The sequence below is a fragment of the Trichechus manatus genome, unplaced genomic scaffold, assembly GCF_000243295.1.
Source record: "Trichechus manatus latirostris isolate Lorelei unplaced genomic scaffold, TriManLat1.0 scaffold00233, whole genome shotgun sequence".
Classification (NCBI taxonomy): domain Eukaryota; kingdom Metazoa; phylum Chordata; class Mammalia; order Sirenia; family Trichechidae; genus Trichechus; species Trichechus manatus.
Window position 1 is genome coordinate 2,065,943 of NW_004444169.1, and position 72,089 is coordinate 2,138,031.

Below are 72,089 nucleotides of genomic sequence, written 5' to 3' on the forward strand. Positions count from 1 at the left end.
TAGATAAAGGAGGAGCACTTTCAAATTCTTTTTGTGAAGTAGGTATAATATTGACACCAAGATCTGTCAAAGATTCCATATGAAAAAGAAAAAACTATATAGGCCAATCTCACTTACGAGTAGCGGTGCAAAATCCTAAATAAAATAAAATATTAGCAAACAATCCATGACTGAATAGGGTTTATTCTAGGAATGCAAGAATCATTCAATATTAGGAAATCCATTAACACAATTTAACATATTATTGAATCTAAGAGGAAAAGCATATCATCATCTTCAGAGATGCCAAAGAGTCATCTGACAACATTCAACACTCATTCTTTATAAAAACGTTCAATAAAAGAATATATGGTTCCTTCCTTGATATGGTAATATACAGTATATTATATACAAATATATGTATATATTTATACAAATGTGTGTATATACATATATATGTATATATGTGTGTGTATATATATAATGTGTGTGTGTGTGTATATATATATTGGAGCCCTGGTGGTACAGTGGTTAAGAGCTACGGCTGCTAATCAAAAGGCCAGCAGTTCGAATGCACCAGCTGCTCTTTGGAAGCCCTACGGGGCAGTTCTACTCTATCCTATAGGGTCGCTATGAGTTGGAATCGACTCGACACCAATGGGTTCGGTTCCAGTTATATATATGTGTATATATATATATATATATATATATATAAAAATCTCACCCAAAATCCAGTATTTTACTTAACCGGGAAACACTAGCAACATTTATATACTAAAATGAGACACCAGGTAAGAGTATCTACTTTCTCCACTACAATTTAATATTATATTGAAGATATCATGAATTGCATTAGAAAAGCGAAAGAAATTAGAAGTATACAATTGGAATGGAGGAGGTATAGCTATCTTTATTTGTAGACGATAAAATTATGTATGTAGCTGGAAAACCCAAGCAAAGCAACAGAAAAGACTACTACAAATGAGAATTCAGTAAGGTAGCAGGAAATAAAATTAATATATAGAAATCATTCCATTAGAAGCTATATGGAAGAGAAGGCTCCATTTATTACAGCAACAAAAAAGATAAAATACTTAGGAACAAACTTAGCAAGAAATGTCCAAAACTTTTATGAGAAAATAATATATAATACTCTGAAAGAACAAATAGAAAGCATACCATGTTCTTAGATAGGAAGACTCAAAATCATAAAAATGCCAAATTAATTTGTAAATTTAGTATAAATCTTTTAAAAACACAATTTTTTTTTCTTTTTCTGAAACTAGACAAGCTGATTCTAAAGTTCATATTGAAAAATAACAGGTGAGCATAGCCAGGAGATCTCTAAAAAGGAAGAAAAATGATGGAGGACTAGACTCATCAGATATTAAAACAAAATTTTAAAGCCTCGATAATTAAAAGTGTGGTACCAGTTCACAAAAAGACAGACTAATTGTAAGTTCAGTTATTGAAAGTTCAGAAAGAGAACCAAATACATTCAGGAATGTGATATGTGATGAAAGTAGCATTTCACATTTGTGGGGATAAAAATGAAATTTTATATAATTGGGTAGTCATATGGAAAAAGTTAAGGTTGGATCCATACCTTACACTGTACTCCTGGATAAATTCCAAGGGGTTAAAGATTTAAATGTAATAAATGAAACCATAAAAGCATTTGAAGAAAACATGGGTGAATTTCTTTATAGTCTTAGAATGCAGAAGTCCTTTCAAATTGATTCAGTTATCTATTGCCACCATAATAATGCCCTGTAAAAAAAAAACCACAACAAATATTTACGTACCAAAACTCAGACCAAGTCTATGGGTCAGCTGAGTGGTTCTACTCATTTGAATCAGGCTTTGCTGATCTCAACTGGGCTAGCTCCTGTGTCCGTACTCACTTGGTAGCTTAGCTGGAAATTGGCTGGAAACTCAGCTGATGCCTTGGCTGGGATGACCAGGCTCATCTCTAGAAGTCTCTCACATCTCTCCAGCAGCCTAGCCTGCGTATACTCTCATGGCATTGGCAGGGGTCCAAGCGAGGAAGCAGAATATGCAAGAGCTTTTTCCAGTCTCTGCTTGTATCTTATATCCCATTGGTTAAAACAAGTCATTTGGCTAAGCTCAGAGTCAGTGTGGGAGCGCATTACTAAAGGGCATGGATACAGAGACACATGAAAAATTGGGGTCATTAATGTAATCTATCACACAAACTATGACTCAAAATCTAGAATCAATAAAAGAAAACAAATTTATTTACATAAAAATAAAATAAAATTTGCTTGGAAAAAATCCATTAGCAAAGTCAAAAGAAAAATGACAAGCTAGGAAAAAATATTGACAGCTATATCATTGATAAAGGTCTTATCACTTTATTATATGGTTCTAGAAATCAAGGAAAGGCCAACAGGAAAGCAGACAGAGGATATAAATAGGCAATTTAGAGGGAAAAACCCATAAAAATGGCCCTTAAACATATGAAATGATTCTCAACCTCACTCATAATAAATGTAAATTAAAACTACATTGAGATACTATTTCTCACCTATCACATTGTCAAAAATCCAAAAGTCTAACAAGTTTGTTGGTGAGGCTGTGGTGAAACAGATACACTCACAAATGACTGGTAGAAGTGCAGAATGGTACAACCCCTATGGAGAGCAATTTTGGCAGTATCAACCAAAGTTACAAATGCAATTCTTACAATTTATCCTACAAAAATATCTGTACATGCATGAAATATCTATTCATTGTGGCACTGTTTATAATAGCAAAAGACTAAAAATACCCCAAGTGTCTACCAATTGGGGACTGCAGTCATTAAATAAACTATTGTATATCCACACAGTATAACATTTTGAGGATGTACTCTATGTGCTTCCATACTGTGGCTTTCTATGCATGGGAAACTAATGTTCTGATAGGGACAGATCTTCCGGATGTATTAAGTGAAAATAAGCAACATGCAGAACAGTGTGTATAGTCTGTTTTTTAGACTTATTAGGTTTATAGTCACCTTTTATGTAAGATAGGGGAGAGGTGGAATAGAATATACATTTATATATGTATCTGCATAAGGAAACACTGTAAGAATATAAAATAAACTAATAAAACTGATACCTGTGGGGTGCAGGGCGCAACTGGGTAGGTGAGAAGAGACTTCTTAAAGTACAATTTTTATATAGTTTTGATATTCAAAATGTATCTGCATTACTGATTAAAAATAGATAAAAATAAAATATTTACAATAGTGATAAAAACTATAAAGCAACCAGGAATTAAATTAATAAAAATACACAAGAATTTTAAGGACAAAAATTTAAATTCTAATAAAGAACACAGATAGAAGGTGATCTGAAGAAATGAGGAGATATTCCATGCTCTTGGATGGAATGAATTAATACTATGATAATGTCAACTCCCCTGAATTAATCTATATATTCAGGGCAATCACAATCAAAATGCCAGTTAGATTTTTGAAGACTTAGAATAACTTATTTTAAAATTTATATATAAATGTAGCTAAGACAACCTTAAAAGAAAGCTAAAGTAGAGGAACTTGCCCCATCAGATATTAAGATATATTATAAAATTTTAAAAATGTGGTATTACTGCAAGAACAGAAATAGACCTGGATGTGTGTGTGTATCATAATATATTAAAAAGGTGCCATGGCAAATCAATAGAAAAAGGATGGATTGTTTAGTATTTGATGGTGAGAAATCTGGCTCACCATGCGGAAAAAATCAAACTGCCTGTCACCACATATGAGAATGGATTCCGGATGGATTAAACCTAAATGTGAAAGGTAAAACTATAAAGTTAACAGAAAAAAAAGTAGGAGAATATCTTTGTGACCCAGAAGGGAAGTACTTTTTAAACAAAACTCTCAAACCAAAAACCATAAAGCAAAATACTGATAAATTTAATTACATCAGAATTAACAATTTCTGTTTAAAGAAGATGTCTTAGTTATCTAGTGCCGCTATAACAGAAATACCACAAGTGGATGGCTTTAACAAACAGAAATTTATTCGCTAGAAGTCCAAATTCAGGGTGCCAGCCCCAGGAGAAGGCTTTCTCTCTCTGTCGGCTCTGGGGGAAGGTCCTTGTCATCAATCTCCCCCTGGTCTAGGAGCTTCTCAGCACAGGGACCCTTGGGTCCAAAGGACACACTCTGCTCTCAGCTTTCTTACTTGGTGGTATCAGGACCTTCTCCCCTCTGCTAGCTTCTCAAAAGAGACTGACTCAATATACAACCTAATCCTAATCTGTCTCATTAACATCATAGAGGTTAGGATTTACAACACATAGGATAATCACATCAGATCACACAATGGTGGACAACCACACAATACTGGAAATCATGGGCTAGCCAAGCTGATACACGTTTTGGGGGTACACAATTCAATCCATAACAGAAGGCTATCATGGGCAAACTTAAAATGGAGAGAATATTTGCAATGTCTGAAACTGACAGGGGACTAATAGCTATCTCTATAAGGAACTCCAGCAAACCAAGAAAGGAACCCAATAGAAAAAATAGGCAAAACATACAAGCAGGCAATTTACAAAAGAGGACATTAACACACATACAAAGAGATGCTCAAATTCATCAGTAATCACAGAAATGCTAATTAAAACAAAATAAGGTATTACTCTATACCTGTTAGACTGACAAAAATTAGCCAGCTGGATAACATCAGGTGTTAGTGAGGCCATGAGGATGGTTAAAGTGTGGATTGATGTAGCCATTCCAGAGAACCATCTAGCAGTACTGGTATTGTTAGTCAAATTAAGTATATGCACATTTTATGATGCAATCATTCTGATCCTGGGTGTATATTCCAAAAGAAATCCTCAAACAGGTCAATAAGAGGACATGTACAAGGATGATCCTTGCAATATTATTTGTGGTATTGGGGAGCTGGAGGTAATCTTGGTGTCCATCACTGGGGGAATACTCAGGGAAAATTCAGGATGTACACTGTGGTTACTATGAGCAGTTAGAAGCAATGGATTAGATGTACAACAGCAACATGGATAAAACAAACACAATGCTGAGCGACAAAAGAAACAGAATGAGATGTCATTTATATAAGCTAAAAATACATGCACGCAAAGCATCCTCAATAGTAGCATAATCTGATATTATCTGCCTCCTGATGTGATACAATATGAAGTAAACAATATCATCTATGTACTATCCTTGCTGAAAATATTTAACCTGAATCTAATCATGAGAAAAGAGCAGACCAATCCAGAATGTGGGACATTCTACAACTGGCCTGGACTCTTCAAAAATATCATCTGAAACACACAAAAAATGTAGGGGTATTGTTCTAGATTAAAAGAGGTTAAAGTGAAATAACAACCAAACATAGCGTATGAACCTTGATCAGATCCTGGTATCAGAAAACGAAAACAGCTCTAAAAACTTTTTGGGGACAATTGGGAAATTTTGAATATGGGCTATATTTGATGATATTAGTGAATTATTATTAAATTTTCTTAGGTGTGATAATGGTATGGTGGTTACATAGGAGAATGTACTAGTAGATGCATGCCAAAGTATTTTGGGGTGAAGTGTTATGTCTGCAACTTTCAAATGGTTCATCAAAAAAGAAAATGTATATACACACATATAAAAGTGAAGTAAAGCAAACATTTAGCAAAATACTAGGGGTATATGGGCTTTCATTGTACTACACTTTCAAAAATAAAAAATTTGTGGAAAATATATGCACATAAAATAACTACATATTTTGCAAGGCAATATGAACAAAAAGATATGCATAAAACACCTTAGAATGGTTGCCTATAGGAGGGAAATGAGAGTAGGAAATAGACATGAAGGTGATTTTTTAAAAATCACAAAAAAAGTCTCACTGAAGTAATATGTAGTCACTGAACATGTGGAAAACACAGAAAAGCACAATGAAGCAAATTAAATTCACGGATAATCTCACTTTTTTGCTTAGATTTCCAAACGGAGCCCTGGTGGCTCAATGGTTAAGCACTTGGCTGCTAACCTAAAGGTTGGAGGTTCGAACCCACCAGCTGTTCTGCAGGAGAAAAGACCTGGCTACCTGCTCCTGTAAAGATTACAGCCTAGGAAACCATATGTGGCAGTTCTACTCTGTCCTGTAGGGTCACTATGAGTCAGAATTGACTCGACGACACACAACAACAGTTTTCAAAATGTGGTACCCAGACTAGCAGCAGCAGCATCACTTGGGAACTTCTTAGAAATGAAAATTCCTGGGCCCTGGGCCCTGCCCTAGACCTACTGAATCAAACCCCTGGAGGTGGGTCCCAACAATGTGCTTTAACAAGCCTCCCCAGTGATTCTGATGCTGGCCAAAGTTTGAGAAACACTGATCTAGATTTAACCATTTTCCTTTTTATTAATTATGAAATATTCCAGGCATAAAAATGAGTATAGAGAATAACACCCATGTACCCAGCTTAAAACATAAAATATTAGACAAATAGTTGAAGTCCTATGTATATCCCTCCCTCATTCTGGTTTTCTTCTTCCCCAGAGGTAATTACCATTCTTCATTTAGTATTTCATTCCCTTTTTTAAAAAATATTGTTTCTGCAAAGACGTCACTTTGATGACTAAAGTACGCGTGACCCAAGCCATGGTCTTTTCAATCACCTCATATGCATGCAAAAGCTGGACAATGAAAAAAGAAGACAGAAGAAGAACTGAAGAATTGAAGCCTTTGAATTGTGGTGTTGACGAAGAATATTGACTATACTGTGGACTGTAAGAACGAACAAATCAGTCTTAGAAGAAATACAAAATGGAATGCTCCTTAGAAGTAAGTATGGTGCAATCTTGTCGTACTTGCTTAGGATATGTCATCAGGAAAGATCAACTGCCAGAAAAGGACATCACAATTTTGTTCCTTATAGTTTATGCGTTTGGGATTTAACAACAAAAGTCCTTCTCCAGCCCTAGATTTTTTTCCCTAAATTTATTTTGTTGTTGTTGAGAATATACACAGGAAACATACACCAATTCAACTGTTTCTACATGTACAATTTTGTGACATTGATTACATTCTTGGAGTTGTGCAACCATTCTCACCCTCCTTTCCCTCCCTCATTAACATAAAGTCACTGCCCCTAAAGATTCCTATCTAATTTTTTGAGTTGCTGTTGTTAATTTGATCCCATATAGGTAGTTCTTAAAATAGCATAATGCTCAAGGCAGTCCTTTTTTAGTAGTTAAGCTAAACTATTTGGTTTTAAGATGCCTTCAGGGGATATTTTTGGTTTAAGGTTTAAAGATTATCTCAGGACAATAGTTTCAGGGGTTCATCCACCCTCTATGGCTCCAGAAAGTCGAGAGTCCATTAGAATCTGAAATTCTGGATTCTTCTATGGAATTTTTGATCAAAATGTGCAGTAATGGCAGCTGGGCACCATCCAGTTCTTCTGGTTTCATGGCAAAGGAGGCAGTTTTTCCTGGAGGCAATTAGCCACACATTCCATATCCTCCTCCTATTGCTGATTCTCCTTCCTCTGTTGCTCCAGGTGAATTCAAACCATTTGTTGTGCCTTGGATGGCTGTTTGCAAGCTTTTAAGACCCTAGGCACTACACAATGAAGTAGGAGTTAGAACAGAAACACTAAACACATTGTTAGGGCAATTAACTGGCATGTCCCATGAAACCATGACCCTGAACCTCCAAACCAAGGAACCAAATCCCATGAGGTATTTGGTTGCACATAAGCAGTCTCAGCAGCTCGTTTTGTCACTGTAAATATATCTATCACATAATTTTTGCCAATTCAACTTTTTACAGGTGTATAACTTAATTGGCTGTACAACCCTACCCTTAATGCAATTTTTCCATCACCATTAAGCCCACTTTTCCCACTCCCTCCCACCCCTAGTAACCACTAATAAACTTTGGTTTCTATACATTTGCCTTTTCTTGTTTTTATGTAAGTGAGGTCATACAATATTTGTCCTTTTGTGACTGGCTTATTTTCACTCAGCATCATGTATTTAGCTCCATCCATACTGTAGCATGTATCAAGACTTCATTTCTCCTACTGGCTGAGTAGTATTCCATTGTATGTATGTACCACACTTTGTTTGGATATGGAATGTGTGGCTAATTGCCTCCAGGAAAAACTGCCTCCTTTGCCATGAAACCAGAAGAACTGGATGGTGCCCAGCTGCCATTACTGAACATTTTGATCAAAAATTCCGTAGAAGAATCCAGAATTTCAGATTCTAATGGACTCTCGACTTTCTGGAGCCATAGAGGGTGGATGAACCCCTGAAACTACTGTCCTGAGATAATAGAGAATTTTAGGTTGTTTCCACCTTTTGGCTATTGTGAATAGTGCTGCAATTAACATTGGTATACAAGTCTCTTTTTGAGTCTTTGCTTTCAAGTCTTTTGGGTCTCTACCTAGGAGGGGAATTGCTGGGTCATATGGTAGTTCTATTTTTAGTGTTTTTGTGGAACCACCACATTGTTTTCCACAATGTCCAGCCCTAAGTTTTTACATTATAGTTTTGCCTTTCACATTCAGAGTCCACCCTTTTATGTGGAATAAGGAGGACCTAGTCTTATCTTTCTCCTTATGGTGAGCCAAATTTCCTTACACTATTTACTCAACTGTCCATTTCCCATTGATTTGGGGTGCCACCTTTATGTATCTCCTTGATAAAGTGGTAGAGAGAATAGGTCTGTAAACTCACGCATTTAACAAATATTTGCTGAAGCCTGCCTTGTACCAGTCTTATGCTAGGTCTTGTTGAGGGCAGGAAGATAAATTATATATGGCCCCTGCAGCCCTACCCTCAGGAAGTTCACACTCCTGTGGAGATACAGCCACATCAATGACTACACTATTGAGTGATAAGTCCGTGTTGGCAATTACCTAGGTGCCTCGAACAGCCAACCTTTGCACTAGAGTGTGCCACCCAGAGACTCCAGTGCTAGGTTAAACCCATTGCCTTTGAGTGGATTCCAATTCACAGCGACCCAATAGCTATATTTAAAAGGTGCTGTGAGTTGCCATGGAGTCCTCGTGATGCAGTGGTCAAGTGCTCAGCTGCTAACCAAAAGGTGTGAACCAACCAGCCGCTCTGTGAGAGAAAGATGTGGCAGTCTGTGTCCATAAAGATTTACAGCCTTGGAAACCCTATGGGGCAGTTCCACTCTGCCCTATAGGGTCTCTATGAGTCGGAATTGACTCCACAGCAGTAAGCTGCCATAATCGACTGATGGCAATATTTTCTTTCGTATTTTTTTGTGGGTTTTTAACTCATCTGGGAAGGTCAGGTGAGGTTTCACGGAAGTGACAAGAATTAGGTTTTAAAGAAACAGAAAGAATTTGCTAGTACAGGCGGAAAGGTAAATGTGGCCAGGGCTGGTCTGGGGTCCAGAGGGAGTAATCTTCTGCTTGGATATGCCTGAGGTTTGCTGTAGAGGAAAAACATCATGAAGTTTAGTAAAGCAAAAAGAAAGTTTTATTTGGCATATATTCAAAAGGACAAAAGTGGGAAGCGGACAAGCATGCTACCAGAGCCAGAATGTCTGCCCGAATCCAAGGAAGGTTACAGAATCATCAGTATATATCAACATCACAAAATGGGCAGAATCACTGAAAGCATCACCTTTTCACAGACTGGCTAGAAATTGTGATCTTACATTTTGAATCAACTTTCTTAACAATCACTGGTACAGGTTTCAGTTACGAAAGTCAGGAGGGTCTTCATTGGTCCAACAAATTTCTGTTCTCTAAATGTTAATAGAAAAAGACAAAAAGTGGGAAGTCTTTTGTGTTACGTTTCATTGCCCTTTTGTGAAAACTTCCTTAAGATAATTTCTGAGATTGTCCCATCTATTGTCTATCTCAGGGCCCCGTTGATGTCTCTTTGTGAGTCTGTGAGGGCCCAGCCCCAGGTGGGTCACATTTCTCCATGCTCAAGGTCAGGGAATAATGATTCCAAATATCATTTTCTAAATCATTCCCTCCTTTTGATCGGAGACTGGAGGTCACACATCGATGATCAATACCTGGACTTAGTTGAGCTCGTAGATGGTGGCCATTGCAGGCTCTTTAAACTCATGGTGCTGGTTTTCCACAAGATACCATCTGGTTCTTCACCAGGTTATTAAGTAGGAGTGATGTTCTCATCAATTGCATTGCCAGAGTGAACAGACTCAATGTACATCAACATTTTAGCCCGAGGCCTTCTTCTGCCTTTTAGGTGTGTAAGACAATAGAGTATAAATCTTATTATACCTAGTACTATCAGGATGCAAACCAAGAATATTACTATCCCTTGTAGTAGTGATCTAGCCCATGTACTTATTCCTGATGGCAACCAACCAAATAGATCTGGTGTTTGTAAGGGTGTTACAGTGCGTAACCAAGTAGCTTGTTGCCTAATTCTATATATATCCTGTTCTACTTCTCCTATGTTATTTACCCAAATGCAACAAGAGGTATTTACTACAGCATAGACTCCACCTTCTTGGGCTAATAAAAAGTCCAAGCCTATTCTGTTGTCTAATGCCACCTTGGCCAATGAGGTCAGATATCGCTGTTGTGCTTCCATCCCTCTAGCAACTTCATCTGCTATTTGTCTCACAGTAATTGATAAATTTCTTAATGATTTCTCCAATTCAAATATACCATAACTAGGAATTACAGCTCTTAGAAATGACCAATCCCCACCCTGAGCATTGGACCAATGGGCTTTCTTCTGACTCGTTTTACAATGGATAACAAATTAACATTACCTTTCCAGTATTTACTAGCATCATTATTATGAATATCTAAAGGTAATCCTAATCTTCCCAAAGTGCATTGCCCATGCATTGGCCAGGAATCTAAACGAGACTGCCCATGTAAATTCACTGTCAGTTGGAAAGGGCTTATCTAAGCTAGTATAGTTGGATCCACCACACAGAAACATATACCCATAAGAAGCACACAAAGTTTGTCCAGAGGAAACAGAAGGTATAGAAAAATCTGCATGTGACAAACATGTCTCCATTAGAGAATTATCACAGATAGTCTTCCTAGTTGTAATTCTATGTATGTAAGGTTTTTCCAACATTGATTATTATAATCATGAGGACAAGGTAACTGACTGTGGATTGCAATTTCAGTTAGCTTATTATAGCACTCTTCATACCAATCACTTAAATCTCTAGAAGGGTACTGATATAATACTATAAAATGTCCATCCTTATTATAAGGCAAATGAGCATATCTTTGGAGTAACTAGGTATCACACAAGTAGTCATTTAACCTGACAGAAGTGATATTAAGCATGGTATAGGTAATGTTTGGGTTACAGACAGAGGAGTCCATATCTTAACTCTAATGGCACGGATTAAAGTTTTACTAGAGTTTATAGTGGGAGGAATCAAATGATACTTTAACACGGGGGATGCTAAAGGATCAGAGTTTTCTTTAACAGAATGAGGGTTCTGATGACAAATCCAACATTGTGTTAAATTACCAGTGCTTGCTAAGGATTGTGATAATCGGATAAAAGCATTTTCATTCCAAGTATCTATTCTTCTAACAAATAAAAGAGTAACTAAATAAACAATCAACATCATTGTAAATCAAAATTACTTAATATAGATTAGCTAAGTGATAAAGAATGTAACAAATAATAAAATATCTAAATTGTACTTTTGAATCACTCATCCAAAGGAGGTGGTAGGTTAGAGGTTGTTTTGGGAGGGTGTCTGAATTTCAGCTTTAGTCCTCCTGCTGGTTCAATCACCCAATCAGGAACCTTGGTCTTCTTTAATTGGGAAAGATGTACCCAGGATTTTACACCCTGTAATTTTGCAGCAAATTCATTTGTTAGTAAAACTAAATAGGGACCCTTCCATTTTGGTTCTAAAGAGTCCTTTATCTGGTGCCCGTTCCAGTGTACGCAGTCACCAGGTTCTGGGGCACGATAACCTATATAATCAGGAGGAGGAGTTTGAGCATAAGCATGTTTAATCACTTTATCATTTGCTTTAGCATGCTGTATTAAGCTTTGACAATACTTTAACAAACTATTTGAGATCAAATTTGAATCAGAAATTATTACATTATAAGGAAGAGGCATAATATGTGCAGTGACTATTTCAAATGGGGTTAACCTGTGAGGACCAAAAGGAGTAGATCACAGATTCATCAATACAACTGGAAGCACTTGAGGCCATGTTAAATTTAAAGCAGCAGTAAGCTTAGCTAATTGAACTTTTATTATTCCATTTGTTCTTTCAACTAGTCCTGAAGATTGCAGATGATATGGACAGTGTAATCTATGCAAGATTGGAAAAATGTTACAAACTGCTGCCAAAATCTGGCCAGTAAAGTGAGAACCTCTATCGCTACACAGGGTATAAGGACTACCCCACACAGGAAGAATATTTTCTAACAATTTTTTACCAACAGAGGTTGCAGTAGCATTCTGACAGGGAAATGCGTCTACCCAATGAGAATATCTGCATATCATAACTAAAACATACTTATAATTTTGAACTGGGGGAAGTTGTATAAAATCCATTTGCCACTCAGTCATGGGTCCAGTAGGAGGGGGATATCGACCCTGACGAGTCGAAAAAGTTTTCCCTGGGTTAAATTTTTGGCCAATACTGCAATCTTTCACTACTTCGTTCACTGCTTTCCAGAAATGACCCCAGTAGTACTTTCTTATTTTTTGTAGAGTTTTACCTCTTCCTAAATGATCTCCTTGGTGGAGACTATAAACTACAGGAATTAAAGTCTTTCAGCAGGACCAGAGTTTGATCAGGTCCAAAGGTCTGTGTCAAAATTTAGACTACATCCCGCCTTTTCCCATATATCTTGTTCTGAAGGAGGTGTGGCTTTTTGGTGTAAGGGTAAACTGTGCCACCTAGCATCTGTTGTTTTCTCTAGATCTTCTATTAACGGTGGAGGCAAGCTTGATTTCCATTCCCAACAAACTTTACATTTTTCCCCATTTCCAAAATGGGTATATTCAGGACGATAATTATCTAATGCTGTACTTTCATACATTAATAGAACTCTATTATATCATGTCTGTCATACAAATAATATATTGCATTTGCAAAGTTTCCCCCAAAATGTTTTATCTAAGAATGTAATTAAATCTTCATCCTATCATTCTGTAAATTCTAATACGCAGGCTAATAACAAAGGTATATGTATTCCCTTAGGAATAACAATCCTGTTTCCAGGACATATCCACAAATCAGTTTCTGTATTAAAACGGCATTTACCTGCTCTCCATTCTGTTATTTCAGTTTGAGTGGCCAATTTTTGGTACCCTTTTAATATCTCTAAATTTAGATTCTCAATTAAAAATAGGGACTTGGGAGATTTCTGCATTTCAAATTTTTGATTTTGTATACGCTTAGGAGAGGTCATAGTCTCAATAGATTCTGTTTTGACTATCTTTAAAGGATTTTCAGATAAAGTTGGGCTAGGTTTTTTGGTCCTTCTACCAGCTGCTTTTTTGGCTGCAGCATCAGCTAATTCATTCCCAATTACTTCTTCAGTCCAAGGCTGTCGTTTTGACTGGTGTGCTCGTATCTTAACCACAGCTATTTCTGATGGTAACAGTAACGTATCTAAAAGTTCAGCTACATATTTCCCGTTTTTAATGGGAGATCCTCACGATGTTAAAAATCCTCGCTGTTTCCATAACATCCCAAAGTCATATGCCAAACCAAAGCAATACTTTGAATCTGTATATATTCTCACAGATTGATTTTTTGCTAATTTACAAGCTTGGGTAAAAGCTACTAACTCGGCTTGTTGTGCCGAAGTTACCTGAGGCAAAGGTCTGCTCTCCAATACCTCTGAGGAAGTAGTCACTACATATTTTCCTGATATTTGCTTGAAGTGGAATCTGGTTTTAAATAAGAACCGTCTACAGATAAAACTAAAGAAGGGTTAGCCAAAGGAGTTTCCTGAAGATCCCCTCTCGGGGTCAGAAGTTGATCTGTCAAATCAAAGCAGTGATGTGGTATTCCTTCTTCAGGGAAAAGAGTAGCTGGATTTAAAGCTTTAACGACATGTATCTGAATATTTGGGGCTGTCAATAACAAGGCTTCATAAGAGGTCAACCTGCTGGCAGATAAATGCTAAGTCAAAGTAGACCTGAGAATAGCAGCTACTGCATGCGGAACAAATAAATCTAAGTCATTACCTAGAACTATATCTGCAGTGTTTTCTACTAACTGAGCAGCTGCTGCTACTGCCCGTAAGTGTGAAGGATAAGCACGAGTAACAGGAGCTAACTGAAGACTATAGTATCCTACAGGCCTCTGATGGTCTCCATGCTTCTGAGTTAAAACACCATAAGAATTCCCATTTTGTTTATTTACATACAGAGAAAATTTCAAAGCATAATTTGGAAAACCCAAAGCAGGAGTGGTTAAAAGGGCTTGTTGAAGCATGTGTACAGCTTCTACACCTTCTTCAGAAAGAGTAAAAGGATCAGTTACTTCTTTTTTCAGATAGTGATATAAGGGCTGGGCTAACAATGAAAAATTTGGAACCCAATTTCAACAATATCCACAAAGACCTAAAAAAAAACCTCTTAATTGTTTCTTTGTGGTAGGCAAAGGAAAAGTTAATACAGCTTCCTTTCTCTTTGGGTCTATGGAAATACTTCCAGCTGAAATAAGATGTCGTAAGTATTTAACAGTGGGTTGGGCAAATTGTAATTTTTCTTTGGATGCCTTATGCCCTCCAGAAGCTAAATACTATAATAATACAATACTATCTTCAACATTATTTTGTCTCGAATTGGAGAAAACCATGAGATTGTCTACATATTGCAATAACACTGATCCATGTTTAAATTGAAATGGAACCAAATCTGAACGTAATACTTGTGAAAAATAAGTTGGGCTTTCAGTAAATCCTTGTGGGAGAACTCTCCACGTGTACTGTTGATTTTTCCAGGTGAAGGCAAATAAATATTGACTATCCTGGTGAACAGGGATACTAAAGAAAGCACTGCAGAGATCTATAACTATAAAGCATATGGCATTGGTTGGTACCTGAGCTAAGAGTAAATGAGGATTAGGAACTACAGGGAATCTAGATATTGTAATCTTATTTATGGCCCTTAAATCTTGTACAAATCTCCACCCTCTATTATTTGTTTTTTTTTTACTGGAAAAATAGGAGTGTTGCAAGGACTAGTACATGGTATAATTAGAACTTGCTGAAGGAAATCTTGGATAATATGTTTTAACCCTGCTATGGCTTCAGGCTTTAGTGGATACTGAGCTATTCTAGGCAAAGATTTAGAAGTATCTATTTGTACCTGAATAGGTTCAACAGACAAAACTTTTCCTACATCTGTGGATGTCTTTGCCCAAAGTTCAATGGGTACTTGCTCTAATTCCTTTTCTGCCCCCTGAACCTGTTCTATAGTTTCTTCTACTTCCATTAACCCTTGAATAAACACAAGGTTTCTTCTACTTTTCTCTCAGTAATTGAATCATCTAAAGTAGGAAAGTTCAATAGAATTTCTCCACTATCAGTAAACTGTATATGGCATTGCCATTTAGATAATAAATCTTGCCCTAATAGATTAGCAGGGGTATCGCTGCTGAGAAGAAACAGATGTAAATCATCAATGGGTCCTAAAGATATTGGTACTGGTTCTGAATGAGGCAAAATTTGTTCTTCATTTGAAACTCCCATGATTTTAGAAGTTTTGTTCTCCTAAGGAGGGGGTTTCATAAACGTGTAATTTATCGCCAACACGGTGGCCCCAGTGTCAAGCAGGAAGGTACAAGGCTCCCCATTTACTTCGAGTGTTGTCTCTCTCTGACTGTTGAGAGGAACCATGGCGAAAACCCCTAAATCCTCGAAGCATCGTCACTGTGGTAGTAATGGAGGTGCTGAGAGAGTAACCCTCTGCTTATTCCTAAGTCTTAAACAATCCCTCCTAAAGTGACCAGGCTTCTTACAGTAGTTACAAGTTAGCTCGGTTTTGAGCTTATTTGTTTGAATCTGTCCCTTGGCCAGGATTCCATCATTACTGCCTTTACTTTGTAGCTGATATAACTGCAAAGACATCAACTTCTTTTTCTGTTCTCTAGTTTTTAACTCAGTCTCTCTATATTTATCTTCTTCAGTTTGAGCCAATTTCTAAGCCACTGTAACCAATTCTGAAGGATTTATGTTTTCCCAATTTAAATGATGTCTTTTTACCAAAGCTGCTAATTCAGGCAATAGGCCTCCTAAAAACATGGAGCTGAATACAGGCCGATGTTCTTTTATAATTGCCTTTAAACCTGAATGTTCTTCAAATAATTTGGAGAAATGATCCATAAAAGCACATACATTTTCTCCCTTTTCTTGCTTACAAGGCTGGATTTTTGCCCAATCAACCTTTCTTGGAAAAACTTTTGGAAATGCATTTATCAATTCCTTAACCAAACCCTGAACTTCATCTCTCAGTTCTTTCCCTGTAACCCCTGATTTTGAGATTAAACTTGCCTCTGGGTCCTTCCACTTAGCTTTAGCCATCCATCTAGCTGCTTCTCCTGAACCTAGTAGCACATGTAACAGATTGTACAAATCCGAAGTGCCTGGTTCATAGGTACTTGTCAAGATAATAAGTTCATGTAAAAATTTCTGAGGATTTTCACGAGGGTTGGAAAAGTCTTTTACAATTGCTCTGAGTTCAGATTTGGACCAGGGGTTTACTGTTACTTCCACTGGTCCACCTGCTAATTTAGGCTTTCTAACTACCAAAGGCATTAATGGAGACAGAGGCTCAATTTTCAGTGAATCACTGGAATGAAAAGGTAATTTGGCTAAAAGAGAGCTAGAAGTCAAATCAGGATATAAAGAGGCAGGTCTTTCCTTTTCCCTATTTTCTTCCTCTGAGTCTTTTCCATCTTCTTTAATACCCATAGGAGTTCTATTCCTTAAGGAATCAAGTAACGCTACCTGACCTTTCTCCAATGCCAAGATCTGCTTTGATTGCTTAGCAATGTTTTCCTGAACTGAAGCAAAAGTATTCACTTGTTGCCTTCTTGATGATTCAAAATACCAATTAAAAAATATTTCCCACTGATTCTGGTTTATTTTTGATCTCCTTGTTTCTAATTTGCCTTTCAAAACGACTAATCTGGCCAATTCGAAAGTCCCCCATTTAGGCCATTGTAATGAATCCTTTTCTTTTGTTAAATTATGCCATTTTCTAAATACCTTGCCAATTGAGGGCCAAAATTGTTTACCATATAGGCAGCGGGTGTGCCGGATGGTGGGCAGTCAATTTTACTTTTCTTTTGCTTATTTCCCATTTTAAATTTGGAAAAGGGGGAAAAGAGAGATTTCAAAACAGAGCACTATTTTCCAGGTTTTCTCTGAGCCACAGAAAAGAAACCTAACAAGGAACGCCATGGGATTTGGACAGTGTTTTGCTTAGACCAATCTACCTTCATTGCATGAGATTTTTCTTGCGGGTGGCAGGCAGCCTAGTGCTCTAGCCTGTCTCGTGACTACCTTATTCTGTCACGGGAGACTCTGATGCTCGTGATGAGCGCTAGCGACTGCCCTAATGGCTTTTACTGGTTGACTCATGCCCGAATTTTTTTGTGGCTTATAGTGGCTCAAAGCTCTTTGAAAATAGAATTACCTCTTTACCCAAATCCAGGCTTAAACTGCAGTTCACTTAAAGAGTTACTATATGTCACTCTTAACCAAACAATCAAGCAAAAATCTAAGAAAGACTCTCCTTAATAAATCAACCAGTTTTACAAACAAATATGCCGAACAAAACTTAAGAAAACACAAGAAAGAGAACAACAAAAGAATAAACAAAGGTTCGTTTTCCAAGAGCACTCGCCCTGTCAATGTCGAAAGGACATGGAGTGGGAACACGTGGGTCCAGAAGATAGGATCTTTCTTTGCCGGCTTCTGCTCTGCAGTCCAGGTCTCCTCGAGGTTGACTGGATTTGTAGCTTCAGAGATCCTTCATGACATGCCATTAACTGTTGTAGAAGAAAAACATCATAAAGTTTATTAAAGCAAAAATAAAGTTTTATTCGGCATATATTCAAAAGGACAAAAGTGGGAAGCGGACAAGCATGCTGCCAGAGCTAGAATGTCTGCCCAAATCCAAGGAAGGTTACAGAATCATCAGTATATATCAACGTCGCAAAATGGGTAGAATCATTGAAAGCGTCATGTTTTCACAGATTGGCTAGAAATTGTGATCTTACATTTTGAATCATCTTTCTTAACAATCACTGGTACAGGTTTCAGTTATGAAAGTCAGGAGGGTCTTCATTGGTCCAACAAATTTCTGTTCTCTAAATGTTAATAGAAAAAGACAAAAAGTGGGAAGTCTTTTGTGTTCTGTTTGATTGCCCTTTTGTGAAAACTTCCTTAAGATAATTTCTGAGATTGTCCCATCTATTGTCTATCTCAGGGCCCAGCTGATGTGTCTTTGTGAGTCTGTGAGAACCCAGCCCTAGGTGGGTCACATTTCTCCATGCTCAAGGTCAGGGAATGATTCCAAATATTATTTTCTAAATCAGGTTAAAGAACATACTCTCCAGGTAGAGGGGCAGGCCTCATTCCAAGGTTTAGGCTTGTTAAAAATAATCAAAACTCAAAGAAATTGAAACATAAGGTTGATTCTCAGCAGTTTGTTCTATATGCATATAGGGAGACTATTTTGATTCCAGAAAAAGCTAGTGGCTCCCTATATGCATATAGAATAACTGCTCAGAATCAACCTTGTATTTCAGTTTCTTTGAGTTTTGATTATTTTTAAGTTTTTGGTGTCAGAAGCAGGACTGAGAAGATCACCAAGTTGACTGCCCCATTCTTGATGAGGGATCAAATAATATGGTACCAAACAGGGCCCATCGCGCCCAACTGTTCCCTCACTATGGCTGGGGAACTTGGTAAACTTGGTAAATCTCTCCAGGGTTCAAGTTCTACTCCCTTTGTGTTGAACTCTCTGGGTTTATACGCGAGCAGTTATGGATGCCGTTTCCTTGGTAAGCTACTCTTTTGCTCTGTTTGGGGAAATGGGTTCGCATCTGCTCTGTCCTTTTCTTTCCACTTTGGGGAATTTCTGTTTGGTGCTCAGGTTTCATAGTGAGGCCTCAGGTAATTTGATTTGAATACTTGCCTTGGACTGGGTGCAAGGGATGTCGGATTTGATCTGAGGGAGGGCTCAGGGAATTTCGAAAATGGGTGGACCTGACAGGAAACAGCTCAAAATTGTGATAGCTAGTTTTGTGTATGTGTTGCCTTGTTTTGTGCTGTGCTGTTTTAAGAGTGTTATGCTACTTCTGATCCTCATAAAAAGAAAATCGTAAGGTAGAATAAAGGTATAGACCCTATAAGCCTGTTGTTGGAGCTGGCTCCACAGACCGGTGAATATGTTGTTCTCACCAAAAATAGTGTCCACTTGGATGAATTTTGCAGTGAGTTACCTATAAAACTGGGTAAGATTTTGTCTTAAGGATTTTGGTTTTTATCTAGAGAGAGTGTTCGTTCTGAGTTTTTTTCCTCAGCTCCAAGAGTAACCACTTCTTGTGCCTATCTTATGACTTGGGCTTTTAGTAGTTACTCTGAGAAACTGTGATAGAAGCTGGTTCATTTGAAAAGTACACTGAAAAAAGGATGAATTGTTTATTTTGACTGGCGTAAGGAAGCCTCAAAAAGATAGAAATTATTCTAAATTTACTTCTCTAAAAGGTTCTTTAAAGTGCGCAGGAGATAGGGTTGTGAAAATGAAAAATTTTCCTACCTCTAGATGGTATTATTTGATTATAACATTCCTTCAAAGAGCTTTATTTTGATTGGTTTAATGATAAATAAGCACTTACATAAATTTAGTAGTACTAATACGCCCGGGAATTAATGCAAGTGAATTTGTTTTGACAAAGATTTTTATGTCCACTTAAAAGAAGTTTAATCCTGTCTTTAAAAAAAAGAAAGAAAAACTGGTTCTTGAAAATGTCCTGAGCAATTAAGGTATCTTTTGTCTTTCAAAAATACCTAGGCTAACTTAAACATATGTAAATGAATTTAGATCACCCAATTCATCTCCCAGGCAATGAGCTTCAGAAAGGGAGGGGGGCAGGATGAGGCCTCCAAGGCCTCTGCCTCTGAGGCCTGAGGTTTGCCCACTTGGGGCCACTTGAGCTTTTTTTTTTTTAAATATTTTCTTGTTCTTTAGGTGGAAGTTTACACAGAAAATTAGGTTTCCATCTAACAATCTTTATACAGATTGTTGTGTGACACTGGTTACAATTTTCACAATTTGTCAGCATTCTCATATTTCCATTTTGTTTGTTCTGTTTCCATTGATCTAGCTTCCCTTCCCCTCTTTGCCTTCTCATCTTTACTTTAGGGCAAATGTTGACCATTTGGTCTCATATAGTTGCTTGTTTAAGGAGGTACATTACTCATGGGTGATACTGTTTATTTGATAAGCCACTCTATTATTTGGCTGAAAGGTGACCTCCAGGAGTAGCTTCAGTGCCAAGTTTAAAGGGTATCATAGGGCGGTAGTCTCGGGATTCCTCTAATCTCTATTGGTCCAGTAGGTCTGGTCTTTCTTAGGAATTTGAATTATGTTCTACATTTATCTCCCATTCTGTCTGGGACCTTGTATTGTTTCCCTGGTCAGAACGGCCAGTACTGGTAGCCAGGTACCATCTAGTTCTTCTGGTCTCAGGTTAGAAGAGGCTGTGGTTCATGTGGGCTACTAGTCCTGTCGACTTTGAGTCTTTTGGTTTCCTTCCTTCTCTTTTAGTCCAGACGAGCAGAGACCAATAGTTGTATCTTAGGTGGCTACTCACAAACTTTCAAGACCCTAGACATTACTCACCAAACTAGGGTGTAGAACATTATCTTTATGAACTATGCTATGTCAGTTGAGGGATAAGTGATATCACCGCTGATGTCAGATGGATCTTGGCTGAAAGCAGAGAACACAAGAAAGACATTTACCTGTGTTTTATTGATTATGCAAAGGCATTCGATTGTGTGGATCATAACAAATTATGGATAACATTGCGAAAAATGGGAATTCCAGAAAACTTAATTGTGCTCGTGAGGAACGTGTACTTAGACCAAGAGGCAGTCATTTGAATAGAACAAGGGGATACTGCGTGGTTTAAAATCAAGAAAGGTGTGCATCAGGGTTGTATCCTTTCACCATACTTATTCAATCTGTATGCTGAGCAAATAATCTGAGATGCTGGACTATATGAAGAAGAACATGGCATCAGAACTGGAGGAAGACTCATTAACAACCTGCGATATGCAGATGACACAACCTCGTTTGCTGAAAGTGAAAATTACTTGAAGCACTTACCGATGAAGATCAAAGACTACAGCCTTTAGTACATTACAACTCAGCATAAAGAAAACAAAAATCCTCACAAATGGACCAATAAGCAACATCATGATAAACAGAGAAAAGACTGAAGTTGTAAAGATTTCATCTTACTTGGATCCACAACCAATGCCCATGGAAGCAGCAGTCAAAAAATCAAATGACGTACTGCATTGGGCAAATCTGCTGCAAAAGACCTCTTCAAAGTATTGAAAAGCAAAGACATCACTTTGAGGACTAAGGTGCACCTGACTCCAGCCACGGTATTTTCAATCACCTCACATGCATGTGAAAGCTGGACAATGAATAAGGAAGACCAAAGAAGAATTGATGCCTTTGAATTATGGTGTTGGCAAAAAATACTGAATACTCCATGGACTGCCAGAAGAACAAACAAAATCTGTCTTGGAAGAAGTACAGCCAGAATGCTCCTCAGGAGTGAGGATGGTGAGACATCATCTTATATACTGTGGACATGTTATCAGGAGGGACCAGTCCCTGGAGAAGGACACCATGCTTGGTAAAGTAGATGGTTAGCAAAAACGAGGAGGCCCCTCAACAAGACGGACTGACACAGTGGCTACAACAATGGGCTCAAACATAGCAACAATTCTGAGCATGGTGCAGGACCAGGCAACATTTCATTATGTTGGACACAGGGACACTATGAGTCAGAACTGACTCAACGGCACCTAACAACAACACGCCAACTGACTAAGTTGTCCCATGAGACTATGGTCCTAAGCCTTTTAACCCAGTAAACCCATCCCGTGAGTTGTTTGGATATGTCTAGGAAGGCTCTATAACTGTTCCCCCTACGTGCTATATTATATATACGGATATATATGCAGCACACATAAAACATATATATACATATGCCTACAGGTACACCTATACATGCATATGCATGGACTCACATATGCCTTCCTAGACACATATACACATACGTGTATGTACCTGTGTAACCACATTCATATTTTTTGGTTGCTACTACTGTTGTTGCAAAATTGTATAGGTTATAGCATTTACCAAAATCGTCTCTTTTCCTTGTGTACTTCTTAGTGTCTTCATTTACTTTGGTCAACTTGTGCAGACTTCATCCATATTTGGTTACTGCCTTTCCCACCACCAAAAATAACAAGTGTCTACTATCTGGAAGGAAACCCTGATGGCATAGTGGTTAAGAGCTACGGCTGCTAACCAAAAGGTCAGCAGTTCAAATCCACCAGGCGCTCTTTGCAAACCCTATGGGGCAGTTCTAGTTTGTCCTATAGGGTTGCTATGAGTCGGAATTGACTTGAGGGCAGCAGGATTGGTTGGTTTTTTGTACTATCTAGAAACTGATTCCCATCTTCCCTTCCCATCCATGGTAAACCATCAAAGAACACTGCTTTCTGTGTCTGTTCTTGATATTTTATAAAAGTGGGACCACACAACATTTATCCTTTTGTGATTGACTTATCTCACTCAGCATAATGTCCTCCAGATTCATCCATGTTATATTTCATGGACTTCTCATTATTCTTTATAAACCCCATTGCCGTCGAGTCAATTCTGACTTATAGCGACCCTACAGGACACAGCAGAACTGCCCCATAGGGTTTCCAAGGAGTGGCTGGGGGATTCAAACTGCCGACCTTTTGGTTAGCAGCTGTAGCTCTTAACCACTGCACCACCAGTGCTCCTTATTCTTATAGTTGCATAGTATTCCATTGTATGTATGTATCACAATTTGTTTATCCATTCATCTGTTGATGGGCACTTAGATTGTTTCCATCTTTTTGCTACTGTGAATGCTACTGCAATATACATAGGTCTATTCAGGTCACTGCTCTGTATCTCTTGGATAGATACCTAGGAGTGGGATTGCTGGATCATAAGGTGTTTCTATTTCTAGGTTTTTTTTGAGGAAGTGCAATAACATTTTCCATAGTAGTGTTATGTGAGCTTTTGAAGAGAGGAGCCCTCCCAAAAGAGTGAAGATCTTCAAAGATTTATATACATATATGGATAAACACAGTGGAATTGATGAAAGTTAAAATAAGAAAAAATGCTGTCTTAATACACTTATCAGAAACTGGGTGGATCCTCAACATTAAAGAACCATAAACAAGTTCTCTCTATTGCAGAGGGATTTTAAAAAGTCAAAAGATAAAAATCACAATGAGACACACCTGAAATTGCCTGGGAAATGCTTCCACCCCTAGCCAGGGACTTTAAGTTATATCCATATCAGTAAATTGGTTGAGCAGACTTTGTGACTTCTGAAACAGTGGGAAGAATGGGAATTTCAGAACACTTGATTGTGCTCATGAGGAACCTGTACTTAGATGAAGAGGCAGTCGTTTCAACAAAACAAGGGGATACGGTGTGGTTTAAAGTCAGGAAAAGTGTGCTTCAGGGTTGTATCCTTTCACCATACTTATTTAATCTGTATGCTGAGCAAATCATCAGAGAAGCTGGACTATATAAAGAAGAATGCGGCATCAGGATTGGAGGAAGACTCATTAACAAACTGCGATATCCAGATGACACAACCTTGCTTGCTGAAAGAGAAGAGGACTTGAAGCACTTACAGATGAAGAGCAAAGACTACAGCCTTCAGTACAGATTACATCTCAACATAAAGAAAACAAAAATCCTCACAACTGGACCAATAAGCAACATCATGATAAATGGAGAAAATATTGAAACTGTAAAGGATTTCATTTTAATTGGATCCACAATCAATGCCCATGGAAGCAGCAGTCAAGAAATCAAACGACGCATTGCACTGGGCAAATGTGCTGCAAAAGATCTCTTTTAAAGTGTTGAAATGCAAAGATGTCACTTTAAGGACTAAGGTGCACCTGACCCAAGCCCTGGTGTTTTCAATTGCCTCATATGCATGCGAAAGCTAGACAATGAATAAGGAAGACCAAAGAATTGATGCCTTTGATTTATGGTGTTGGCAAAGAATACTGAATATACCACATACTGGCAGAAAAATGAACAAATCTGTCTTGGAAGAAGTAAAAGCGAGGAGCGTGAGACTTCGTCTCACATACTTTGGACATGTTATCAGGAGGGACCAGCCCCTGGAGAAGGACATCATGCTTGGTAGAGGGTCAGTGAAAAAGAGGAAGACCTCAACGAGATGGGATGACATAGTGGCTGCAACAATGGGCTCAAGCATAACGACGATTGCAAGAATGGCGCAGGACCGGGCAGGGTTTCATTCTGTTGTACACGGGGTTGCAATGAGTCAGAACCAACTCGATAGCACCTAACAACAAGTTAACCATGAATATTTTTAAGACTTACCGCCTACAGATAGTTTTTACTTTGATGACGTCCTGAAGGTAACTGCAAAATACCACAGGCCAGAGTTTTCCAACAAAAGGGACTCATTGAAAGGACTATGTCAGATAGTTGGACACAGACTTCTAAATGGCACTACTAATACCACTAGACTGCATCAAGATTTCCAGAAACTCTAGTGGAGAAGGTGGTGGGTTCATGACTGCTGATCTAGGACAAACAGAACAGAAATTAATTACAGGACTGAGTGGACTAAAAGATTATTATGGATTTTATGTGGGAGATATTACTGTTTTAATGTACTGTTTTCTGGATATGAGAAACTATTTTCTCCTAAACTATCTATAACTTATAATAACAAACTACGTTTATGCAAAAAGATGAAACATTTATCAATTATCTCTCCCTAACCCCTCCAGAATTGGAAAATTATTTATAAAGAATTAGAATGTTGCTAGTATTGGTTGATCACTCTACATTTTTTAGGAAGGAAGAAGGGGTACACACACACTCTTGATCTAGTATCTTCCTAAGTGATATCATCTATCCTAATAACTTTTCTTTGGTGTTTTCTTTTTTTTATTGTGCTTTAAGTGAAAGCTTACAGTTCAATCTGTCATACAAAAATATATACACATACTGCTATGTGACCCTAGTTGCTCTCCCCATACTGTGACAGCATACTCTTCCTTTCTACCCCAGATTTCCTGTGTCCATTCAACCAGCTCCTGACCCTCTCTGCCTTCTCATCTTGCCTCTGGACAGGAGCTGCCTATTTAGTCTCATGTTATCTACCTGAGCTAAGAAGCACACTGTTCACAAGTATCATTTTATGTCCCATAGTCCAGTCTAATCTTTGTCTGAAAAGTTGGCCTCAGGAATGGTTTTAGTTTTGGGCTAACAGAGAGTGCGGGGGCCATGTCTTCTGGGGTCCCTCCAGTCTCAGTCAAACCATTAAGTCTGGTCTTTTTACTAGAATTTGAGTTCTACAACCCATTTTTCTCCTGCTTTGTCAGGGACTCTCTGTTGTGTTCCCTGTTAGGGCGATCATTGGTGGTAGCTGGGCACTATCTAGTTCTTCTGGTCTCAGGCTGATGAAGTCTTTTGTTTATGTGGCCCTGTCTGTCTCTTGGGCTAATACTTTCCTTGTGTCTTTGGTGTTCTTCATTCTCCTTTGCTCCAGGTGGGTTGGGACCAACAGATGCATCTTAGGTGGCTGCTTGCTAGCTTTTAACACCCCCAGATACCACTCACCAAAGTGGGATGCAGAACATTTTCTTAATAAACTTTGGTATGCCAATTGACCTAGATGTCCCCTGAAAGCATAGTCCCCAGACCCGTGCCACTCTGTCCCTCAAAGTGTTTCGTTGTATTCAGGAAATTTCTTAGCTTTGGTTTAGTCCAGTTGTACTGACTTCCCCTGTAGCGTGTGCTGTCCTTCTCTTCACCTAAGATAATTCTTGTCTACTGTCGAGTTAGTGAATACCCCTCTCCCTGCCTCCTCACCCTTGTAACCATCAAAGAATGTTTTCTTCTGTGTTTAAACCTTTTCTTGATTTCTTATAATAGTGGTCTTATACAATATTTGTCTTTTTGCGACCGACTAAATTCACTCAGCATAATGCCTTCCAGATTCCTCCATGTTATGCTTCATGGATTCATCGTTGTTCTTTATCGGTGCATAGTATTCCATTATGTGAAAATACCATAATTTGTTTATCCATTTGTCCGTTGATGGGCACCTAGGTTGTTTCCAACTTTTTGCTATTGTGAACAGTGCTGCAGTGAATGTGGGTATGCATATATCTATTCGTGTGATGGCTCTTACTTCTCTAGGATATATTCCAAGGAGTGGGATTGCTGGATCGTATGGTACTTCTATTTCTAGCTTTTTAAGGAAGTGCCAAATCGATTTCCAAAGTGGTTGTACCATTTTACATTCCCACCAAAAGTGTATAAGTGTTCCAGTCTCTCCACAACCTCTCCAGCATTTATTATTTTGTGTTTTTTGGATTAATGCTAGCCTTGTTAGGGTGAGATGGTATCTCATTGTAGTTTTGATTTGCATTTCTCTAATGGCTAATGATCATGATGAGCATTTCCTCATGCGTCTGTTAGCTGCCTGAATGTCTTCTTTGGCGAAGTGCCTGTTCATATCCTTTGCCCATTTTTTAATTGGGTTACTTGTCTTCTTGTTGTTGAAGTTTTTCAGTATCTCATAGATTTTAGAGATTAGACGCTGATTGGATTTGTCTTAGTCAAAAATTTTTTCCCAGTCTGTAGGTTGTCTTTTTACTCTTTTGGTGAAGTGTTTTGATGAGCATAAGTGTTTGATTTTTAGGAGCGCCCAGTTATCTAGTTCAGAATTGGAAAACTCTTAATGAATATTCTTATTTTTTATGGCAATGTAATTATTTGCTTAAGTTCAATAAAAATCGGTCTTCCTTGTTAAGAGGAAATAATTGGAAATCTCCATTATACAACCAAACTTTCACTAGGATGTCATAATTAAGAATGGTGCTCAGAGAATCAGGTATGACCAGACACTTACACAAAACTAAGATTGGGTATATGGAGCCAATGCTTACAAAGCCCTTCTAGGAAATCTAACATGGTACTTGACCTACAAGGTTCCTGCTTTACAGGTGAGTAAAGAAGGTCACTTCTTAGCAGGCCCAGAACCCTTAAAATATTTTTTTTTTAGTATTTTATTACCTTACATTATTCTGGAACCTCGAAAAAAGAGGAACTCACCCAAACCTATGGGTAGTGTAAGTGAAAATTGGTGGCAAGTTCTTGGCTTGGCTTCCTGGCCTCGAGAGGCTTTTAGAAGTTTAATCTGATGTTCCTTATAGAAACTTCCAGCAAAGCAGTTTTAAAAGGTTATGTGATAAATTGCCATTCTTGCTGCACCTATGTAGATAATAATGAACAGCCTTATTTTATTTTATTGTGCTTAGGTGAAAGTTTACAGCTCAAGTTAATTTCTTACTCAAAAATTTATACACATATTGTTTTGTGACACTGGTTGCAATCTCCACAATGTGACAGCATACTCCCCCTTTCCACTCTGGGTCCATTCATCCAGTTCCTTCCCTTCCTGCCTTCCCATCTTGCTTCTGGGCAGGAGTTGCCCATTTGGTCTCGTATATTTGACTGAACTAGAAGCATGTTCCTCATGTGTGTTATTGTTTCTTTTATAGGCCTGTCTGAAAAGTAGACTTCGGGAGTGGTTTCAGTTCTGAGTTAGGAGAGTGTTCAGGGGCCATGGTCTCAGGGGTTCCTCCAGTCTCTGCCAGACGAGTAAGTCTGGTCTTTTTTCATGAATTTGAATTTTGTTCTACATTTTTCTCCCAGTCTGTCCGGGACTCTCTGTTGTGATCCCTGTCAGAGCAGTTGTTGGCGGCAGCCAGGCACTATATAGTTCTTCTGGGCTCAGGCTGGTAGAGGCTCTGGTTCATGTGGTCCTTTAGTCTTTTTGGCTAATATTTTCCTTGTGTTTTCAGTTTTCTTCATTCTCCTTTGCTCCAGACGAGATGGGACCGAAAGATGTATCTTAGATGGCTGCTCGCAAGCTTTTGAGACCCCAGACGCTACTCACCAAAGTGGAATGTAGAACATTTTCTTCATGAACTATGGTATGCCAACTGACCTAGATGTCCCGAGCCCCTAGCCCTTAGCCCCAGCAACTCGGTCCCTCGAGGTGTTTGAATATGTCTAGGAAAATTCTATGCCTTTGCTTTGGTCAAGTTGTGCTGACTTCCCCTATATTGAGTGTTGTCTTTCCCTTCGCCAAAGTTGACGCTTGTCTACTATTTAGTTAGTGACTTCCCCTCCGTCTCCCTCCCCACCTTCATAACCAAGAAAGACTGTTTTTTTTCCTGTGTGTAAACCTTGAGTTCTTATAATAGTAGTCTCATACAATATTTGCCCTTTTGTGACTGACTTATCTCACTCAGCACAATGCCCTCCAGATTCATCCATGTTGTAAGATGTTTTGCGGATTCATCATTCTTTATCATTGTGTAGTATTCCACATTGTCTGTGTAACATAATTTATTTATCCATTCATCTGTTGATGGGCATTTAGGTTGTTTCTTTTTGCTATTGTGAATAGTCCGGCAATGAACATGAGTGTGCATCTGTCTATTTGTGTGATGGCTTATACGTATACTTGTACAGCCATATTTTAGATCAAGAAAAACTTTGCTTTGAGATTGTCTTTTGATTGAGAGGAGGGTGACTGTGGAGAGAAATTTTTTTGTTTCAAGAGGAAATTATGGCAAGTCCTTGTGAGCTATCGAATTCTGGTTTTTGTTCTCTTTAAAACTTTTTTTGTCAACCGCAGACAACTAATGAGTTTGTTTTCTACTTGCAGATTGGATTTGTTACATAGTTTATGCTGTTCTTTATATATCTATACATAATCAATTACCCAAAAGGAAAATTAGAAATATGAGAGAGACTAAGACTGAAGGCCATCAAACAACTGACTAAACTGCTATCAAATCAGGGTCCATTGACAAAAGGAGCATTAATTGGCTGTTCTATCACAGCCATGATGTCCTTAGTTACTAAAATTGGTTTAAACTATGTTAAAAGTATATACGTACGTATATATATATATATATATATATATATACATATATATATACACACTAAGGTTACAAACAATGTTAAATAAGATAGCTTTATTAATAACCTAGACAATGCTATATATTCTCTTTGAAATAGCACAGATAAAAATAACTACATTATAACACAGACTAGCTTATGATTATGTTACTCCCAAGGAGTTTGTACTTTGGTAAAAACAAATTGTTGTGTACATATATTAATGACACCTAAATGAAAGTATACTGAGATATCATTTTAGCAGTTCACGTTAGAGATACAATGCGTGCTACAGATGCTCCTCACGCGTCTTCTTGTGATTTGTTTCATGGTTAGAAAATTTGGGTTCGTGGACCAGACTAGCCTTTCAGACCATTGGTGTATGTATTCTCATTTTAATCTTTTCTATTAAACCACTAAGCTGCTTGGCGTCTGGTGTGTTAAAAGCTTGCGAGTGGCCATCTAAGGTACAGCAAATGGTCTCATTCAGTCTAGAGGAACAACAAAAAGCAGCAGCTAAGGAACCAACAGAAATAACATGTTTAACAAAAAAAGCCAAAAGCCAAAAAAAAAAAAAAAAAAACCCACAAAACACCAAACCTGTTGCCATGGAGTTGATTCCGACTCACAGCGACCCTATATGTTTAACAAAAAGGTACCCCATAAAGCAGTACCAATGACCCGAAGAAACCTAGATTGGTGCCTGGCCGATACTTAGTGATCAAAGATTCTAATCAAATCGTGATCAGAAGGGGGTAAATGTTGAAGAGGAAGATTAATAACAGACACCTTACTTTGATTTTAAGGTTTTTCTTATCCATGAAACCAAATATTAACCATAAAAAGCCTGACCCAAACTCCAAAAGCCTGCCAGAAACTGCTCTACAGCAATGTAAATTTGACTTTTCTTGCTAGAAAAGGATAATCAACAAAACCATTACCTCCTGATTAAATGAAAAAGAATCTAGGCTCTCCTAAATTAAATCTCAAAGTCTCATGGCTGCAGGTGGGTGGAGGGCCAAATTATTAGGTGCCATCTGATATTAGTAAAGGGGGGAGGGCAGGGTTCAATCTATCATGTTAGGATTAGACAATGGTTGACATTCTATTCTTCTCCCTCCCCTTCTCTTGTAAGCTTCCCTGTAACTAACAAAGCCAGAGACTGCTAACTGAAAGGCCAGCAGTTCGAAACCACCAGCAGCTCATGGGAGAAAGATGTGTCAGTCTTCTTCTGTAGAGGTTTACAGCCTCAGAAACCCCATAGCGGGCGTTTCTTTGGTTTTGTAACTAACAAAAGTTCAAACCGATTCCTTTTTCTGGAATCAAAATGGTCTCCCTATATGCATACAGAATAACTGCTTAGAATAAACCTTATGTTTTAGTCTGAGTTTTGATTATTTTTAACAGGCTTGACGAAGGGGGGAGAGGGCTGACATTAAATTACCAGGCAGAAGACATTTCCAAACTAATTATTGATTTTAGGGGGAGATCTCATTACCTAGCCAGGTCAGGAGCCCCTGGAGATTGTTTTCTGAGGAAACCCTTACTTGCCCCCAGTCCACAGACAGACTAATTTCCTTCAGCAGACGCTGCTCTGGGCCTGAGGGAATGTAGGAGGAGGGAAAGAGGGAAAGAGGGAAAATGGATGGGAGAGAAAGAGGGCAAGAGAGGCTTACAGTTGTTCAGGCTCCAGGTCTTGCTTAGGCTGCTGTTCCGGTTGGGACTGGAATGGATGTTGGACTTCTTATACTTATGTAGAAAGACCTGGGAGTGGTTGCCTGAGGGTTTGTCTGGGGTCCTAAAACCCTGGAAGGTTGTTGGGAAAGGCTAACCAATTCACTTTCTGGTGGGGAATACTCGACCAGACATGTGACCCAGGCGGCCATTTTCTCACACCCCGCCCGTCGCCATCTTCCATGCAGACAAAGGCACCAACCGCTAACCGTTGTCTGATTCTGACATGATCTCCTGGTCACTAAAATTCGGAAACACTCACATTTAGGCACATACAGAGGCCCGCAAACAAGATTTTGGCTTACAAGTAGGTTATATGGCCACACCAGTCGACTCTTACGTTTTCTCCTACCACTTCCCTGTCTCTCCCCTCCCTCTGGCTATTTTCTTACCTTAAGAAGCAGTCAGGAGGCGGGGCTAGCGTGTTCGTGAGGAAGGGACTGGCCAGCCCTAGCCGTCAATCCGACGCCCCGCCTCCACTGAGACGCACAGCAGAGAGAGCTGCCGCGCTGGGCGAGGCTGGGATCCGGAAGTTGGAGCCGAGGGCCGCGAGTGCGTTTACTTGGTCAACCCTGTTCTCGTGCTATCGTTTTCACTCAGATCTCCTCCGGAAAGTGTAGGTAAGAGATTATTCTCTTTTCTCCTGATGAGCGCTCACCTGCCGGGCTGCGTGGTAAGGATCGTCTGTTTGAGGTGAAACTGTAGACGCTTCCCCCCTCAGAATAGAGAGGTAAAGACCCGCCTCCTCTCCAGGGTAGAAGGTACCGGATGAGTGTCAAGTATCGCTCTGCCTGTAGAGACGCGTCCTACAGCGCTCCCTCGGGTTCAAGGGACACGGCTCTATCCTATCTGCAAAGGTGTAGACTCTGAGCGAGACACACTGTGTAGAGTCACAGACCCCCTGGGTCGCCTTCCTCCTCTCAGGATAGTGAGGCTCTATTCCTCATTGCCCGTATAGACAGGCATCGACCTTCCTAAGGCTGAGCAGGGAGACCTCCTTGCATGAAGACATGAAGACACAGTGATCCGCCTAGAGGTACCCTTCCCACAGGCAGAGGCTTTGATGTATTCTCCCCACCCCTGGCACGCTGCTCCTTCTCCTCCATTAGCCACCTCCCACCCCCCCTCCCATTATAAAGGAGTTCAGTTTTAATGCACTGAGGAGGGCAGGAACCTCCTCTTCGTGTAGAGACGCACAGAGACCTCCCACCTCGCCTCAGTGTTACTGACTGATGGAGGCCCACCCCTACTTCTGCAGTGACCATTGATCATCCCTCCCCAAAGTGGTTGGGGACACAGGCCTTAGCCCATGGAAAGCCATGCAGATTCCGCCTCCCTCCTAGAACTGAGTCTAGGAGTGAGTCCCCACTGGTGAATCAGACTGGACCCCTACCCTATATAGAAGGGTACTGGTTTACCGAATTTGTAAAGGCCCAACCCCCAAAATGCCCGTCTCCCTGCAGCAAACAGGAACAGACCTCAACCCTGGAAGAGACAGCTAAGTGTGCCCCTGAGGAGGCCCCCAGGGTAGAGGGTCTCAGATTTCTTTCTCACCTTTTGCGATAGACACAGATTGCCCTCCACCCCCACTAAATCCCCAAGGATTTAGACTCACCACGTTACAAGGGAAAGACCCCACCCAAGCAGAGAAGTGCAACTTCCCCCTCCCTGCGGAGTTGAAAGGCAGTGACATCTCTGATCACCTCACTGTGTGTGCAGAGACTCTCTCTTGAGTTCAGATCTGTTTCTCTCCACCCAGGGTAAAGACACAGACACCCCCTCCCCCAAGTGTAAGAGCAGATCCATTGAATTTATAGTTGCAGCACTCCCCACCTATGCAAAAATCCAAAGGCCCACCTCCCTTCAATGTTAGAGCTGCTGACTTCAACCCATAAAAAAAGATAAAGATTCTCCTCAGCCCACCTCCCATGGAAGGGCCGTAATAGCCCACTCACTGCAGGCAAGTTGTAGACCTCACTCGTGCAAGCCTGCACACACAGCTCCCCCCTTTGTTAGTGTGACACTAATGTCACCTTATAGTGGAGACTGGAGACTGGCATATTAATTCTTCTCCACAGTCCTCTCCAGGGTAAAGAAACCCAGGACCCCTGCTCCCCACAATTTAGAGATGCGCAAACCTGCCCTGTCTTGTGCAGAGATACATAGAGCCACTGTGCTGGTTCCCAGTAGAGTGACAGATGACCCCATCCACACACGCAGGCACAGATTCCCTCCCAGCAAAATTCTGCTCTGACCTGGATCCACATAGACACAGAGATAAGCCCTGTTTCGAGGCCCCCACTCCCTCAGGCTAGACTATTGGAATCTGTCTTTCCTCCCCTCCCAGGGTAGAAGAGACATCAAAAAAACAACAAAAAACCCATACTCTTTGCAATTGAGTCCGTTTCAACTCACGGCAGCCCCATGTGTTGCAGAGTAGAACTGCTCCATAGGGTTTTCTTGTTTGTAATCTTTACAGAAGCAGATTGCCAGGCCTTTCTTCTGTGGTACCGCAGGGTAGGTGCAAACCACCAACCTTTAGGTTAGTTGTCAAGTCGATTCTGATTCATGGCAACCCCAAGTGTGCAGAGTAGAACTGCTCCATAGGGTTTTCAAGGTTGTGACCTTTTGGAAGCAGATTGCTAGGCCTGTTCTGAGGCACCTCTGAGTGGATTTGAACTACTGATCTTTTGGTCAGTAGTCAAATGCTTAACCATTTGTGCCACCCAGGGATCCTTTGGAAGAGACACAGAACCTCTAATTGTGAGAAGAGGCACTATTGCCACCCTTGTAAAAAAAAAAAAAAAGCCCCTCAGTGTAGAGAGGCTTGGTGCTAGTTCCTTCCTTACCTGGGATATAACACTACAGGGTGGAGGATTAAGGACCAAGGATCGAGTCCAATGCCTTGAGGCACTAACTCCACCCTGGAAGAGAAGTTCAGACCTACCCCTCCTTTTGGGCATTGTGATAAGGCCTTCCCTGTGTAGCCACACCAGACCCGGGCTCCAGTGTAGCCCCTTCTCCCAGTTTCCCTAATTGTTAAGGGATTCCTTATCATGTTCTTTAACATTTTATTTTGCCTTTAGGGGTCTCAGAAGGCACAAAGCCTTGTGGCATTGTGGTTCTCAGCTATGTCTTCAAATTTGTTCTTCCCCTGTCCTCACAGGAAGGAAGCTAGCAGATTTGAACCTACCTGCTTTCAAGCTGATCATCATGATGAAACTTAGACACAGTGAGTTTCCTTTACCACCCCCTCCCAATCCTAAGCTTTAATGAATATTTATGTTTCACAGCAACCATTTTTAATTGCTCTGTATGTATCTGATCACTCAGTTTGGGTCTTTTACCTATAGTATCATTGATGTTTTCCCGACTTCCTTATAAGGTAATGTTATCCTTATTCCCTGTTTCCATTTTACAGGTGAAGAAACTGAGGCTCAGCAAGGTTAAGTGACTTGATCTGATACGAATAGCAGTAAATATCACACTGCCTGTAATCCTAACATGCCCAAACATTTTTCTTTATAAATTGTACTTTTAAAGAAATGTACAGCCCAGTGGTTAAGAGAATGGACTCTGGAGCCAGACTAGGTTTGAGCCCCAGCTTTCCTATTTACTTGCTGTGTGGCCTTAGGCAAGTTACTTAATTTCAGTTTCCTTATCTAGAAAATGGAGGGTGATAATAGTATTTACCTCAGCCTTGTTGTGAAGATTTAATGAGTTAAAGTAGGTAAAATACTTACAACAGTGCCTAGCACATAATAAGTGCTTTGTAAGTATTATAAGTATTGGCTTAAAAAAATGCAGTCTCTTTTCTCTTTGGAATTTAGTCCCTCAGAGGATGCATACACTGTCTGCTATCAAATTACTGCCTAATCTCAATCTCTCTCTTTTAATTGTGATGGAAATATACACAACAAAATACACCCTAGTTTAACAATTTCTACATGTATAATTCAGTAACATTGATTACACAAGTTGTACAACCATTATCACTATTCTTTTCCAAATTATTCTACCACCATTAACATAAACACAATGCCCCCTAAGCCCAAACTCCCCCTTTTTCCCTCCGTGCAACCCCTGGTAATCATTAATCTTTGGTTTCTATATATTATTTCATATAAGTGAGGTCCTTCTGAGACTGACTTATTTCACCATGATGTTTTCAAGGTTCATGCACATTTTGGCACGCATCAGGACTTTATTTCTCTTTCTGGCTGAATGGTATTCCATTGTATGTGTATACCACATTTTGTTTACTCATTCATCTGTTGATGGAAATTTCGATTGTTTCCGCCTTTTGGCTATTGTGAAAAGCGCTGCAGTGAACATTGGTGTACAGGTTTCTGTTTGTATTCCTACTTTCATATCCTCTGGGTATATACCTAGGAGTGGGATTACTGGGTCATATGGTAGTTCTGTGTTCTGCCTGACCTCTCCTAAGCTTTGGATTTTTCTTAACTGTACAACAGACAGTGTGGTTGTATTCTGTTCTTTCCGTGTTCAGGACTCTCCCTCCCCTCTCCCTCATTCTTCAACTGGGTAACTCTTGCTTATTTTTCAGAATTCAACCTATACAGCACTTCCTCTGGGAATCCCTGTTAACCTCCCCCTTGGTTTCCACTCATCTGTGCACCCCCTGGAACTGGGACTTGTTGACCTGGTATGATCCGGGTCTGTTTCCTCCACTACACTGTTAACTTCTTACCCATATCTGATTCATCTTTGTGTCCCAAGGGCCCAGCATGACCAGGCATAACTATTTGGTACTTAGTGTGTGCCAGGAAGGTACTAGAATGTTTCAGTTAGTAGTGCAGACTCAATTTCCTTCTCCTACCGTAATGCTTACAGCCTAATAAAGAACTTTCTTGTGAGGGAAATGTGGTGGATAGGGACAATTGCGGGAGCGAGACCTCTCAAAAGATACCTTATTATAGTTCTGATTTTTTGAACCATGTGAGTGTATTAGCTCTTAAAAGTAAAGAACAATCAATCATACACATCTACCTTAGTGGGGAGAATGGTGAAAATGAAGAGCAGATTAAACAAAAAAACTTGACATGTGCACACAAAACAAAGACTAACTGGTAAATTGCAAACAAGGTAATGATCAGACTAACTGGGATGATTCCTTAGAAGATCAAGAGGAGGGGCCGTGTGGTACAGCTACCTGCGCCTCTGACTCCTGGGCAGCACCGAAATGGCAATTATAATGATTAAGTCTGAGAAGGTTATAGGGGGAGCCCTACAAATAATTTCAACTGTTGTACATTTTTGAATGGTTATTAAAAAGGGCAGGAAGTTTTACCACTTAAAAAGTTCATGAACATCAATAATTGGTGCCACCCATATATAATTAATTCGTGGCACCCCTGCTGTGGAAGCATTTGCAGGTTGGGAAACTGGTAAAGTTAAGCTAGTAGGGAAATGGAGGGCAAGGGAAATTGTGGCCGTGTGCAAGAATGTGATTGTAATGATAGATTGTAAGAATGTAAGCTGGATGGGGAAGGAAGAAGGGGTGGCTGTTGAATAAGGAACCAAGTATTGGAAGTCTCTAGGAGGTTGATCAAATGAGCTAGAAGATAGGAGAGGAGGGTGTCTGAGACTACTTTCAGAGCCTAAGCAGTTATAGGTGATGACCATAAGTGTAACCACAAGAGTGGGTAGGTGGGTGGGTGGCTGAAATAGAGCTCCCTGGAGGTGAGGAAATGGGAAACCAGGATGTTGGAAGGGCTGTCCAGTGATCACCAGAGTTACCCAGGTTGATGATGGTAGGAGTTGGGTGGAAAGTAAAACTATGAGCCCAGGTGGATCATTTGTTAAATGAGGAAAAGTCATAGATGACAGAGGCATAGCAGCATGGTGGGAGCCTCAGAAACAGCAGGGGTTTTTTCCCCTCTCATTTTCCTGTTTTAACAAGAGGGAGAAGTGGTCTGAGTTTGGCCATGGTGTCTGGAGACCACCTCCCCTACCTACTGGCCCCAAGATATTCATGTGCTAGAGAAAATAACAACTACCTTTTGAGAGATCTGCAGTGTCCTCAGGGGACAGCCAACTCTTAATTAAGGCAGAAGGTTGGGAAGGTGTCCTAAGGAGAGGTTGAAGAATTAGAGTGCTGATCACCCAGGTAGGAGTTTCAGAGGGCACAGTGGGAAGTGTTGCAGGGGCAGAGGAAGGATAGATGTACAGGGACATACGTAGGTGAGAGTGTGAGAGAGGTTGGATTGATGGAGAGATCTGCCTTTGAGTGTTGATGTTAGAGTTGGTGATTTTAGGCCTAGGTTGGTGAATGGAGATGTTGAAGCTCAGAGAGATTTAAAAAATTCTTCATGCTCATATACCCAGGTAGTTATTAGGCCAGAATAAGAACCTAGGTGGCGTAGTGGTTAAGAGCTACGGCTGCTAACCAAAAGGTTGGCAGTTCAAATCCACCAGGCTCTCCTTGGAAACCATATGAGGCAGTTCTACTCTGTCCTGTGGGGTTGTCATGAGTTGGAATCAACTTAACGGCAACAGGTTTCGGGATGGCTGGCTACAAAATGATAGCTGTTTTCTCTCTGAAGCTGTTGAAAAACAGGTTAGCAGAGAGACTTCTAAGTGCTGCAGTGCTGCTGTGAATGATGACTGGACCCTCCCCTCTTCCCCTGTCTCCTTCCACCTTCTCTCCTTCTGAACCAGATGCTTTTTCCCTAAGTGATGTATTATCTTTCATTGTGTGTCTGTATCCAGGGCAGGCCTTCAGCTTCCAGGGATGTTAGGCAGATGGAAAGTGTTGAGTGCAATGAACAGACCTGTCATTGTACCATAAATACTGGAAAAAGAGGAGAAGACTTGGGGCCTGTTTTTTTAAGGGAAATTTGACCCATTCACATTCACTATGATAACTTATATGTTTAGTTTGATTTCTGCTATCTTATGTTTGTTGTTTATTTCATTTTCTCTTATTTATTTTTTGCTGAACTGATAAAGTTTAAAAAAAAACCTCCCCCAGTAATTATAGTTATGTTGGTAATTGTGTTTATATCGAACATATTTAAAACTATATTTCTTTATCATTTTACCAAAGTTAAATAACAGTTATTTTCCTCTTACTTTCCGAAGTGAGACCTTTAGCATGCTTTCATGGTTTTGCTTTTCCAACCCCATTGCTTGATTCCTGAATTTTGTTTAAATAATTTGGCATTTTAGTTTTAAGCTATTTCATTATGATATACATTCTGGATTTTGGGAATCTTTCTTAATATGTATTATACTTCTTAGCCACATTATCAGCATTTTTTTAGATTTAGTGATAAGTATTAGTAGAGTTCCTGCTCATCAATATTTTTTTTCCCTTAGCTTGAGATCTTTATCCTGATTTAATTTTCATTTTTGTTGGTATAATTCCTTGAGTAGTTTTACCAGAAAGGGAGCACAGGTGGTAATCTTTGCACATCTGAAAATGTCTTTCTTTTGCCTTCTATAAGAGTAATCTATTGGTCACATATAGAAATTTAGCTTGGAACACAGTCCCTTTTCACAGAACTTAGTATTGGTTACTCTTCTGTCTTAAGTGTTTAGATTTGAGAAGGCTATCTGGTTCCCTCTCCTTTGTTGGTAACTCCTTCTGTTTGTAAGTTTGTAAGTTTTTTCTCTTTATTCTTGGAGTTCAGAAGTTTTATCAGGGTACGCCCAGGGTATGTCTTTTTTTGTTGTTAATCTTTATGCTTCATGAGCCTTTCTAATCTGAAGCCTTAGCCTATCTTCAATTTAAGAAACTTTCATCTGTTATTTAAAAAATCATTGCTTCTTTATTTGTACCTTTCTCAGAGAACTCCTGTTATTTAGATATTAGCTCTCCTGGGTCCATTCTTCACTTTTTATTTTACGTTTTCACTCACCATTTCCATTTTTTTGGGCTTTTGTTTGGTTTTAAGTGAGTTCCTCTCTTGATCTTCTAGTTTATTAATTTGATTGTTAGTGATGTCTCTTCCATTTTTCACTACATCTATTGAATTTTTATTCAGTGTCAAGTTTGCGGAATAATTTTTTTTTTCCTCATGAGGTTCCTTTGAAGTATCTTCTTGAGTCTCCTTAAGAATTTGCAGTAGTATTTAAATTCTCTTTTTCCTACATTAACTCTGCTTCAGTGGGAGCTTGTTCTTAGATCTCCCCCTATAGGAATTCCTTTAGCCCTCTTGTAGGTGGTGAGAATTAAGGAAAGCAATTCTTCCCCAAGAGGCCAACTGTGAAGGGGATGACAGACAGGACTTCTCATTGAAGAGGGAGAGGCCTCTTAAGTTCTTGGGCTTTCTTAAGGCACGACTGGGGAAGTTGCGGCTCTCTCCTCCTTGTAGCCAAGGGAGGCAGTAGTTTAGCTGAGTAGGGCAAGACCTTTTGGAGGCAGTGACATGAGCAGGGTCAGCAGGAAGGGGTAGTTCTAGCCCCATGTGCTGAGGGCCTCTACTTCTACTTAGCCAGATGGGATTCCTCAGATCACTTTCCCATGCTGCCAGCTTCCCTACCTCAGTCTGGCACCAAAATTGTTGAGCTGCCCCAGCAGGAAGTTGGGGGAGAGAGAGGAGTCACAAGTGCACATTCAGGTAGCTCCCTTTACAGAATTCCCTTAAGAATTTGAGTTTACATTGAAATAATACTCCAAACATTGTATCCAGCACTTCCCCTGACACTCTCGTTGCCATCTGCAACTCCGTCTTATAATGGACCTAGGGAGACATGGGGTCTGAGGCTTCTTTAGATTTCCAGTATGGTCTGGCCTTGATTAAGTTGTCGGCAAATATTGGGTAGGTGGATGATGGCTTATTTTTCTCCTTTTTTTGTAGAAAGTAAAAAGCCAGGTAAAGGTTCCAAAGGCTGTACAAAGGTAAGTTGATCTCAGGTAAGGTGTGCCTATTGTTGGGGTAAGGTCAGGAATAGATTGCCTGCCCTGGGAGAGGCCCACAAAAACAAATAGCTGTTGGATGACTGGACAGAGCACTACATTGGAATCAGAGGATCTGACTTTCCCTCTGGTCTGGGTGGCTACAGCAGCATTTATTTATTTCCTACCATGAGCCATATGCTGCTTTGTGCTTAATTTACATAGGTAGGGATTATTATCATCCCCATATTTTAGGCTGGATTCCCTGGGTGGAGCAGACGGTTAAGCACTCGACTACTAGCTAAAAGTTGGCAGTTTGAACCCACCCAGACGTACCTGGGAAGACAGGCCTGGCGATTTGCTTCTGAAAGGTCATAGCCTTGGAAACCCAGTGGAGCACAGTTCTACTCTGCACACATTGGGTCACTGTGAGTCAGAATCCACTCGACGGCAGCTAACAACAACATATTTTAGATGAAGAAACTGAGCCTCAGAGGGAGACAATGTCTAGGTTCCAGGTGACATAGCTGGGACTTGATTCAGTCTGATTCCCAAGTCCCTATTTCTCATGGAAAGGAGGGAGGCCAAAACACTATCTTTGGCCCCAACTGCTAGATCTTGTGGTCCTGCTGGGAAACGTGTAGGCAAGTAAGAACTGGACTAGAACACTAGTTCTCAGACTTTAACTAGCCCTCCAGAATTACCTGGAGGGCTGGTTAAAACACAGAGTTTTGAGCTCCACCCCTGTGTTTCTGATTCAGGAGATCTGTTGTGGTATCTGAGAATTTGTATTTTTAACAAGTTTTCAGGTGTTGCTGCTGCTGTTGACCTAAGGACCACACTTTGAGAGTAACTTGTCTAGAAAGCTTTTCCCTCAGCCTTTACTTGGGACAACTTCCCAGCTGCCTCCCTCTCCTCCCCACCCCACTGTCCTGAAGTTCTTTAGTCAGTCCCTGCCTGGCTAGGGGAGGGAGGGTTTCTCTTCAATCATATGGACAAACCTCGGGGAACAGAGCCCTTCTTTTTGCCTATTCCTCTCCTTTCTTTTTTCCCTACAACCACACTTCCATGAGCAGCTTTAACCTCTGAGGGGGTGGGAATGGTTTCCGTGGATTCATTAGCACTACTCGATTTTTTTCTCTTGTGCGGTGACCAGCCTGCAAAGCAGAATGGGAAGAAAGCAGCCTGCAGAGTATCCTCTGTTCCCCAGCTTGTTCACTCTAATGATCATGCCAACCGGGAGGCTGAATTAAAGCAGAAGAGGGTAAGCCCTTTACCTTGGGGGAGAGAGAGGAACTGGCTTGAATACCAGCTCTGCAGAAGTGTTGACTGGAAGGGAAAAGGCCAGGGCTGTTAGGGTTGTTGAAGCTGGTTGTGGAAGGGGGAAGAGAGGAAAGTCACCTTGATACTTGATTTGGTGTCTGTTCACCTACTCCTCACCTCCAAGTCCATTGCTGTCTGGCTTATGCTCCCCCTGCTCCACTGAAACTGCTCTTGCCAGCACCATCAGTACATTCCCTGACCTCACACCCATGGATAGTTTTCCTCTCTCATCTTACCCAAATTCTCACAATTTGAGATCATACTTTCCTTGAAACATTCTTACTTTGACTCCTGTCATCTCACTCTCCTGGGTATGTTCCTTCCTCTTTGACCAATCTTTTTCAGTCTCTGTTGCTGCTCTTTCCTTTTCCTGGTCCTTAAATGATGGAGTATTCCATGTCCTTGTCCTCTTTCCCCCGCTGGTCTTAAGTGATTTCCTCCGCCTAAAATCTATTCTCTCACAGCCTCACACACATCTTTTTATTTTTCTCTGCCACTGTTTCTCTTTTTCCGTCTCTCTGTTTTTGTTTGTTTCTCTCAAACCCTCTGTTTCTCTCAATCTTACTGTCATATCTTCTCTCTCCCTGTATCCCTGTTTCTCCCACCCTGCTGTGTCATATTTTTTTCTTCTGCATCACCCTTTCTGTGTTACTCTTGGTCCTAAAGTATGTTTCACCTGTTAGGTGGAGGAGATGAGAGAGAAGCAGCAGGCTGCCCGGGAGCAAGAGAGACACAGGCGCAGGACCATCGAGAGCTACTGTCAGGATGTCCTAAGACGCCAGGGGGAGTTTGAGCACAAGGTATGAGAGAAGCCTTTGTCCCTGGGTGGGCCTGGCCTGGATTTGCTCAGAGCAACTCTTGCCATTGTTCAGTGAAAAGAGAAGAGACAATGTGAGATTGTTGGAGGGGATGTGTGGGATCAGTGCAGAGAGGATTGAAGGCAGTGTTGTGACAGAGGGAGGAAGGACAAGAGGAAGATAAAGGGTGGAGGGGTATGGGGATATATGGAGTGAGTATAAGGGAAGAATTGAGAGACTGGGAAAGGAGCATATGTGAGGGGGATGTCATCTTCCATCTAGGGTTTCTTGTTATCTCTTTGTCATTTATTCTTATCTCACGTACAGAATACTCACTTTCCAAATCATACTCCCTTTTCTGACATAGTATACATTTTACCTCCCCATATTGTGTCCTCTGTAGGTTGTTTTTCTCACACTTCCCTCTCACAGTCCTCCTTTATTAAATTAATAATTTCTTTTATAAGGATCAGCCTGTGAGGCGTAGGTTAAAAATGTCCCAAATGTCCAGCTTTTCCAAGCTGCTGTACCACTTCATCATCTCTAACATCAACTACTCCCTCTCCCCTCAGTCCTCTCCCGTCAGTACTCTCCCTCCAGTCTTTGGGTTCCCTAGCTCCCTGCAATGTCTCACAGAACTCATGAGCTGTATTAAGGAAATGGCTCATGCAGTTGTGGAGGCTGGCAAGTCTCAAATTTGTGGGTCAGGCCTAGACTTCTCCCTACCCATGTGGCTGCAGGGGCTGACGAACCCAAACCAGCAGTTCAGACCACAGGCTGCTGGCTCTCAAGGCTGCAGAAGCTGGCAAATCCTGTCACATGGTAGGCTGCCGGCCCAAGGAACTGTGGAGGCTGGCAAATCCCAGAATCAGCAGGTCAGACAGCAGGCCTTTGGCTCGTGTTCCAAGAACAGGAGGTCAGTTGATCATGAACCGGACACAGAATCCAGATGCAGAGAGAGAGAGCCTTGCCAGGACACACACATGTATCTTCGATGCAGGCCGCATCCCAGGGAAAGGTGTAACTTTAGTAAGGGTGGGACTTGAGTCACGCCTTCCTGCAAGGCTTCAACCCAAGACACACCCTACACCAATCCTGCCTCATTAGCATGTAGAGGTCAGGATCCATAACACAGAAAGTGGAGGACAACTATACAGTATTGGGAATCATGGCCTAAACAAGTTGGCACACAACCCCAACCATCACAGGTACCATATAGCGTATTTGCTTAGTCCCGCTCAATCATTGTGTGTGAGTCACAAATACCATGGCTAGAAGAGCCATATTACGTAATTCATTGCACCGCACTTATACATCCATGCGTACGCACAGGCTTCTGGTTGTTCTCTGCTTGAGCACACACATACACTTAGGCACACCCATGCACCATGTGTGGGTCTCTCCATTCTTCCAGTTCCGAGCTTTGTTGATTAGTCAAAGCTACTTTTGGGTTGGCTGAGACTCAGCATGGCTCCCCCTACTTCCCATGGTTTCCAAAGCCATGGCTCTCTCTCTTTTGTCCCCTGGACCGCTTTCTTTTTTTCCTTTAGGAGGAAGTTTTGCAGGAATTAAATATGTTTCCTCAACTGGATGATGAAGCCACAAGGAAGGCTTATTATAAGGAGTTCCGTAAGGTATGGAGACCCATTTCTTAAGCTCCTTTAGGGAGGCCATCAGTCCAATTCCATCTTCTCTCCATTTCTGTTTTTCCTGACTGAGATGGGGACCTTTTCTTTCATGGGCCTGCATGACTTCTACTCAATCCTCTCTGTGCTTTCATCCCCCCTGTTCTCTGCACTGCAGGTGGTTGACTACTCTGATGTGATTCTGGAAGTCCTGGATGCCAGAGACCCATTGGGCTGCCGCTGCTTCCAAATGGAGGAGGCTGTCCTGCGGGCAGAAGGCAACAAGAAGCTGGTCTTGGTCTTGAACAAAATTGGTGGGTATTGGGCAGGATTGGGTAAGGCAGGAAAGGGTCCAAACTTTCTTGAAAGACTAGCTTGGGACCAGACACTAAGACCCAGTAACTCAGTGGTATTCATAACAGTCATGCAAGGTAGGAATTCTTGTTATAGTTTTCAAAGCCAGGAATCTAAGAGGTAAAGTCACTTCTCTAAAGGCACACACACACGGTAACAGAAGTTTGGAGTGGAGTCCAAGCCTGTCTGCCTTCAGGTCCCCTGTTCCTGCCATTTTGAGCCTTATCTGTGACTGGACAACTCTGGAAGCTCTTCTCCCCCAAGCTGGAGCCCAAAGACTGTGGTTTGGGAGCAGGGTGGAGGTGGGGGCAGCAAGGGGTATGACTAACCCTGCAAGCCTGTAAGACAGAGGGGCAGGAGATCACATGGGCTCAAGAGTTCCTCAGGTCTGGGTTTCTTCCCAGCTGTGCTGTTTTCTCTAACATTTTGGGCAAATCACATCACCTTTGAGAGCTTCAGTTTCTCTAGCTATAAAATGGGTTGTGATTGTCCCAACCTTACAGGGTTGTTTCGATAATTAATGATAAAAGTGCTTGGTACATGGTTAGTATTTCATAAATGATAACTATCCTTGTCAGAGTTATTCTTGACATTTGGCCCAGCTAGAATGATCCACAGGGGGGATGGGAAAGACAGTCTTTGGGAGGCCTCTGGTACCCTAAGCACACTGGCTTGGAAGGAGGGCATCTGACACCAAACAGCTGGTGTACCCGTTCTTCCAAAGGGAACAGAGGCCCACTTGGGAGGGCCAGCTGATCCCATGGATCAAACTGTCCTTTCTAACTCCATCCTGGAGACTGGAGAAGGACTGAAAGGGCCAGCAGAAATATCTGTGGTATTGGTAGGAGGTGTGCCTAACCTTGGTTGGGGGTGGAAGCATCTTTGGAATGAGCCGTTGAGGTGATGTCCTTACCAGCCCCATCTGTTCCTATTTTCCCCAGACCTGGTCCCCAAGGAGGTTGTGGAGAAGTGGCTGGATTACCTTCGGAATGAGCTGCCAACTGTGGCTTTCAAGGCCAGTACCCAGCATCAGATAAAAAACCTGGTAAGCCTGGGTACAGGGGCATCCAGCCTCTTTCAGGGTAGCCTGGGGCCAGGGTTGGGGGCTATGTGACTTAGACCAGGGTTTCCAGCCCTTTGGTAATTTAACTTTGAGCTTTTTGCTCTACTAGGTGACTTTTTAATATTAGTTTCATTTCATTTCTTCCTGTATTATCCCTTTTTAGGAAGCATATTGTTTTCAGATATAAGGGTAGTGCATACTGTCTAGAAAATTTGGAAGATATTAAAGAGCAGCAGAGAGGAAAAGTCACTGTTGACTTAACAAACCAGACTCCTAGAGGTTAACTTGTTAACTTTTTTACATATGTACCTCCATTCTTTTTTCTCTTAAAAACAAATCGCACTACTTCCTAATTGTATCATTAATACACAAATACATTTTCATTGTACAGTGTTAAAGTATTACAGAAGCTGGTTGCTTCTGGGGAAAGAAACCGGGTGCACCGTGTGTAAAACTTACTTTATTAAAAATTTTTTTGGTAAAACTTATTTATTAAAAAATAAGGTAGAGAAAATTAAAATCAATTATAGACAAAGCTTAAATACCTTTCACCAGTACCCCTAATTCCAGTCCTCTTTATCTATACCCAGTGGTAAGCACCATTGTTATTTTGGTGAATATCTTTCTAGACTTTTTTTCTGTGCTTTTTATATATTCCATAGAAAATAACGTTTGAGGGTGTTATAAATATCATTCTATCACCTGCTTTTTTTTCCTTGGAGATCTACCTTTTTGATTCTGCATAAAATTAGTTTCTAGTATTTCATTGTTATAATCAGAGCCTCGACAACAACACTTGCACTTGTCTCTTTGGCACATGGGCAATTGTTTTACGTAGGTTAGTTACTGAGAGATGGAATAGATGGTTTTATACATTTTATATTTTGTTAGATACTGACAGATTGTCCTCTATAATGCCTGTACCAATTTATCCTTCCAGCAGTGAGGTGGATGAATGTGTGAGATGGCCTGTTTCCCTACACTCTTGCTAATACTTGGTATCATTGAACTTTTCAAATCTTTGCTAATCTGGGTGAAACATACGTCATTTATAATTTTTTGGCCTCTTTGCTGCAAAAAATGTTGTGAGCATCCTATTCTAACAGCTGTATTTCATTTGCATTCCATTTTAAGGATATACCTTTTTAACATGTTTCTTATTGATAAATATTTAGGTTAATTCCAATTTTGCGATATTAGAGACAATGCTGTGGTTAGTAAGTAAGGGAAGAGGAAGAGGAGAAAGGGCATTCTGGGTAAGGAGGTGGCATCAGGAGTAAAGACATACAGGCTAAAATGGCATTGTCCTGTGTGAGGAATCAAGGGAAGGTAGGCTGTGGGCCAGGCACCATCTCATCCCTCCACAGGCAGGGTGGGTGGGCATCCCTTATACAGATGAGGGCATTGAGGCCCAGAGAAGGGAAGCAGGATTTGTCGGGCATAGTCCTGTGAGAGGCAGAGCTAGAACTCAAACCTGGCCTGTCTAGAGGCCAGGGTCCCACATTGCCCCTGCTGAGGGAGGCAAGAGACAGATCAAAGCAGAGGCACAGACGCAGCAGACTGAAGATGTGAACAGTCACAAAACAGGCCTTGTAGGTCTCCAACGGAAGCAGGGAAGTGGTAGGCTATTCAAGGCCTGTTCTGAGAAGCTCTCCATTTTAGGCTGAGGATCTTGATGACCACAGGGAATGTCTGAAAATTCCTGAGTACAGGAGGGACTTGGAAATCTGGGCTCAGGCCACATCTCCCACCTGATACCTCTTCTGTAATACCCGTCATTTTCCAGAACCGTTGCAGTGTGCCAGTGAAGCAGGCCTCTGAGTCACTGCTGAAAAGCAAGGCCTGTTTTGGAGCTGAAAACCTCATGAAGGTTTTGGGGAACTATTGTCGCCTTGGTGAAGTGCACACCCACATCTGCGTGGGGGTTGTGGGTAAGGCCTGGGGGTGCTCATGGGACCCAGGCTCCGTCCTCACGCAGGAACTTAATTGGGGAAAAGGATCCTAGAAACTTTGTATTTCTTGTTGGGGAAGAGGGGAGTGGTTCAGGAAGGATTTTGTGATTTGTAATTTGGGTTGGTAGGAGTGGGAAGGAATATTAAGAATTACCATCATGTATTGATGGTTAGTATCATGGACCAAATGCATGGCACCAGGCTTGGAGTTGGCATCATTTTATCCTACCAGAGCTGTGGGAGGGAGGGGTGAGCATCTTCCTTTTACAGATGAGAACACTGAGGCCCAGAGAAGGAGAAAGGGACTTTGGGACCCAGCCCTGTGCGAGACAAGGCAGAGCTGAGACTCAAACCTGGGCCTGTCTGGAAACCAGGGCGGGGATGGGAGGAGGGAAATTGAGAGAGGCAGAGACAGATCACAGGGAGAGAAGTGAAGCCAAGAGAGAAAGACGAGGGAGAGCTAGACGCCGAGAGAAAAGGTATAGATACACAAGCCTGGGTAGACACAGAGGAAGACAAAAAGAATTGGGAAACCAAATGGTAGGATTGTTGGGGAGTGGAAAAGGGGAAACAAATTTAAATGACAGAGGCATGTAGAGAGAGGGAGATATGATCAGAAAGAAACACTGAAAAGGAAAGAGACACAGACATGCACAGAGACATGTAGGGAGAGACACAGGAAGGACTTAGAGACACCCCATGTATGTAGAAAGGCAGGCATGCATACCCCAAGAACCGGAGAGAGACATACCCACAGAGATAGACAGATTCAGAGAGGGATACACACAGTAACAGACAGGAACAAAGACAGGCACAGAGGAACACGTACATACTGATTCATAAATGCTGACATACAGATACACACATACAGAGACATGTATAGACCCAGAAGAGGCACATCTGGAGACAGACATAGACAGATCAGAGGCACAATGTGTGCAAACCAAGCCCTTCCCCCACACACCTACCCAAACTCTGCTCCCCCAAAGCAAATATAGTTACAGAAGATGGGGTACAGCAGGACGTGTGCCCAGATACACTATGACCTTCAGACACAATCACATACCCAGAGTCACAGAGGCAAATACACAGGCATGTAACTATAAAGAAGTAGAGACAGATGTATAGAGAGGGTTATGGAGAGAGAGAGAAAAAGACACAGTGAAACATATGTAGAGGGACATACATATAGAGACAAGCCCACAGAGAGAAGGAAAATGTATGGAAAGAGACTAAGAGGAGTCAACATGAAGAGGCAGAATTGATGGGGTAGGGGACTCACAAAGAGAAAGGACAATGGTCAGAATGAGAGACAATGAGACAAACCCGCAGAGAAAGAGATGATTAGGTACAGATATATACAGAGAGACACACACAGTCAGATATGGTAGAGAAGAATGCCGAGTGGAAGAGAAAGAAAAGGAAAAAAGCAGCGATGTTTAGAATGTAAGTGACCAAGAGACAGAGTGATGTACAGATACTTCCATACATAGGGTGTACACAGAGACACATGAGAGAGCGGTACACACGTAAATTCTAGTATAATGAGAATGAGAGGCCCAGTAATGGAGAAACACACACACATATACAGGCCCAGGGGTCCTCACAGATACTCAGAAAAACACCACAGGCAGACACCTACACAGAAAGACCAACATCTGGAGGTGTGTGCACCCACCCCACCCTGCCCCCAGGCAAATTGCACACCAGTACAGAAGGTTCTCTGTTCCACAGACACTTCTGATGTCTGCTGTCTGTTGGACCCCATCACAGAGGCTTTGCTGTTGAGCACCTTTCCCTGGCTGGTCATGGATAGGGGGTGGGTGTCACATCTAGAGAGGGACATGTTTACCCAACATGCTCACAAATTGAGGGAGATGTGTGGAGAGGCCATCTAGGGACTTGGTCAGGACTGGGGTGGGAAGGCAGGAGGTCAGACCCTGTTACTGGCTCCCCAGTGGCCTGGTCACTGCCCCTGCCTGGGCCTCCTGTCTGAATGGTCCTGAGGGCCTTTCCTGTCCTAAACTACCTGCTGCTACTTTGTAGGCCTTCCCAATGTTGGGAAGAGCAGCCTGATCAATAGCCTAAAGCGCAGCCGTGCGTGCAGTGTGGGAGCTGTTCCTGGAGTCACCAAGTAAGCACCTGCCTGCTTTCCCCCTCCACAATTCCTTGACCTTACCATTCCCCCTAACTGCCATGCCTTCAGCCCCTATCCCTTTCCTCAGCTTGGACTTAGCTCTCATCTTCCCCCAGGCATGGGGACTTGGTAACAGCCCTCACTTACCTGGCACACCCTAGGTGTGGGCCATACACCCAGCTGGGTTCTTCCCCCATTAACTCCTTAAAGCTTGCTAACAGCTCTGCACGATTGGGCGACTAATAAGTAGCTCTATTTCTTAGATGAAGCCACTGAGGCTTGGAGAGTCAGAAGATTGTCCAGGGTCCTGCAGCTCAGTCCTCAGTGTTGCTAGATTAGAATCAGTCTGAGGTCTCTAAGGCTTCAGAGTCCCGAGTCCTATCTCTCCCCCTCCATCTGTAAGACACCCTCACCTCACTCTCTATCCATACTCCCTACTTCCCCCACTCCTAGGCCCAACCTGAGACTGGGGGCCTACAGGATGCCAGACATATCTGGTCTCATGAATGTCCTGCTTCCTCTTGTCTCCTCTCTCTCATCCCAGGTTCATGCAGGAGGTCTACCTGGATAAGTTCATCAGGCTGCTGGATGCTCCAGGCATTGTCCCAGGACGCAGCTCAGAGGTGGGCACCATCCTGCGCAACTGCATCCACATACAGAAGCTAGCAGACCCTGTGACCCCAGTGGAGACCATCCTGCAACGCTGCAACCTGGAGGAGGTATGCGGGACCCCTTGCCAGTGCACTACCTGACTCCAAGGGCCCTTTGTTCTTCCTCATGACTTCTCTTTTTCCTCCCTTAACCAGATTTCCAGCTATTATGGCATCTCTGGGTTCCAGACCACCGAGCAGTTTTTGACTGCAGTGGCCCACCGTTTGGGGAAGAAGAAGAAGGGAGGCATATACAGTCAGGAGCAGGCAGCCAAAGCTGTCCTGGCTGATTGGGTGAGGTGAGGAGGGGGCTGAGGGTAAGGGTAAGGCCTGCTGGAAGCCAGGCACCCAGAAAGGGGCTTATCTGTGTTCATTGTAGTCAGTGGAACAGCCTGACTTCCTAGGTCCCAGGGCAGGGGGAGCCAAAGCCCCAGGTTATGCCCTGATTGGGTATTTATGCCCAGTGATTATCTAGCAACTCAGCCCTTTGTGTTTCAGAGGTCACTGTTTGGGTTTCCTCATTGTCCCTCACCCTTTCTGGCTTGGGAACTCATTTCTCTGAGTGTCATTTGTTCTCTTAATGACATCACCGTTGATTTTCTTCCCCTACCTCCCAATGCAGCGGGAAGATCAGCTTCTACACTTTACCACCACCCACCCACACTTTGCCTACCCATCTCAGTGCTGAAATTGTTAAGGAGATGACAGAGGTCTTTGACATTGAGCACACCAAACAGGCCAATGAAGACACCATGGAATGTAAGTGGGGATGAGTGGACTGACCTACCCAGCACTTTGTCTTGCTCTAGTGGAGCCTCACAGGCCTGACAACAAATCTCACATTTGACCTCCTCCCTTGCCTAACCAGCTCTAAACTTCTTTTGCAAGATGGAGAATTCTAATCTGGATCATGGGGAATGGTTGTGAGCTTTGGTAGATAATGAAAGAAATCAGCAAAGTACCTGGTACACAGTGAGGTGCTCAGGAAATAGGCTCCATTCCCCTGTCTCTTGGAACCTGGAATGGACTGAGACACTTCCCTCAAAAAACCTTCCTCTAATGTTGCCTTAGGCTTTTCCACGGCTATTTTATATCCGTTCTTGGATTTTCATTCTCATCCCCATTGGCCGATAAGGAACCTGAGTCACAGAAAGATGTTATTTGCCTGAAGGCACATAGTGGCAGGCAGAGGTGCATTCGAACCTGTTCTCCTGCCCTGTTGTCTAAGATTCTTCCAGCTCAGAGTAGCTAAGTGGTTGAAAGTATAGACTGCCTGCCTTCAAATCCAGTCTTCGTTTCTTATTAGCTGTGTGATCCTGAGCAAGTTACTTAACTTCTCCATATCTCAGTGATGTCATCTGTAAAACAAGGATAGCACCTACCTGATAAGGTTGTTGTAAGGATTCATTTAAAATGTAAAACACACCTGACATATAATAAATGCTCAGTAAATGTGAGCTGTTATTCAGATGATCATTTGCTGGGGTACAGAGATGTGACTTCCAGAAACTCCTATAGGAAGTATGTTCTTTTCAGAAACTTTTGCCAGTTGCTATCCTCTGTAGCCCTGGCTTGTGGCTCTTGGTTCCTTCTTTAACCTGTAGAAGGAAAGTGCTCAGTGCTCTCTAGGCCATCTGTGGACCTTCTTGGGGTAGTTGAAAAAGCCCTGGCTGGCCTGGCTTCTAGTTTTTCTGTTTCTCTTGAGGGCCAGTAGTTTTTCTTCTCGGGCTTATTGAGGACAAGAGGACCTGCCTGCTTCATAATTTATTCTAAATGTGGCTTTGGGCAAGTCAGCCCCCTTTCTGAATTTTAGTTTCCTCTTCCATCAGATGGGTCTTCGGGAGGGATTAGAGCTCATGTTCTTCTGATGATGCTTGATCCTGGCTGGATGTGAGGGCAAGAGTGGCTCTGTCATGGAGAATGCACTTTGGCAAAAGATTGAGGTCTGAGAAGTTGGCGAGAGGTTAGTGGTCAGGGTTTCTTGGAGGAGCTGGCCCTAACGCTGGTTCTTGAAGGGCGAGTAGTGATTAGAAGGGCCAGGGAAGGGGATAGTGGGCAGAGTTGTAGAAGCAGGCATGAAGGTCGTGTGGGCGTAGGGCAAGAACACATCTGTGGGTTGTTGTGGAGGACAGCTCCTGGCAAGGGGCCAGAGGGAAAAGGAGTGAGTTCCAGTCCTGAGGAGGGAATCCCACTGGCTACCATTGAGAGAGCACCATGTCAGTCCAGTATTTCACAAGCATCCTTTGCTGTGACTCTCACAGCAACCCTGTGTGATAGGGCTTGTGGCACTCACCTTTTCCAGATAAAGAAGCTGAGGCTCAGAGGGCGGCTCCCAGCAGGCAAGTGGAATGTGTACCCTGGTTTGCCCTAAGCAAAACCCATACTTTTAATCCTTTGTGTCATGTGGTCTCTGTGGGAACAAAAAAGCCCTCCCTCCCTAGTCTTCTGGGCAATGTCCACATGTCCATTCCACTGAAGCCTGACCAGGGGGCTGGCAGCAAGTAGGAACCAGGGCCCTGACAGTGGTATTGGTTGTGTTAAAAGGCTTGACCACTGGAGAATCTGATGAGCTGTTGGGTGACATGGACCCGCTTGAAATGGAGATGAAGTGGCTCCATTCTCCGATGATGAAAATAGCAGATGCCATTGAAAATAAAACCACCGTGTATAAGGTACCTGTCTCCTTTCTTCATGGCAACCCTCTCCTCTACCCAGGGCTGTAGGAAGTGGTAATTCCCTTCTGCCTGGCTCCCACAAGGTCTGCCTATGATGGTGGTGAGATGTGGGTTTTTCACTCACTCCCTGTGGACTCTTGGGACATTCTCTGTCAAGCAATGACAGGTCCCAGCCCTGATTCCAGCTCAGAGAACAGGTATTATTACCATCTAGCCACCCAGTTGTCCAAGTTACAAACCTGGCCATCCCTGACTCTTCCTTCACCCTAACTAGTGTCCAGAATCCTTTATATAGTTTATCACCAAGTTCCATGGCTTCTCCCTCTTAAATCTCTTGAGAAGCTGTCAGCTTCTTGCCATCCCTCCCATTCCCATAACCCTAGTCTAAACTGCCAGTCCTCTGTCACCTGGACATATGCCCCATGGTTTCTAATGGCTTAATCTGATCATGTCATCTGCCCTGCTTAAGCTCCTTTCATAGCTCCCCAGCACCTACAAGAGCAAATTGATACACCTGGCAGTCTACTTCCAAAGAATCAGCCACCGAAAACCCTGTGGAGCACAGTTCTACTTTGATACACATGGGATCGCCATGAGTCAGAATTGACTCAATGGCAACTGATTTTTAAAAAAATTTATACTTGGTTCGATCCGCCACCAATTGTGGGAGTGGTGCAGGATGGGGCAGCATTTTGTTGCGTTGTGCATGGGGTCGCCATGAGTTGGGTGCTGACTTGACAGCAGCTAACAGCCACCACCATCACCTATACTTGTGGGTCAGGGAAGCCTTCCTGGATGACTTGTTGCTTAAGCCACATCTTGGACGCTGAGTCTCTGGGCAATGGGGGCAGAAGTGTGTGGGCAGGGGCCTCAGCCATTGCTTATGCCAAGACCCAAAAGGGTGTGAGCATGGTGAGGAAAGAAAAGTCAGACCACAGAAGGCATTGAGTTTGACCTTAAACCATAGGTAATAGGAAAACAGGAGTCCCTGGGTGGCACAAACGGTTAAATGCTCGACTACTAGCTGAAAGGTTGGTGGTTTGAACCCACCCAGAGGTTCCTCATCTGCCTCTGAAAGGTCACAGTCTTGAAAACCCTATGGAGCAGTTCTACTCTGCATGAGTCTGCACTCTGGTGGCCATGACTTGGAATCAACGCAACAGCAACTAAAACAACAATAGGAAAACACTGAAAGTTGGTTATTTTTTTTTGAGAGTCAGAGGGCTTTTATTTTTCTTCCATTTTATCTATTTATTTGTTTTAATTTTATTGTGCCAAAATATATACAACAAAAAGTTTGCCATTTTAACCATTTTTCATTGTAGAATTCAGTGACATTAACTATACTTACCATGTTGTACTACCATTACCACTGTCCATTTCCAAAAGTTTTACATCACCCCAAACAGAAACTCGGCACCCTTTCAGCAACAATTCTCATTTCTTTTCCCCCCAGCCTCTGGTAACCACCAACAAATCCCTGTCTCTGTGCATTTGGTTATTCTAAATATTTCATGTAAATGGGCTCATATGATATTTGTCCTTTTATACCTGACTTATTTCATTCAGCATAATGTTTTCAAGGTTCATCCATGTTGTAGCATGTATCGTAACTTCATTTCTCTTTATGAACTTTATTTAAATTTTTTTTAAATTATTTTTTAAGTAATACATGTACATGGTATACAATTTAAAAGGTACTAAAAGTTATATGGGGCCCCGGTGGTGTAGTGGTTAAGAACTAGGCTGCTAACCAAAAGGTCGACAGTTCGAATCCACCAGCCGCTCTTTGGAAACCCTGTGGGTTTCTCTGTCCTGTAGGGCGCTATCAGTTGGAATCGACTCAGTGGCAGTGGGTTTGATTTTTTTTTTTAAGGGTGTATGAATTCCTGGATGGTGCAAACAATTAATGCACTCGGCTGCTAACTGAAAGGTTAGAGGTTCGAGTCCATTCAGAGGCACTTTGGAAGAAAGACCAGGCGATCTGCTTCCAAAAAATCAACCATTGAAAACCTTATGAAGCACAGTTCTACTCTGACAAACACGGGGTCACCATGGGCAAAGAGCATACCGTGAAAAATAAGTCTCTACTATTTCTGTATCCCAGTCACCCTGTTCCCTCTTTGGAGACAGTCACTGTTAGCATATTTTTAGTGTCCTTTCAGAGTTATTCTGTATTTATACACACACACTATTTTAGTCTTCTGGTGCTGCTGTAACAGAAATTCCACAAGTGGGTGGCTTTAACAAACAGATTTATTTTCTCACAGTTGAGGAGGCTAGAAGTCCAAAGTCAGGGTGCCGGCTCTAGGGGAAGGCCCTTATCTCTTCAGCTCATTTTCTCCTTCCTTAGAAATCTCCATGTGGCTTGGCATTTATCTTCCCTCATCTCTGCTTCCTTAACCTGCTCCTTTTATATCTTGTAAGAGATTGTCTGAAGACACAACCCACACTAATCCTATCTCATTAACATAACAAAGACAACCCATTTCCAAATGGGATTGTAACCATTGGCATAGAGGTTAGGGTTTATAACACATATTTTTGGGGGACACAATTCAGTCCATAACACACATACACATACATACAGATACAAATATTTATTTTAATTCAAAGAGTAGCACTTTGTTTATTTCACATAATCTATTTTGGAGATTGTTCCATAGGATTACTTAAAGAGGTGGTCCTTTATTTTTTCATAGCTACTGTTTTAAGCATCTAGTGCTGCTCTAACAGAAATACCACAAGTGGATGGTTTTAACAAATAGAAGTTTATTCTCTCACAGTCCAGTAGGCTACAAGTCCAAATTCAGGGCGTCAGCTCCAGGAAAAAGCTTTCTCTCTGTCATCTCTGGAGGAAGGTCCTTGTGATGTATCAGTCTTCCTTTGGTCTGGGAGCATCTCTGCCCAGGAACCTCAGGTCCAAAGGACGCGCTCCGCTCCCAGCACTGCTTTCTTGGTGGTACGAGGTTCCTATGTGTCTCTGCTCGCTTCTCTCTTTTATATCTCAACAGACATTTCATTAAGACACTAATCTTGTCAACCTCATCAGTATAATCTCATCACAGTGATAGAATTTACAGCACATAAGGAGATCACATATAATCTCACCATAGTGATAGAGTTTACAACACATAAGGAAATCACATCAGATTACACAATCATAAAACACTGGGAATCATGACCCAGCCAAGCTGACAGATAGTTTTGGGGAACACAACTCAATCCATGACAGCTACCTAATATCTGGAAGGGTTTCTTATGCAGGGAAGTGACATAGTCACTTTGTGTATTAGAAAGATAACTGGTGGCTGGGGTAAAAATTAGGTTAGAAAGAAAGGGGCCAGGGTGGAGGCAGGAGTCCAGGAAGGCAATTGCAGCCTGTAATACCTGAGGGGAGGATGAGGCCTGAACTAGAGCAGTGACGGAAATCACATTATTCCCATCTTTATACAGTTTTGGAGGTCCCCCTGTTGCTTACAGGAAAAATCAGTCTGAAGTTGGGTATTCAAGGCTGTCCTACACCCACCCCCCAAATACTATTTCTCACTGAGCCCACAAGTCCACAGAACATACCATTTTTTCCTCAAGAACCCGAAGTTCCCCATTCTGTACTACATGTTCCAGCCTCAGGTTCAGGGCTCTCAGCAAGGCCACCCCATTGCACAACTCCAGGGGATACCATTTAAGTATACTATATTGTGAATGGTGCCATGCCTTAACACCAGAGTTGTACAGTGTGGTAGCCTTTTTGAGACCCACCTCATCTTGCCTTTTTCCCCACTATAGTGTAGTGAGTGGGTGGTCGTACGTATGGGCTCTGGAGCCAAACCCCTTGGGTTCCAATTTACTCCACTGCTTACTAGCTGTGTGACTTTAGGCAAGCTGCTCACCCTCTCTGTGCCTTGTTTGTAAAATGGGAATAATAATAGTCCTTGCTTCAGAAGGTCATAGCATTGTTGCAAGGATTAAATGAATTAGTACATATATATAGCACTTAGAATTAACGGTACCTGGCACATAGTAAGCTTTCTGTCCATATTAGCTTTTACTACCCCACATATACCTTCTACTCCAGCCAGACAGAAACCCTTTTCGGTGCCCAGCTATGTTCTGTACATTTCCAGTGTTCAGTCAGGAATGCTCTCCCCATCAGAAGTATGCTAACCCACTCCCTTTCCTGCCAACCTCGGATCACAAATTCTTTGTCTTTCTAATGGGCAGTTACCACACTCTGACTCTTAGATAGTTGTATCCTCTTTAGCCTAGTTACTTCCTGAAGGTGGAACTGAATTTGACTCATTTTTCTGTCCCTGACATTGCCCCACACAGAGCTCGGCACAATAGGTATCAGAAAATATTTGTTAAATTGAATAAGAACTTCAAGGGTCACTTAAGCAAAGAATCATTGTAATACCCATTGCTATTGATCAAGAAACTCTGCTTTTTCATTTTATCCTTGTAAAAGCCATGCAAGCTACCCATTATCACCCTCAGATGAGCAAACTAAGACTGAGAGGTTAACTAAGCACCTGCTAGTCTGCTGTTGGAGCCAAAAATTGGAATTTAGTTCTGCATGGCTCCATACTCAAGCCTATCTCTACTTCCTCTGCAGAAGTCCTTGGAAGTACTCTGGGGGCCAAGACCTCACTGTTGTCTTCTCTTTCCCCAGACTGGCAATCTCACTGGGTATTGTACCAATCCAAACCTGCATCAGGTGGGGTGGGCTAAACGCAGTGTCGACCACTGCCCCAAGAATTACAGCATGGTGGACATCTGCCCGGTGGACCGCCGCCCAGTGCTGCAGAGGATTATGGAGACGGACCCTCTGCAGCAGGGCCAGGCTCTGGCATCTGCCCTGAAGAATAAGAAGAAGATGCAGAAACGTACAGGTGGGTATCAAGGTGGGGGCACCTGAATACCCCTGACTCAGGAAGGGGCCCACCTGGGCTGGTTAATTCATAGCACCTTAATGAGTAGCAGCTTCTTGACATTTGAAAGCTGAGCCCTGGGGCCTTTGAGTGAACATCTCTATAAGTTCAGCTAGAGGTTTTGTTAAAACACAAATTTTTGGGCCCCATCCCAGAGTTTCTGATGCAGTAGGCCTGCTGTGGGGCCTGAGAATTTGTATTTCTAATAGGTTCTTAGGGGATGCTGATACTGCTCCTCTGGGAACCACACTTTGAGAACCACTGTACTAGTTTATGTATCAGATAGCCACCCTTTATTTATCAGGTGCTTTCTGTGCTAGGAAGTTTACAGACTCTGTAATTTTTATTTAATCATTAGGTAATGTATTCAAAATCCAAAAGGTACAAAAGGGTATACAGTAAAATGTCTTTTCCCTATACCCTAGCCATCCAGGCCTCTCAGAGGCCAATGGTTAATTAGGTTTTTGTATCTCTTTTATGAGATATACAAGCAAATATTGTATATATTTTTTGTTCCCTTTTTCCACACAAATGCTAGTCTACTGAACACACAGTATTGCCCAGTATTTTTCCATTCAGAGTATCTTAGGGATATTTCCATATCAGTACACAAAAAAAACTTCCTCTTTCACTTTAATGGTGTTCCTTTGTTTGGTTGGCCCATTCAGGTGTTAATGCAGTACTCATCCTCATTCTAACTCATTGCAGAAGTCTTGTCCTCACTTGATAAGTGAGGAAACTGAGGCCCAAAGACATTAAGTGACACACACAAGGTGAGATAACGAGTAACATGTACAGCCAAAATGCAAACCTAGGGTTGATTGAACCCATGAGCCCTTTTCTTTGAACTAGACTGTGTTCCATAACCAAACATTCATTCTTGGCCTGGCTCCACACTGAGTCCTGGGAATCCAGAAATGAATTGCCCTTGAACTCTTAGTCTTGTTGGGGGATGGGAAAAGGACAAAAAATAAACATTGATAACAGTGTGAAGACACTGTCAGCAGGGGTGGAGTAACCAGTAAGCTAGGTATGCATGAGCTTAATTGTGTTTATTTACTAGTCTGTAGTGAACAGTTTTAGGTGGGTTTCACCACGTGGTGAAATTGTGCACTACAGATTAGTAAGTATGCATAAGCAAGCCCCTGCATACCTTGCTTATTGGGTATTCTGTCCCCGAGAGAGCAAGCACAGGGAGGGAACCTAACCCAGCCTAGGGATGGTGGTGGAATAGGCATGGTCAGAGAAGGCTTTCTGGATGTCTGAGAATTATCCTGAGGAATAGGGTGTGGCTGGAGGATAGAAGGTGGTGAGCATTCAGGCTCAAAACCCCTACTACCGTGCTACCCCTTTGCTGTGAGAGCTTTGTTTTGAGTGTAATGACACAGTGGTAAGTTCAACACAGTAAAAAAATAAAATGCTGTTTTGAGATTAAACCCGTTGCTGTCGAGTTGATCCCGACTCATAGTGACCCTATAGGACAGAGTAGAACTGCCCCATAGGGTTTCTAAGGAGTGGCTGGTTAATTTGAACTGCAGACCTTTTGGTTAGCAGCTGAGCTCTTAAACACTGCGCCACCAGGGAAGGGATAAAAATACTTGGAGCCAAGTGAGTCTGATATCCCAAGATGGAAGCCAGGTTGGGGATGATCATTTCACAGATAGACAAATGGTCCTACCTGTGAGGTTGAGCAGTGGCACCAGCAGCCTGCAAGTTGTTTTGTTTATTGTTCGGGGGAAGTGAGTGAGTTTGGGAGTTTGTTGCAGACTAAGGTAGATGTAGGCCAGCTCCAACAGGCCTCTGCCTTCTCTTGGCAAACCAGCTACCAAGTGACTCTGTATTTCTCCATCTGCAGATAAAATCGCCAGCAAGCTGTCTGACTCCATGATGTCTGTCCTTGACCTCTCTGGCAACGCTGATGACAGTGCTGGTGACTGATCTCATCCCCACTCCCAGCACCAGTTACAGTGGGATGGAGCAGTATGGATGAAATGAAATAGTTTGCCTCTCCCTGAAGCACTTGCATATTAAAAGAATCCCTACCTCATCATGCCTCCCACTGTCCCCTCCATTATCTTCAGTAAAATAGAGTCCCAAAAGGCTGGAGTTGGCAAACCCAATATATTTAACTAATACTCTCTATTTTACAAGAGAAAAGAAATGTCAGCAGTTCCCAGATACTAACAATTTATCCCCATCCTCATTCCCCGGGGTCCCACTCCCCAGGTTGGGCTTGTCTGAGAGCCGATCCCTTACAGAACCCCGTTGTCCTCTTGGAAAGCTGAACATGCATCTGGAGGCTAGGCAGCTGGTAGACCTGGGGGTCCCTGGGAGGGTAATGATTTCTTTACTAGTCCACGAGAGATCTCAGCAGCAAGACATTTTTGCAGTGAACTGCAGGGCATGCATCTTCTTTCAAAGCCCATAGGTTGTCACCTGGGTGCAGTTGGGAACAGTGATGATCTTCTCTGTCTGTGGAAGAGTCTGGGGGAGAAAGAGGGAAGAAGAGAACAAACAAGCCTGGCTGGTGCTGAAGTGTGGTAGGCACTACCTTATTTCTTAGGAAGGGAAAACAAGTCATCTGTTGGTCGGGAGGCTGGGCCCTTTAGGGGCAAGCCCCGCCTTGGGGCATTTCTGGCCTAGGTTGGCAGAATCTGTTTAACTAAAGTGCTCTGGCTGGGCCCTGCCCTCGTGTGACCATATCTCATCCAGCACCAGTGTTTGAATTCCATAATTCAAAAGGGTTTGTTCACAGACTACATCCTTAAGAGAGATGCTGTATGGTGGGGGTAGGGGGGTTGGGGCGGGGGGTGAAGAGATGCACCAGCCAACTCCTTTACTAGTGTCTGGAAGCTACTCAATTAAAGTACAATTAGCCACCTTCTTTGGGAGAGCCTACCTCATCAGACAAGAGCAGTGGGCTCACAGTGCCAGCAGCCCTCAGAAGTAGACTGGGATAGATGATTGCAGCAGAAAGTCTTCTCACTTTTCCAGGGGTTCTCTGGGTTTTGCATACAATCTCAGTTCCTAGCAATCTACCTAAGACTGGACACATTTGAAGAGGGTGAGTATTGGATTGTTTCAGTCTTTGCCCCTTACCCTAAACTTACACACTATCTTTGGACCCACAGCCACATCTTCGCCTTGTCCTCACCTCTGTCTCTCATGCCAGCACTCTAACTTACCTGTCCAAATCCTGTGATCAGAAGCCCAGGCCTTTTGTTCTTTTCAGGTACGTGGCAGGGAGTGGAGAGCCCTTGGCTGCAGGTCAATCTGGCAGGGGAGTGCAGACCACTCTCGCATTCAGGGGCAGCCCATATTAAGTGGTGGAGCCAGGATTGGAACCCAGGTGTAATTAAAACCCTGTGCAGGCCCTTTCCTCTGCATTGTACTGCCTCCTTACCAAAGGGACATTGATTAAGCACCTACTGTATGCCAGCCTCTTATCAGGTCCTTTAAACGCATTTTCTCTTTTTTGGTCTAAAATTTCTTAATTTATAAAAGCTTCATTTACTGTTTTATAGCCATAGTAGAGTCTTGCTAAAATTCAAGTCTCAAGAGTCCGCTTGGATGGGGTCCAACTTACCTCACCCTATCTCATTATCGAACTCTTCTTGTAGATAATAGTGTTACAATGGAAATTGGATACTAGGACAGCTAAGACCATTTTACAACCATGTAGCATTCCATAACAACATTTACAATATTTTGTACTACCTAAGAAATGCTGTTAAGTACTGGAAATAGAAGTGTATAGATGAGTAAGGATGGCGCAGACTGGGCAGTGTTTCATTCTGTTGCTATGAATAAATACCAGAGAGATTGCTGGGATATGTGGTAAGCATGTGTTTAATATTCTGTGAAACTGCGAAACTCTTTTTCAAAGTGCTCCTACCATTTGGCATTCCTGTCAGTGTGTGTAAGTTTCAGTTGCTCCACATCCTCTCCAGCACTTTGTATTGTCATTTTTTTTGACATTAGCTATTCTAATAGGTATTTTTTTTTTTCCATTTGATTACCCAGTTGTTCCAACAGTATTTATTGAAGAGGCTATCCTTTCTCCATTGTATTGTCTTTGTTCTTTTCTCAAAAATCGGTTTTCCATATGTGTGTAGGTTTATTTCTGAAATCTCCATTCTGTTCCATTGATGTATTTGTCTTTATGCAATACCACACTGTTCTGATTACTGTAGCTTTATAATAATTCTTGAAATCAGGTAGTGTTAGTCCTTCAACTTTGTCCCTATAGTTTTGTCGTTTGGAGAATGTCGTATAAGTGGAATTGTATAGTACTTACCCTTTTGAGACAGGCTTCTTTCACTCAGCATAATACATTTGAGATTCATCCATGTTGTATGTATCAGTGGATGGGGAACATTATTCAGCCTACCACAGATGCAGTTTGCTAAATTTTCGTTTAGAATTTTTACATATGTGTTTATAGGGGATATTGGTCTGGAATTTTCTTTTTGTTTTGGCTGTTAAGTCCTTTTGTATTTACTGTGAATTTTAGCTTCTCTGTTTCTACAAAAAAGCCTGCTGGAATTTCAACTAGGATTGCATTAAATCTGTAGATAAATGTGGGGGAGAATTGACATCTTAACAATGTTGAGTCATTTGGCTCATGGACAAGGTATATTTCTCCATTTGTTTAGGTCTTTAATTTGTAGTTTTCTTTGTACAGGTCTTTCACACCTTTTTTTTGTATTTATCCCTAAACATTTCATATTTTTGGGTGCTGTTGTAAATGGTATTTTTAAAATTTCAATTTCCAATAGTTCATTGATGAAACCAAACCTGTTGCCGTCGAGTCAATGCCAACTCATAGTGACCCTGTAGGACAGAGTAGAACAGCCCCATAGGGTTTCCAAGGCTGTAATCTTTACGGAAGGAGACTGCCACATCTTTCTCCTGCAGAAAGGCTGGTGGGTTCGAACTGCTGACTTTTTGGTTAGCAGCCAACTTAACCACTGCACCACCAGGGCTCCTAGTTCATTGTTAGTATATATAAAAGTACAATTGATTTCTGTGTGTAGGTATTTTATCCTGCAGCCTTGCTAAACTCAGTTCTAGTAGTTTTTTTGTAGATTTCATTGGACTGATTATATAGGTGATCGCGTCATCCGTGAATAAAGTTGGTTTTACTTCATTTCTAATCTGTATGCCTTTTATTTCTTTTTCTTGCTTTATTGCAGTGAGTGGGATTTCTAGTACTATGTTGAATAAGAGTGGTGAGCATGGACATTCCTGTCTTGCTCCTGATTTTAGGGGGAAAACGTTCTGTCTTTAAGCATTCGGTTTGATGTTAATTGTAGATTTTTTGTATTGCCCTTTATCAGGATGAGGTGCCAAGAGATTTTCTTCAGGAATGGATGTTGGATTTTCTGAAATGTTTTTCTGCATCTGTTGAGATGATCACATAGTTTGCCTTATTTAGTTTGCTTTTGTGGTGAATTACATTGATTTTCTCATGGTAAACCAACCATGCATTCCTGTGATAAATCCCACTTGGTCATAATGTGTTATCCTTTTAATATACTGTTGCATGCTGTTATTAGTTTTCTATTGCTGCTATAATAAATTACCATAGACTCAGTGACTTAAAAAAGCACAAATTTATTATCTTACAGTTCTGGAGGTCAGAAGTCCCAAATGGGTTTCATTGGGCCAAATCAAAGTGTTGCCAGGACCATACTTTCTCCAGAGTTTCCAGAGGAGAATCCATTTCTTTGCCCTTTCTGGATTTTAAAGGCTGCTTACATTCCTTGAGTCATGGCCACTTCCTCCATCTTCAAAGCCAGCAGTGTAGCATCTTTTCTCTGAACTCTGTTCCAGCCTTACATTTTCTCTCTCTGACTGTAATCCTCCTGTCTCCCTTTTATAAGGACTCGTGCGGATTATATCAGGCCCACCAGGATAATCTCCCCATCTCAAGATCCTTAACTTAATCATAATTGGAAAGCTCCTTTTTAATATGTAAAGTAACATATTCACAAGTTCTGGGGTTTAGTATGTGGACACTTTAGGGGAGGGCATTATTCAGCCTACCACACATGCAGTTTGCTAAATTTTTGTTTAGAATTTTTGCATCTTTGCTTATAAGGGATATTGATCTGAAGTTTTCTTTTGTTGAATGCCTGGGTTTGGTATCAGGGTAATGCTGGCTTCACAGAATGAGTTGGGAAGTGTTTGTACCTCTTCTGTTTTTTGGAAGGGTTTGTTTACAATTGGTATCATTTCTTCCTTAAGTGTTTGGTAGAATTCACCAGTAAAACCATCTGGACCTGGAGTTTTCTTTGTGTGAAGGTTTTAAACTACAGTTTCTTTGATAGATATGATGCTTTTCAGATTATATTTCTTTTTGGGTGAGTATTGGTAGTTGGTTTCTTTCATGGAATTTCTTCATTTCATGTAAGTTGTCAAATTTATTGCAATAAAGTTGTTCATAATAGTATCTTATTATCCTTTTCTAGAAATTGACGGCTGATTCTAAAATTCATATGGAAGTACAAAGGATTTAGAATAGCCAAAATAACTCTGAAAAAAGAACAAAATTGATAAACTAACACAATATGATGTCTCCTCTCTTATTCCTGATATTGGTAATTTGTGTCTTCTCTTTTTTTGCCTTGATCAGTCTGGCTAAAGGTTTATCAATTTTATTGATCTTCTTAAAGAACCAAATTTTGGTTTAATTGACTTTTTTGCTTTTCTGTTTTCTAGTTCATTGATTTCTGCTTTGACCTTTATTATTTCCTTTCTTTTGCTTACTTTGAGTTTAATTTACTCTTTTTCTAGTTTCTTAAGTAGGAAGCTGAGGTTCTTTTTAAAATTATTTTTGTTGTTGAGAATATACACACAGAACATAATTAAACAATTTCTGCATATATAATTCAGTGACATTGATTACATTCTTTGAGTTGTGCAGCCATTCTCACTCACCTTTTCTGAGTTGTTCCTCCCACATTAACATAAAGTCACTGTCCCCTAAGTTTCCTATTTAATCTTTTGAGTTGCCGTTGTCAGTTTGATCCTATATAGATATATCTTAAAAGAGTACAATGCTCAAGGCAAACATTCTTTACTAGTTAAGCTAAACTATTGTTTGGTTTTAAGAAGACTTCAGTGGATATTTTTGGTTTAAGGTTTAAGATTTAGAGATTATGTCAGGGCAATAGTTTTGGGTGTTCATCCAGCCTCCATGACTCTAGAAAGACCGGAGTCTGTGAGAATTTGAAATTCTGCTCTGCATTTTCCCCCTTTGATCAGGATTCTGCTATAGAATCTTTGATCAAAATGTTCATAATGGTTGCCAGGCACCATCCAGTTCTTCTGGTCTTATGGCAGAGGAGGCAGATGTTCATGGAGGCAATTAGCCACACATTCCCTTTCCTCCTCCTATTCCTAGCTCTCCTTCCTCTGTTACTGCAGGTGAGTAGAGACCAATTGTTGTATCTTGAATGGCTGCCTGGAAGCTGAAGTTACTGATTTGAGACCTTTCTTCTTTTCTAATATAAGCACTTAGCACTATAAATTTCCTAAGTTGTTCTTTACCAGCATCCCACAAATTCTGAGAAGTGTGTTTTCTTGTTGATTAAGGTCAAAGTACTTTCTAATTTCCCTTTTAGTTTCTTCTGTGATTCATGGGTTATTTAGAAATGTGTTATTTAGTTTCCAGATATTTGGGAGTTTTCTAATTTAATTCCATTCTGGCAAGGGAACATACTTTATATGGCTTGAATCCTTTAAAATGTATCAAGACTTTTATGGCCCATGATATGGTCTGTGTTGGTAAATGTCTCACATGCACTTGAAAAGAATATATATTTTGTTGTTGTTGGCTAGAACGTTCTATAATTGTCAGTCAAGTCAAGGTGGTTGGTAGCATTATTTCTCTCTACTATATGCATACTGATTTTATGCCTACTTGTTCTGTCAATTATTGAGACAGGAGTATTGATGCTCTGACAATTATTATGGATTTATATGTTACTTGCCGTTCTATCCATTTTTGCTTCATGTGTTTTGAACCTTTTTTATTAGATGCATAAACATTTAGGGTTGTAATGTCCTCTAGATTAATTAACCTCTTTATTATTATAAAATGACTTTCTTTTTGTTTGTTTATATTCTTTGTTCTGAAATGTAAATTTTGTCAGATATAAATAAAGCCATTGCAGCTTTCTTTTGATTTGTTTTAGTATAGTATGTCTTTTTCATTCTTTTACTTTTCATCTATTTGTGACTTTATATAATTTTGTTTAATTTTATTGTGCTTTAGGTGAAAGATTACAGTGCAAATTAGTTTCTCTTTTGTACTCAGATTGTTTTGTGACATTGATTGCAATCCCTGCAATGTGTCAGCACTCTCCCCCTTTCCCTTTCCACACCAGGTTCCCTGTGTCCATTTGTCTAGTTTTCCTGTCCCTTCCTGCATTCTTGTCTTTGCTTTTGGGCAGGTGGTTCCCATTTGGTCTCGTATACTTGATTGAACTAAGAAGCACTTTCGTCACGTGTGTTATTGTTTGTTTTATAGACCTGTCTAATCTTTGACTGAAGGGTGGACTTCTGGAGTGGCTTTAGTTCTGAGTTAGCAGGATGTCGGGGGCCATAGTCTTGGGGGTTCCTCTAGTCTCTGTCAGACCAGTATGTCTGGTCTTTTTTGTGAATTTGAATTTTGTTCTACATTTTTTCCTGCTCTGTCCAGGACCCTCTACTGTGATCCCTGTCAGAGCAGTTGGTGGTGGTGGCCAATTACCATGTAGTTCTGGGCTCAGGTTGGTAGAGGCTGTGGTTTATGTGGTCCATTAGTCCTTGGGACTAATATTTACCTTGTGTCTTTGGTTTTCTTCATTCTCCTTTGAACGTGATGGGAACAATAAATGTATCTTAGATGGCCTTGCAAGCTTCTAAGACCCCAGAGGCTGTTCACCAAAGTAGGATGTAGAATATTTTCTTTATGAACTATGTTATGCCAGTTGACCTAGATGTCCCCTGAGACCATGGTCCCCGGCCCTCTGCCCCAGTAACTCAGTCCCTCAAGGTGTTTGGATATGTCTAGGAAGCTTCTATGACTTTGCCTTGGTCAAGTTGTGCTACTTCCCCTTTATAGTGTGTTGTCTTTCCCTTGACCAAAGTTAACACTTGTCTGCTATCTAGTTGGAAACCTGGTTGCATAGTGGTTAAGTGCTACAGCGGCTAACCAAAAGGTCGACAGTTTGAATCCACCAGGCGCTCCTTGGAAACTCTATGGGGCAGTTCTACTCTGTCCTGTAGGGTCGCTATGAGTTGGAATCGACTCTATGGCAACAGGTTTGTTTTTTTTTTTGTTTTTTTTACCATCTAGTTAGTGATTTCTCCTCCGCTCCCTTGTAACCATCGAAGATTTTTTTTTCTGTGTGTAAACCTTTTATTGGGTTTCTATAATAGTGGTCTCATACAGTATTTGTCCTTTTGTGATTGACTTATTTCACTCAGCATAATGCCCTCCAGATTCATCCATGTTGTGAGATGTTTTGTAGATTTGTCATTGTTCTTTACTGTTGCGTAGTATTCCATTGTGTGTATGTACGGTAATTTGTTTATCCATTCATTTGTTGATGGGCATTTATGTTTCCATCTTTTTGCTATTGTGATTAATGCTGCAGTGAACATGGGTGTGCTATGTCTATTCATGTGACGGCTCTTATTTCTCTAGGATATATTCCTAGGAGTGGGATTGCTGGATTGTATATTTCTATTTCTAGTTTTTTAAGGAGGTGCCATATCGTTTTCCATAGTGCTTGTACCATTTTATATTCCCACCAGCAGTGCATAAGAGTTCCACTCCCCGCAGCCTCTCCAACATTTGTTATTTTTTTTGGACTTTCTTTTCTCAATTTATTATATAAAGTGATAATCACAATTATGACAATGTATGCTTCAGTTTATAACATATATGGAAACTATACATAACAATAATAGCACAAAAAAGGGGAAGAGGGACTAGAGCTATATAGAAGTAATATTTCTGTATATCACTGGAATTGTTAGCATAAATCTGAAGTAGATTTTTTTTATTGTACTTTAGATGAAGATTTACAGAACAAACTAGCTTCTCATTAACCAGTTAGTACATATATTGTTTTATGACATTGGCTAACAACCCCATGACATGTCAACACTCTCCCTTCTTGACCTTGGGTTTCCTATTACCAGCTTTCCTGTCCCCTCCTGCCTTCTAGTCCTTGCCCCTGGGCTGGTGTGCCCTTTTAGTCTCATTTTGTTTTATGGGCCTTTCCAATCTTTGGATGAAGGGTGAACCCCAGGAGTGACTTCATTACTAAGCTAAAAGAGTGTCTGGGGGCCATACTGTTGGGGTTTCTCCACTGTCTGTCAGGCCAGTAAGTCTGGTCTTTTTTCAAGATTTGTTATTTTCTTTTTTTGATTTGTGCCAGTAATGTTGGGGTGAGATGGTATCTCATTGTAGTTTTGATTTGCATTTCTCTGACGGCTAATGATTGCGATCATTTCCTCATCTGTCTGTTAGCTGCCTGAATGTCTTTGGTGAAGTGTCTGTTCATATCCTTTGCCCATTTTTAAATGGAATTATTTATCTTTTTGTTGTTGGGATGTCGAAGTATTCTATAGGTTTTAGAGATTTCACCCTTCTTGGATATGTTGTAGCCAAAAATTTTTTCCCAGTCTGTGAGTTCTCTTTTTAACTCTTTTAGTGAAGTCTTTCGATAAGCATAAATGTTTAATTTTTAGGAGCTCCCAGTTATCTAGTTTATCTGCTGGTGTTCGTGCTTTGTTAGTTATGGTTTGTATTTTATTTATACCATGTATTTTTGCCCCTAGTGTTGTCCCTCTTTTTTCTGCCGTGAATTTTATCGTTTTAGGTTTTATATTTAGATCTTCGACCCATTTTGAGTTAGTTTTTGTGTATGGTGTGAGGTATGGGTCTTGTTTCACTTTTTTTTTTTTTTAACAGATGGACAACCAGTTTTGCCAGCACCATTTGTTACAAAGACTGTGTTTTCCCCCTTTAATGGACTTTGGTCCTTTGTCAAAGATCAGCTGACCGTAGGTTGATGGATTTACATCTGGGTTCTTGATTCTGTTCCATTGGTCTATGTGTCTATTGTACCAGTACCAGGCTGTTTTGACTACCGTGGCTGTATAGTAGGTTCTGAGTTCAGGCAGTGTGAGGCCTCCTCCTTTGTTTTTTTTCTTCAGTAATACTTTGGTTATCCAGGGCCCCTTTCCATATAAAGTTGGTGATTAGTTCTTCCATGTCATTAAAGAATGCTGCTGGTATTTGGATCGGTATTGCATTGTTACCTGTAGGTTGTTTTGGGTAGAATAGACATTTTCACAATATTGTGTTTTCCTATCCATGAGCGTGGTGTGTTTTTCCATTTATGTAGGTCTCTTTTGGTTTCTTGCAATAATGTTTTGTAGTTTTCTTTGTATAGGTCTTTTATGTCCTTGGTTAGATTTATTTGTATTTTATCTTTTTAGGGGCTATTATGAATGGTATTGTTCTCCTGATTTCCTTTTTGAAGTTCTCTTTATTGGTGTATAGGAATCCAACTGATTTTTGTGTGTTTATCTTGTATTCTGCTACTCTGCTGAATCTTTTTATTATTTCCAGTAGTTTTCTTGTGGAATCTTTGGTGTTCTGTATGTATAGTATAGTATCATCTGCGAATAGGTATAGTTTTACTTCTTCCTTTCCAATTTGGTTGCCCTTTTTTTTTTTTCTTGCCTTATTGCTCTAGCAAGGACTTCCAGCACAGTGTCAAATAGGAGTGATGATAAGTGGCATCCTTGTGTGACTTTATATTTAAAGTGATTTTCTTTTAGGCAGCATATAGTTTCTTCCTGCTTTGTTTTTTCTTTTAATTGAATTTGATAGTCTCCAAGTCCCCTGGTGGTGCAAATGGTTAACACACTCTTCTACTAACTGAAAGGTTGATGGTTTTAGTTCACCCAGTGGTGCCTCGAAAGAAAGCCCTGGCGATCTACATCAAAAAAATCAACAATCGAAAATCTCATGAATCACAGTTGTATACATGGAGTTATCGTGAGTTGGAATTGACTTAATGGCAGCTTGTGGTGGTGGTGCCTTTTAATTGGTGTTTAGACCTTGTACATTTAATGTTATTGTTGGTATAGTTAGGTTCGAGTCTGTCATCTTGCTATTTGTTTTCTATTTATGTCTATTTTGCTCACTTTTCCCTCTTTTTTTCTTTTGGATTAATTGTTTAATTATTTTTTAAAAAATGATTCCATTCTTCTGTTTGCCTTTGTTGAGTTTATCTTTAAGTCATTCCAGTGTACCTTCAAGTGATATTTTACCATTTTACAGATAGTATAAAAATCTTACAATAGCATACTTCCATTTCTCCCCTCCTGACTTTTATACTATTGTTGTCATGAATTTTACTCTCACAGATGTTGTAGACCCTGTAAGACATCATTATTTTTTATACTTTAAATTATCTTTTAAAGAATAAAAAAAAATTATGTGTTTACTCATGTGGTTAACATTTCTAGTGCTCTTCATTCCATTGTGTGACTCCAGATTTCCCTAAGGTGTCTGTACTAAGCCAGGAGCAGAGTGGGTAAATCCCTTGTTCATTGTTAAGTGTGATACAAGGATCAGCATGAATCCAGTTCCCAAAGTGGAAATGAATCCAGTCTTCACCTTCCCACATCTACTACCTCGTTGCCGGCCATTCATGTGTGGAACATTCTCTCTTTGACCCTAGCCACCCAGAGCTGGGTCAGAGCTCACAAGTTAGATGGACACTGCCTTTCAGATCAGTTGCCCATGCAGCATTTCTCAAACCCTTGCCACCCAGAGCCAGGTCAGAGCTTACATGTTAGAAGGATACTTTCTTTCAGACTGTTAAACAGGCAGATGTCTGCTCCTGCTGGCTGTCACTGCCCCTATGGATTCATTAATTTACTGGAATGACTCAGAATTTCATGAAAAGTGTGTCATACTTATGGCTACATCTTTATTGCAACCAAAAACCACACAAATGAAGAGACACATAGGGTGAGGCCTGAGAGGGGTCACAGTGCAGAGCTTCCATGTCCCAAAAAGGGATGTGCTGCCCTCTCCCATGCATGGTCACCAACCAGGAAGCTCATCTGAGCCTCGGGGTTCAGGGCTCTTACTGGCTTCCCCACTTGGCCATGATTAGATCATGCCTCCTGAGGCTTAGTCAGCATCGGGCCCCAAAGTTGTCCCTCTTGGTCTGGTCAGCTCCCACTCATTAGCTTCAGGTGTTGGTCCAGTTTGAAAGAACAAAGAACAAAGGCTAAACTGCTTTCTGCAAGGTGGTTCTACACCTTGCAGTATCATTTTCTTTCTGCCTGAAGAACTTCTTTGAACATTTCTTGTATTTCATATCTCTTGGGCAATGAATTTGTTGCCTGAAAAGTCTTTATTGTACTTTTATCTTCGAAGGATAGTTTTGCCAATTGTAGAATTCAAGGTTTTATCTTTCAGTACTTTAAAGATTTTATTCCACTGTCTTTATTACATCTGCATTGTTTTTGATGAGAAATCTGATATTATCCTTATTTTCTCCTCTACACACAACATGATTTTTTCCTCTGATTGCTTTTAAGATTTTCTCTACATCACTGGTTTTGAGCAATTTAATTGTACCTTGTTTTGTTTTCCTTATTATTTTTTTTTGTGTGTGTGTATGTGTCTATGTGTGTGCTTGGGGTTTGTTTAGCTACTTGGATTCATGGGTTTATAGTTTTCATCAAATTTGGAAAGCTTTTGTTCATTTTTTCTTCAAATGTTTATTCTTTCCCCATGTTCCTCTCCTTCAGGGACTCGAATTACACATGTATTAGGCTGCTCAAAATTGTTCCAGACTCAGTGATGTTGTTTTCTTCCTTCCTTCCTTTCTTTTCTTTTCGATTCTTTTTTCTCTCTATGTTTCATTTTGGATAGTTTCTGTTTCAGTCTTCAAGTTTATGAATCCTTTCTTCTTCTGCATTGTGTAATGTACTGTTAATGCCCTCCCCCTCCCCGGTGTATTGTTCATCTCAGACATTGTTGTTTTCATCTCTAGAAGTTCAATTTGGGTCTTAAAACATATCTTTGGTTTCTCTATTTACCTTTTTGGAACATATGGAGTGTGTATAATAAAATATTTAATGTCCTCTGCTGATTCTAACATCTGTTAGTTCTCAGCTTTGTTTGAATGATTATTCTTATAATGACTTATATTTTCCTACTTTCTTTGCATGCCTGGTAATCTTTGATTATTGTTGTTATTAGCTGTCCCCGACTCATGACAACACCATGTGTTGCAGAGTTGAACTGTTTCATAGAGTTTTCTTGGCTGTAATCTTTATGGAAGCAGTTCTCCAGGACATTCTTCTGTGGAACTGCTGGGTGGGTTTGAACCACCAACCTTTAGGTTATCAGCCAGTTTCAAGGTGCTTGCATCACCCAGGTTCCTTATCTTTGATTATATGTTCAAAGAAAAAAATCAAACCAGTTACCATCAAGTAACTGACTCATAGCAACCCTGTGTGTGTCAGAGTAGAACTGTGCTTCATAGGATTTTCAATGACTGTGACCTTTTCGAAGTAGATCACCAAGCCTTTGTTCCAAGGTGCCTCTGGGTGGATTCAAACTGCCAGCCCATATGTTAGCAGTTGACTGCTTAACCAA

General features: G+C 41.1%; 1 protein-coding gene and 1 long non-coding RNA gene across 4 annotated transcripts; one reads left to right on the top strand and one right to left on the bottom strand.

Moving 5' to 3' along the window:
• Nucleotides 1-20,539: 20,539 nt before the first annotated feature.
• Nucleotides 20,540-31,549, bottom strand: LOC111822913 (uncharacterized). Its single transcript, XR_002825996.1, has 3 exons — nt 31,420-31,549; nt 24,683-24,889; nt 20,540-20,959 (listed from the first exon to the last, which is right to left on the bottom strand). It is a non-coding gene; the product is annotated as an uncharacterized LOC111822913 (long non-coding RNA).
• Nucleotides 31,523-59,444, top strand: GNL3L (G protein nucleolar 3 like). Of its 3 annotated transcripts, none has more exons than XM_023743048.1 (17): nt 31,523-31,647; nt 34,194-34,259; nt 39,853-39,893; nt 41,047-41,154; nt 41,897-42,013; nt 43,561-43,644; nt 43,814-43,949; nt 44,931-45,034; nt 46,839-46,983; nt 49,051-49,138; nt 49,686-49,860; nt 49,948-50,090; nt 50,414-50,550; nt 52,336-52,463; nt 57,139-57,358; nt 58,066-58,170; nt 59,253-59,444. In XM_023743048.1, exons 2-16 carry the CDS (start codon nt 34,241-34,243, stop codon nt 58,122-58,124), a joined length of 1,704 nt encoding a protein of 567 aa, XP_023598816.1. In that variant the 5' UTR covers nt 31,523-31,647; nt 34,194-34,240; the 3' UTR covers nt 58,125-58,170; nt 59,253-59,444. The 3 variants fall into 3 exon arrangements, with proteins under 3 accessions (XP_023598816.1, XP_004389185.1, XP_023598817.1); XM_023743049.1 differs by lacking the exon at nt 58,066-58,170 and adding an exon at nt 40,693-40,739 and having other exon boundaries at nt 31,632-31,647; XM_004389128.2 differs by lacking the exon at nt 58,066-58,170.
• The last annotated feature ends 12,645 nt before the right edge of the window (nt 59,445-72,089 follow it).

Bases quoted from the DNA above. Each gene is read 5' to 3' on its own strand.
- GNL3L (XM_004389128.2), top strand. The intron at 45,035-46,838 runs GTAAGCCTGGGT...GTCATTTTCCAG, and splicing joins AGCATCAGATAAAAAACCTG to AACCGTTGCAGTGTGCCAGT. The intron at 50,551-52,335 runs GTAAGTGGGGAT...TTGTGTTAAAAG, and splicing joins CAATGAAGACACCATGGAAT to GCTTGACCACTGGAGAATCT.